Source organism: Phaethon aethereus (assembly GCF_964289735.1).
Source record: "Phaethon aethereus genome assembly, chromosome: 11".
Taxonomy (NCBI): domain Eukaryota; kingdom Metazoa; phylum Chordata; class Aves; order Phaethontiformes; family Phaethontidae; genus Phaethon; species Phaethon aethereus.
The window spans coordinates 16,689,489-16,760,120 of NC_138587.1; the positions used below are offsets into that span (position 1 = coordinate 16,689,489).

General features: G+C 44.0%; 4 protein-coding genes across 4 annotated transcripts in view; 1 reads left to right on the forward strand and 3 right to left on the reverse strand.

Annotated features, from left to right (window-relative positions):
- Positions 1 to 814: 814 nt before the first annotated feature.
- BRK1 (BRICK1 subunit of SCAR/WAVE actin nucleating complex) lies at positions 815 to 1,317 on the reverse strand. Its single transcript, XM_082004527.1, has 3 exons — positions 1,193 to 1,317; positions 1,020 to 1,102; positions 815 to 937 (listed from the first exon to the last, which is right to left on the reverse strand). The coding sequence occupies exons 1-3, from the start codon at positions 1,308 to 1,310 to the stop codon at positions 911 to 913; spliced, it is 228 nt and encodes a 75-aa protein (XP_081860653.1). The 5' UTR covers positions 1,311 to 1,317; the 3' UTR covers positions 815 to 910.
- Positions 1,318 to 1,585: 268 nt separating this feature from the next.
- Positions 1,586 to 52,143, reverse strand: FANCD2 (FA complementation group D2; the record flags this gene model as incomplete). Its single annotated transcript, XM_082004605.1, has 42 exons — positions 1,586 to 1,726; positions 2,261 to 2,407; positions 6,420 to 6,494; positions 7,607 to 7,681; positions 8,323 to 8,361; positions 9,906 to 9,977; positions 10,541 to 10,634; positions 11,414 to 11,536; positions 12,189 to 12,288; positions 13,684 to 13,811; positions 14,364 to 14,477; positions 16,098 to 16,209; positions 16,405 to 16,537; positions 17,367 to 17,483; positions 18,616 to 18,762; positions 20,187 to 20,296; positions 22,998 to 23,096; positions 24,622 to 24,730; positions 26,057 to 26,172; positions 26,472 to 26,572; positions 27,704 to 27,844; positions 27,933 to 28,006; positions 29,373 to 29,498; positions 30,194 to 30,254; positions 31,133 to 31,242; positions 32,416 to 32,523; positions 34,577 to 34,708; positions 35,308 to 35,442; positions 36,559 to 36,702; positions 37,099 to 37,134; positions 37,884 to 37,992; positions 38,510 to 38,610; positions 39,777 to 39,881; positions 40,870 to 40,957; positions 42,834 to 42,958; positions 43,707 to 43,785; positions 47,243 to 47,295; positions 48,369 to 48,432; positions 48,979 to 49,082; positions 50,479 to 50,546; positions 51,152 to 51,286; positions 52,074 to 52,143. The coding sequence occupies 42 exons, from the start codon at positions 52,141 to 52,143 to the stop codon at positions 1,586 to 1,588; spliced, it is 4,320 nt and encodes a 1,439-aa protein (XP_081860731.1).
- Positions 52,144 to 53,452: 1,309 nt separating this feature from the next.
- Positions 53,453 to 58,909, forward strand: EMC3 (ER membrane protein complex subunit 3). The gene is made up of 8 exons (XM_082004744.1): positions 53,453 to 53,683; positions 53,830 to 53,887; positions 54,592 to 54,685; positions 55,333 to 55,437; positions 56,137 to 56,218; positions 56,370 to 56,449; positions 57,046 to 57,128; positions 58,709 to 58,909. The coding sequence occupies exons 1-8, from the start codon at positions 53,529 to 53,531 to the stop codon at positions 58,835 to 58,837; spliced, it is 786 nt and encodes a 261-aa protein (XP_081860870.1). The 5' UTR covers positions 53,453 to 53,528; the 3' UTR covers positions 58,838 to 58,909.
- Positions 58,910 to 63,506: 4,597 nt separating this feature from the next.
- Positions 63,507 to 70,632, reverse strand: part of USP4 (ubiquitin specific peptidase 4) — a gene marked incomplete at both ends in the record, with an annotated part of 45,457 nt that continues 38,331 nt past the window's right edge. Inside the window, 9 exons of the mRNA XM_082004606.1 lie at positions 63,507 to 63,608; positions 63,731 to 63,819; positions 65,264 to 65,367; positions 66,079 to 66,228; positions 67,104 to 67,219; positions 67,824 to 67,894; positions 67,976 to 68,191; positions 69,172 to 69,260; positions 69,819 to 70,010. Coding sequence (XP_081860732.1) covers positions 63,507 to 63,608; positions 63,731 to 63,819; positions 65,264 to 65,367; positions 66,079 to 66,228; positions 67,104 to 67,219; positions 67,824 to 67,894; positions 67,976 to 68,191; positions 69,172 to 69,260; positions 69,819 to 70,010 — 1,129 coding nt within the window. The remainder of the gene's footprint in view (positions 63,609 to 63,730; positions 63,820 to 65,263; positions 65,368 to 66,078; positions 66,229 to 67,103; positions 67,220 to 67,823; positions 67,895 to 67,975; positions 68,192 to 69,171; positions 69,261 to 69,818; positions 70,011 to 70,632) is intronic.

Here is a 70,632-nt window from a genome sequence, read left to right on the forward strand (position 1 = left end):
AACACAAAGCTTCCTATGGAGAACAAAACTCTAAGCTTGGGGGAGGACCTATGCTGAGGACCAATCAACTGACGTAAGACCTGCCAGGCTCAAAAATACACAGAGGAACATAAAGACATCCAGGTGCCCAGTAAACACTGCAGACATCACACTGCCATGAAAAAGATAGCTTCCAGGTGGAGAATAATATACCGAGACATATACAGCCCACTGGAAAGCAAGATGACCTTTACTGACACCAGCTCCATGGACTCCCCAACAAATGCTAAATGTAAGCAGTGCATTTGCAGCTGTAAATGCCCACTGAAAAACTGAGAAAAATAGAGCGGTGGGAAGGGAAGAGAGATTTCCTTCTCCTTGCCACTTGCCTCCCTAGAGACAGGGATAAGCACCTCTTCCTTGGTGCCAGCAAAGGGCACTCTCCAAAGGCACATGCACCTCTCCAGGTGAGCCTGCTGTCCCCACCCAGCCCTGACAGTGTGCACATGTGAAGTTTGAGACACCCTCCAAACCATCAGGATCACCAGATTTTTTGCTATGACCCCAGCAGGAGCATGGAGCACCTCGAAGGTTGAGCCACGCTGGTCAAGTGCCTCCCAGAGCTGACAGCAGCCAGGCCTGCAGCCCCTGGAGCATATCCCCTCCCGTCACAGCCCCATGTGCAGGGAGGAAGGCGTGCCTGAACCCCATGGGCCAGGCGGGCGGAAGGGCAGGCTCTGGACATCCAAGACAGTGGCAGGGAGCAGGGCATCCCATGGCCCGGCGCCAGGCAGGCAGGCAGACAGCAGGCAGGGCAGGAGCACAGCGGTTTATTGGCAACACAAGCAGAGGCGGCGGCGGCGGCAGGCCCCGAGCAGGGTGCGGGGCGGCGGTGCTCCGGCGGGGTGGGGGGCCCGGGGCCGCCCCAGGCCTACGTCAGCGTCTCGCCCTTGGTGACCTGCGGGGAAAAGGAAACGCCTCAGACAACGCCGGACCCGGGCCCGCCCCGAGCCCCCGCCCGCCATCGCCCCGCTGCTCACCCGTGCCTCAATGTACTCGATCCTGCGCTCGAGCGCCGTCAGCTTCTCGTTCAGGGTTGCCAGCCGGGACCGGCACGACATGTCTGCGGGGAGGCGGCAGTGAGAGACCGCGGGGGGCCGCCCCGGCCCGCCACCACACCCCCAACCCGCCGCCGCTGCCCCGGCGCCCTCACCGAAGGAGTTGAGGAAGTCCGCGATCTTCTTGATGGAGCTGGTGATCACCTCGATGTACTCGCGATTGGCCCAGTCCTGGTGGATCTCCCGCTGCACCGGGTCCTCCTGCACCGACATGGCCGCCGCCGCCGCCCCACCGCGCCTGCGCGGGCCCACGCTGCCTCCACCCACCCCCCCCTCCCGCGCCTGCGCGTTGCGGATCGGAGCCGCCCCAGTGCCGCCTTGGGCCCCACCCGCCGCCGCCGCCGCTGCTGTCCCGCGTCTCAGGGTTCCACGCGAGAGGGGCCCAGCCCCGCCGCGCCGTCCTCGTCGCTGCCGTCCGTGCCGCTCCCGCTTGGCTCCTGCGGGAGACGCGGCCGTCAGAGCCGAAGCTGCGCCCTCCCCTCCCCGCGTTACAACAACAGCCTCCACCAGCGGCAGGCTCCAAGCAGCAGGCAGCATCGCCTGTGGAGAAGTACCTCAGCAGGGCTTCCTGCGGAGTCCTCCCCATCGGAGTCCCTCTCTTCTGAGGCTTGAGACAAAATTTCTTCTCCCTAAGTTGAATGCAAAAGACCTGTACTGAGTGTACACGAAGCTGACAAAGTGTGCTAGGATGGAATGGAAGAAAGCGGAATTTTGTTACCATCTTAAATAAACGGGTTTTGTGTAATTGACTGTCCTGTTTCTACAGTGAAAGATGACAAAAACATCCAGAACTGGCTTCTGTTAAAGCCACACACAAGAGAGCGTGTGAAGAGGTGTTCAAATGACCTTTACCTCTTCCCTTCTTTGTGTGTCATTCTTGCCACTGAGCAGAAGAAGGATCCCCATACCCATTCATTACAAACAATAAAACCCACCACTTCAGTGCAAGAGCCTCGCTGCAAGGCAGCCCCCAGAGATGCAGGCCCCTAATCTTGAAATAAAACACTTCTTTCTGCTGCACTAGATGTGACTGTAATACAGTCACATTGAATTCAGCCTTCTAGCTCTACCCGCACACAAGGGCAGAGTTACAGTTGTCTGGGCAAGATAAGCATTGTCCTTTCCCAGGTTTTAATTGCCCCAGGCAGGACAGTGATTCTTACCTGAAGATCCCGATTTTTAAGGATGCCCACCCAGAACGCCTCCTGGCAGTGGTTGAAGGCCAGCATTGCCTTCACTCGGTATACAAATTGTTCCAGTGACTTCTTCAGCAAAGGCACATGGTTGGTCAGTCCAATGTCTTGGCGAATCTGAATATGAAACAGTAAAACATGACTACGATTGATTCATGCCTAAGTATTCTGGCTATTTAAAAAGCCATTGGTTATACAGGTGGGACGGATGGGACACAATCGCCACAAAGGTTGCCCAAACTATGTCACTTCTTGGCCAAATTCTTTTATATGTTTTGTTAAAAAATAAAACTCTGATAAGCATTTTGTCTAAGACAGCCAAATGATCCTTTGCAGCAATCCAAACAGCTATATCCACTCTGGATAAAAATAGAAGGAGCCTCAGCTTTTTTCATGAACCTTAGAGAGAGGCTAGTAACTCTTCTAATGTAAGTCAGATGAATTCTGCTGACCCTTGGGAAACTATTTTGAGAATCTGCTTTTCATTTGCTCCATCATCTCAGCAACAGGCTGGTGTCACTTGCTCTGTTCGCCAAGAATGACGCACAGCTCTTCACACATAGATCTCGCACTGCTGCCATCTTGCTCATGGCAGCCACAGCTTGCTTGCACACAAATGTCTGGAAGCTGAGTTGCTGCTGCTGGTGTGTGCAATTGATAATGTTTGGGTAAGTCTGGCTCACCTGCAAGTTATTGTTGGTGCAATAGCAGAGTTATCTCTCACCCGAGAGTACTGAGAGAGCTGGCGGAGGAGCTTGCCAAGCCACTCTCCATCGTTTATCAGCAGTCCTGGTTAACAGGGGAGGTCCCAGAAGACTGGAGGCTTGCCAATGTGACACCCGTCTACAAGAAAGGCCGGAAGGAGGATCCTGGGAACTACAGGCCTGTCAGCCTGACCTCTGTACCAGGGAAGATTATGGAGCGGTTGGTTTTGAGAGTGCTCACAGGGCATCTGCAGAACAGCCAAAGGATCAGGCCCAGCCAGCATGGGTTCATGAAAGGCAGGTCCTGCTTGACCAACCTGATCTCCTTCTATGACCAGGTGACCCACCTAGTGGATGAGGGAAAGGCAGTGGACGTTGTCTACCTGGACTTTAGTAAAGCCTTTGACAGCGTCTCCCACAGCATTCTCCTGGAGAAACTGGCGGCTCGAGGCTTAGACGGGTTTACTCTTCGTTGGGTGAGGAACTGGCTGGATGGCCGAGCCCAGAGAGTTGTGGTGAATGGCGTTAAATCCGGCTGGCGGCCGGTCACGAGTGGTGTTCCCCAGGGCTCGGTTCTGGGACCAGTCTTGTTCAATATCTTTATAGATGATCTGGATGAGGGAATCGAGTGCTCCCTCAGTAAGTTTGCAGATGACACCAAGCTGAGTGGGAGTGTTGATCTGCTGGAGGGTAGGAGGGCTCTGCAGAGGGATCTGGACAGGCTGGATCGATGGGCAGAGGCCAACTGTATGAGGTTTAATAAGGCCAAGTGCAGGGTCCTGCACTTTGGCCACAACAACCCCATGCAATGCTACAGGCTTGGGGAGGAGTGGCTGGAGAGCAGCCTGGCGGAAAGGGACCTGGGGGTGCTGGTTGACAGCCGGCTGAATATGAGCCGGCAGTGTGCCCAGGTGGCCAAGAAGGCCAACAGCGTCCTGGCCTGTATCAGGAATAGTGTGGCCAGCAGGAGCAGGGAAGTGATTGTGCCCCTGTACTCGGCACTGGTGAGGCCGCACCTTGAATACTGTGTTCAGTTTTGGGCCCCTCACTACAAGAAGGATGTTGAGGTGCTGGAGCGTGTCCAGAGAAGGGCAACGAAGCTGGTGAGGGGTCTGGAGCACATGTCTTATGAGGAGCGGCTGAGGGAACTGGGGTTGTTTAGTCTGGAGAAGAGGAGGCTGAGGGGAGACCTTATCGCTCTCTACAACTACCTGAAAGGGGGTTGTGGCGATGAGGGTGTTGGTCTCTTCTCCCAAGTAACTAGTGATAGGACAAGAGGAAATGGCCTCAAGTTGCGCCAGGGGAGGTTTAGATTGGATATTAGGAAAAATTTCTTCACTGAGAGGGTGGTCAGGCATTGGAACAGGCTGCCCAGGGAGGTGGTGGAGTCGCCATCCCTGGAAATGTTCAAAAAACGTGTGGATGTGGCGCTTCAGGACATGGTTTAGGGGACATGGTGGTTCTGGATTAATGGTTGGACTTGATGATCTTAAAGGTCCTTTCCAACCTAGTGATTCTGTGATTCTGTGATTCTGTGATCTATGGAGGTCAGCAATGGACAATCACACCGTTCCAGTCCAAAGCAAAAAGCAGTGCTACAAGTGGCCAGACTGCAAAACTACCTGCCTAGGAAGGGAGATAGCTACTTGCTGATAGCCACAAGCTGCAAACTAATGCTGCAGGGAGTTTCATGTCAGGAAATTGCTGAATTCCCAAGCACAGAGAGGAAAAAATGAGAAAGGTGTTGAATAAGCCACTGCAATAACAATCTCTTCTTGCTCAGTGTCTGATGCAATTCCTTTACACTAGCTACATGGAATGTGTGTGCACTATAAACTCCAAATCCAGCTTGTCCAGACCAAAGCAGCACTGGCTTTTGGAAAACTAGGACAGAAGGGAACAGATGCAGTTGCTGTAGGCAAAAACCAGCAGAGGAAGGGGAGCTATGCCAGGTATTGTGCAAGATTTAGCTCTGGATGAGCATCTCTTCCTACTTGCCTTGGATCTGCAGTACAGAATAGACTCGTTGCTAAACCAGGAAACCTGCCAAGAGCCATAAAAAATTACTTTGTGCGTAAGTATTCTCCTCTTTCATGAGGATACTTTGTAACCTTCTTGCATCAAGATGCTCTCATTAGCTATACTCTGAAATAAGTTCAACTTCATTTCCTGGAAGAGTTCAACATGCCTGGGAAGAGGGACACCGCTTTGCTTCGTGTTCTGCCAATGGGGAAGGGTAACCAAGTACCAACAGCAATCTGTTCTCTAGCCTGTGTAACAGGCAGGACCCAGCAATCATCCAGAACCAAACCAGGGAAAACCTCGCTAATGACACAATCAACCATCACAGTGCTCCCTGGGTCTTGGAACCTGCCCAACCATCTGCAGGCAGTCTGGACACTTGAAAATGCTAGTCAAGTGCAAAGACAAACAAAACATCAGAAGCTGCAATGATGTTATCCTGATTACAAGGTGAATTGTGACTTTAAAGTGGGCATGAGGATTTCACTTGCAAACATGAGAAGGCTTTTTAGCATCTCCAGGGCTTGTGCCAGCTTCCAATTCTCCCCCAGGCTGATAGCTGCAATGGCATGTTCTGATCTCCAGCTAGACTTTTACGCTCCTGATGCCAGCTTTGGACTAAATCGGTAGCAAATCCAGCTTGGGGAGCCATGCTAATAGCTGGCTTTCTCCCTTCAACTACTTTGGCAAAGCTCCCTTCTCAGACACGTGTTCTTGGAACCTCTTAGGAGTCTAACAGGAACACAGCAGCACAGATGAAGTTCCTTCTAACTGCTTTTTCCCATGTGATTCTCTTGCAACAAGCACTGGCTCACCATGCTGTAAGCAGGGTGCTAATCCTCTCTTTGCTTCCTCCCTCAAGTATCCTACGAAGACTGGCAGACTGGTTGGGTGTTACTAGCTTTCTCCCTTCCCTTTGCCCTCTTCTCTAGTATGAACGTAACAATGCTCAAAAGGCAACTCAAGAGGACCTTGAGTAAGGTTTTCCCCATGTGTGCCTCCTGTTGCTGATTATTCTGATTCACAAGGCTGTTGATCTTTGCCAAAGCCTCACTGCTGTATTATCCATCTGGCATCTATACTTTACGCAAGGTCTCTAAGGTCTTAGCACGTGTCCTCAGAAACACCCGCTTACAGATGCCAACAACCAAAGATGTCAAGAACCTCTGTCCTAAAAAAGAGTATGTTAACCTGAGCTGACATCCAAGTCAGCCACTTCCAGATCAAATACTTCAACTTTTGGACCATTAACCAAGGCTATTCCTTCTCCTCTCAGAATTTTTGCTGTACAGACGCTGCTGGAAGCCTGCAAGTAGAACCTGCCTATGCCCTGGAAAAGCAGTGGAAGAGAAATAACTCATTCTTAAGGCAGGAGTTTGTGCTGCAATTAGAACTTATCTTACCTTGGAATGGCCACACATGTGATGAAGTTGCCTGGTACTCAGCTGCAAGGTTTTCAGCAAACTCTGCACATCATCCTGCAATAAATAAGTAGACCAGCAAATCATTCTCAAAGGATTTTTCCGTAAGGGACACAAGAATAATGAAGCAGTATTAGTCCCAGCAATCCTTTCAAAGGTTATGGAATAGACATATGGTGCACGTATGCAGGAAACATCAGACAAATGGGATGAAGCCATAGGAGGCTTGCACTGTGCATATAAGTCAAGTAACTGGTAATAAAAATACCACCATGTGTCAGAAGGCCAAGCACTTTGAACTGAAACTGAATCAGAGTTTGGAATGAATGCATATCAGTGAAAGTGGGGCAATTAAAATCAAGACGACCTTGTCACATCTTGCCTTGAGTACAACCTTCTGAAATAGGGGAACCAGAGGAAAAGTATAAAACATACTGCGAGATTGTGGTATTTGAAACACATCCAGCATGAACTCTGGATATCAATCTTCTCCATTTAGCAAATTACGTGCACTTTCTATTGTCTAGTGGCAATGACTAGGTATCTGATAACCTCATTCCCTCAAACATCCATGAGAAGAACAGACCTTATATTTGCAATAGGAGTTATCTGTTAGAGAGACAAGTTGTGAAGACTAAGCCAAAGAATGAGTCTCACTGGCAAAGCTGGATTGCCTTGCAACAAAGTAGGGGAATAAATGAACTGTTCTTGCTTGTCATGGAGTGCAGCAAGGTTGGCCTGTCCATCTGCACTCATGCATGCCGTCCTGCTCAAAGCTCCAAGAATTATTGCAAAGACACCAATGTCACTGTCCATCTGGACCACAAGCCCTCACCAGCCTGGCTGCTCACGCGAGCTTCCTACTCTCTGAACGACACCTTTGTGGTAATAACTTTTGAAGGAGATGGAGGTTGAAAGGGCTTCCTTTGCTAACAGTGAAGCCATCCAACCAGAAGAGCGATGGCAAGTTGGGGAACAGTGATCTGTTTGCTGAGAGCACACTGGATGGGCAAGTAAACAGGGCAAAGCACAGCTGGAGACATTAGACATGTTTGTCATGAAGTGTCACAAGTGTCATGCCAAAATGTGACCAAAGTCAGGAATCTCCTAGCAAGCATCAGTCATGCTTCCCAACTGGTTCCACACAGCTCTGGCTTCAAAAGGCTTACCCTGTGCTTTTTAAAGCTGTAGTCCAGGAGAGGCATGGCAAGCTTCAGAAATGCTTCTACAAAGAGACGGCCATACTATAAAAGAATGATAAATAGATCAGAAGGCAAATTTAAATTCCTTTTCAAAGAACCATCACAAAGTCAGAGAAGATAATGATACATTCTTTCAAGCTACCCTGCAGACTGTTCTCACTTAGTAAAAGACTATATTCATGTGAAGGCTGTACTGGAATATACAGGATCAGTCAAGGGTCCCACTTTAATCACTGCAAAGAAAGGCTAGAAGGACAGGGTCTCATCATTGTACATATCCTTTGTTTTATTCACTAGCAAATTGGGAATGAAACTGAACTAAACACAAAATGTTAGAATCACTATACATATAGCAGTCCTAGCCAGAAAAGGGAGAGTTGCAGAGGGACTCATGATCCTTCTGGGCTCCAAGGAACCACCTGTCTGCTGTGATGTCTCCTCTCATTTAGAGTACCTTAGGGAAAGTAGAAAGGGGAAAGAGTCTAAAGTCAGTCACGCCAATTGCTGCAAGTCCATTGCGGTCAAGCTATACGAAAGGCATTAGTGGAAGACAGTTAAAGGTATAGGAAACAATATCTGCTTCTTCCAGAGAATTCAGTAACCACTCTACTCCACTGGAGGCAATGATTCAAGAAAGCTGGTACTTAAACTGCTGTCTTTAGTTATTTTGAATTCTTGCTTACCTTCAGGCAGATGCTGAGTACAGGCCTGCTGTCGAATACCTACTTGGGCAAGAGGAAAAGAGAACCAGATCAGTCCACAAGTCTAAAGGAAACAATGTAAGCACAGCAGCCAATTAAAAATATCCCTTCATTACATACCCTTCATTAAAGTGTGAAACCTGTTCTAAGGCAACATCCATTCTCAAGTTTCAACAGGGAACAACGCATGAAATATAGTGGCTGTCAGGCAGAAGTATGTGGCAGGATGGCTGTTTGGTGATTTAAGGTGAACTTTTGCAGATGGCACAAAATTACCTCAACAACTCTGAAGTTCTTAATAGTTTGGGACCCAAGAGACCCAAGTCCAGCTGATGGGCAAGTAACCACATAACGGATGAAGCAAAACTGAGATGAGCAAAATAATGTATTTAGGAAGAAATAATGAAGCTATTCCATTAACGGTGCCAGCTGGCGAAAGACACCAGGTGTCACTGCACAAGTCACACACAGCTGTGATCCAACAGCAAACAAAGAAATGGAACAGATGGTCTCAGCTCTCCTGAAGGCTTTCTTCTAGTATACAATTGCATATATAGAATTTGTTTCTGGCAAAAATATAACTAATTAGTGAACATTTTAACTGGCACAGCACACAGATGCAAGTGAGAGCTGTGAAGGTACCCTGGTGCTGCTATGGATTGTAAAACAGAACCATTTGGTCCAGCTCTACCCTTTATGTTCTCAAAAGGCACGTGGAACACAGGTAGGGCTCCAGTGACTGCTGCTGTGTAGAAGGAGCCAGCTCAATTCACAAGAGCTCATAAGCTGAACTTGAAAAATCTGGACTTGCCAATCATTGCTTCAGACATGATAAAAGCAAACAGTAATGATCAACCTAAGCAAGGAGTAAAGTGCAGCTGTACCTATCGCCTTCTGCCCAAAACATCACCACACTCAGTGACGCTGAATGTACTAACTCCAAAACTGATGGAAGGGAATATTTCACCTAGTGGGCCTGGCCTCTACAGTTTATCACCACAGGATGACATGAATTGTCAGCAAGATTCAAAGGAAGATCGTATGTCACCATAAAGAGCAAGTGAAGCTGAGGGCTATCAGATAAGCACTGAATGCAGGTTACAGACAGGAATGCAAGCCTCCTGTCCAGAGTATTAGCCTGCCTTCAGCTGAGTACATCAGGAGAATGCTTCCCTCTGTCAGATGTTATTCCAGATCTACCTGAGGGGTCTCTCCCATCTGCCTCTTCCACAGCTGGCAGTGGACTCTGTCAGACACAAAACATGGTACTAGAGAATTTGTTCAGGCCCTTTTCTGCACTTCCTTACATTATTCATTTGTGCAGACTTCTTATTTGTGTGAGAACTATGTTTGTAAGATATGCAGGCTGTAAGAATTAAGTAGTATTGAAGTGAAAGCTAAATGGAAACCCTTGCACACAGATTATAACTGGCTTTATTTACCACCTCCAGGTTGTTCCACTAGTCAGCCATACTTCACATTTTTCCCTTGTGCTCATGAAGCTGGGTGCGCTGGGCTTTACTGAAAATTTGAAGAAAAATCCAGAAAAACAACCAGAACCTCACCTTGACCAAGTTAACGAGGATATGGAAATTCCGCACAGCAATGTTCCACCGCAGCAGCTTCTCCAGTTGCGCCTAATGGGATGCAAGGGGACAATAACCCAAGATGGTGTATTTCCTCTCACCTTGCTGGATACTCACTCAGCGTTTGCTGTACCCAAAACATTGTTGTTGTTGTTGAAGACAGAGGGACAAAGCCCCACCACAGGCAGATTTATCACAGCAAAACCACTTAATGGCAATTCCAGCCTGATCAGTGCCCACATGGCTTAAAATGCTCTCTTAACACACTTCCTTGCTCTTAAAGCAGCTCTTGGTTGCAAGATAATTTTGTGCTCCCACACAGGTATGCAGGCCAAGTGCACAGCTTCGCATTTTGCTGTTTACTATCTGTTTTCTGGTTACAGCTTCTGCTGGATTTACTAGATTTTTGACATGGTACAAACCAGAAAAAAAAAGGATGCTACTTAGATGTTGCCCTGTAGATCAGTTTTGGCTGATGAACTAAGCTGTCTGACTGCATTTCCTAGACAAAGTTCAGAAGCAGATTCCTTTCCAATTTATACATCTTTATTGTACTGTACAGTGTAACTTATGTATTCTCCCCCTCAAAGAGTCCAGTGCATTTTTTTTCCTACCTCACTTGAGTCTGATGGTTTCCCAGCTGGGATGCTTTTCACTGAACTCTCAAGCTGAGCCATCATTACTCTGAAGAAAATCGGGAATGTCTGCCTGTGGAGAAAGTGAGAGCAAAACTAAAAGCCAGCTCTGAACATCTAGATAGGCTTCTTGTCCCCAGAACAATGCTGAAAACTTGAAGATTACCCAGCTGGGCATTCTTCTCAATAGGAAATTACAGGAGATTGACCCTAAGACTCATAAGCATGTCTAGCCCAGGCTCATCGCCCAGACAGATGGAGAACCTTGGGAAGTCACTACCACTTCCCCAGTATGAACTGCACATAGACACCACCCACTTTTTTGTAGCTCTGGGGCTGCACAGTGAAAGGTTTGCAGCTCTCAGCATACGATGATGTTGGTAGTTCCAAACTGCAGGAACTTTGGCCATCCCTGTATAAACCATGCTTCCAAATTCCTGTGGGAGGAGCAGAAACATCCTGAATGTGCTCTTGCACACTGTATACCAGCCCAGGATTGTCTATAGCCACCCCAGGCCTCTGAGGCTGACTTTTGGAGTGCTTTGCACCACCACAGTAGCACAGAAAGAGGCAACATACCTGACGACAGACAGCAATTCATTCTCCAATTAAAATGGCTCACAAATAATAAACTCAACATTGTGTTAATGCACAAGGACATTCCACCTTGACATCAAGCTAACACTGTACTAACCTGTACTGCCAAAAAAAAGTTTACAAATGCCCAGAGTAGTCCACAGCAGTACTAACAGGAAACCATAATAGACCACAAAATAAGAAAATTAAATATTAAAAAGCAGAAATTGCCATTATGCATCTCGTGAAATTCAAGGTTTCTATTGATATAATTACCTGTTTAGTGTAGGATAAGTAGAAGAACATGCTTCTTTGGCAGAATTGATCAGTTCAGGAACACCGACACTGGAGATTTCTTCTATAGCTTTCAGGATGTTATCTGTGTGCTCCAGGTAGACACTAAATCCAAAACCAGCTTAGTTCGTCAGTAAACATTATGCAGAAAGCCTTGACTTGTAAGGCTTTCAAGACTGTCTTTGGTAAGATCCTCATAGAGTAGCTGTTGAAGTACAGGCTGGATGAGTAGGCAGTGAGCTGGACTGAAAACTGGCTGAACAGCCAAGCTCAGAGGGTTGTGCCCAGGATGATCCCTGGCAGTCTGGTCTAGGTCACCCTGCTGGAGCAGCGGGGTTCAAACAAGGTGACCTCCAGAAGTCCCTTCCAACTCAACCATCCTGTAATTCTGTGATTTTATTTCACCTAATGCTCAGTCCTGCTCTCCTGGACTTGAGTGAGAGCTGATTTGCTTTCAGTTTAAACAAAACCAGATACGTTGGTCCAGATCACACTTATATGTGTATGTATGCACACATACATGTATAGATGTGTTGATGTATGCTGACAAGCTATAGTCTGGCAAACATGAAGTCCAAACATACTTCTACAGCCAATGGCTAACAGAATTCTTCCTGCCACTCACTATCTTTCAGTACTTTAGGCCAAACTGTTTAAGTATGAGCATTATGACTGAGAGGGGTCATTCCTCTGCAGCAACAGTAATTATCAGAAAAAGAGTGTCTCCGCATGCTTGAGATAACGGCTTGAGCCTTACCAGAGCAGAGTATGCAGCGCACTGTTGAACTGGCTGCCCTTCTCTCGGTCTCCACTGGGCTTCACCCATGACTGGCAGAGGAACTGCTTTGCTAGGGAAGCTGTAAAAGATAAGGGATAACTTACTGAAGGAAATAGATGTGTTTCATTTCCCACATATTGCAAGAATCCAAGACAATTTCCTTCTTCCATATAAAGGTAGTGTGTTCCGATGGCTTTTTGAAAGATCATAATACCAGTACCCCACAATATGCCTGAACTTTGTTAAGTCAGAATTCATTTCTCCTAAAAAACAGTAAGGCCACAAGGACATATATTATAATAATAAAATATATACATATCCAGTGTGTTCCCAGTCTGGAATAGCTGTTTGCATCAGAACAGCAATCCATCTCTGGCCATTTCTCCCTGACAAACTTACATTAAGCATTATTTGTTTGGTAGCTCCTACAGTGTGCCAACTGTTTGTTTTTAATTAGGGAAATATGCAACCCTTGAGGCATTCATTTCCAGAAATGGAATTCCAATAACAAGTGACTCGACTTTTTGGCCACAGTGCTATAATGATAAATGTGAACAGGCAAGTTTAAGTTTACACATTTTTTAAATAAAAACTGCTAACAAACCTACTTGTCTCTTGCAGAAATGTTTAAAATTAGGAAATTATTAGTTAGAATTGGTTATTCCCAGCCACACTCACTGAGCAGTTCTCCCAATGTAGGACTGTTTAAAGTAGGAAAACAATCTCAAAGTAGGGAACTTGCAATTCTGAGTGGCTATGGGGATCTAAGAAGGACAAATTCTAGGGATGTCTTAGGTATGACAAGGTATGGCTGAGAGAGGCGACTGTGTCTGTCACACACTGAAATAAAGATTCCGAAGTGGAGACCAACTAGTTTTCTTGTATATTCCCTGCAAGCATGTCTACGCCTTATCTGTTGTTGAATGCTGTTCCTCTTGCAGAACAGGTCCTAATCCCTCAGAAGAATTCTCTTAATTGAAAACATTTGTTGCATGGGTTTAAGAACATACAGGCTTTCCTCCCTCTGCCCTGATGTAACAGCTGTATTTGCAGTTCATTTCCATAATTTTTGGAAATGAGCTGTCACAGCATACTGAGACATCTGTACTTACACTAGGACGTTACATCAGATTAAGTCTATGATCCCGTCCATAATCAGTGACTAAACTGGTACCAAAATTGAACAGCAGGCTTGTTATTAAAAGCTGTGAGGCTTTGATTTTTAAAAACACCAGCTAAGAGAGCTGGAGCCTGCCTTCCTGCATGTGACTGAAGAACACAAAAACAAATACCAAAGATGTTCCAACATATTTATTGCTATTCCTTTTATTAACAGCTAGAGCTGTTCACCCCAGTGAGATTACTAGGATATCAAAGGGAAATCTCTCCCCCAAAAGATGCACTCCAGAGAGAACCCAAGTCTTACAGGCAAAAGGACAGCATGAAAATGAATTAGAGGTTCTTCACACATTACCCATTTTCTCTCTCTTCCAGCCAGCCATTGGTTTCTCAGCGATGGCAATCAGGATCTGAGTGAGGATGAACGCACAGTGGAAGCTGGGAACACTCTGCTGGAAATTCAGCAGGTAGTGAAAACTCTCACTGGGGATGACAGGAAAGGGAAAAGGTAAAAACAGTGTAGATAGGGTAATCTCCCAGAAACATATAAATAAAAAGGAATTATTAGACAAGCTCAGATCCAAGGTCTCCCTAGCCCAGTATTTTGTCTCTGGCAGTGCCCTTCTGAAGAAGAAGGGGTAGTCAACCGCTAACAGATAAAAATTCAGTTCACTGAGAAACTTCTCACAAGCCCCAGTCGCTCTAAGTCTAGCAACATCTTTATACACTGCTTTTCCCTGGTGCTCCTTTAGGCATTTTAACTATCCAGAACATGCGCATTCCTTCTGCAAATCCTACTAATCTCCGAGTCTCAAGCAGCATAGAAACAAATGAGATCCATAGATTAATGCATATTTTATAATCCAGTAACTCCTTTTCATTAGGTTTGACCGCACTACCATTCAGTTAAATACAAAGTGCTCTGAAGATAGTATGGTCTCTGTGAGAAATCCCAAACACCCATCATGCTCACACAAAACAGAGAAAACTGCTTGACGTTCATCCCTTTCAGAGCTTGGGAAATACTGATTCTACCTTATCAGCTCCTCCAGAAGAAGAAACTCTGTCTCTCCTGGCTTTAGCCTTTCTGCAAGCACCTGGAGAGCTGACCTCAGCAAGTCAGTATTTTCGTGCTGAGAAAAACCATTCCTGAGGGGGGAGAAAAAAAAATATCCAGTTTATCATCAGACTAGCAGGAAGAGAGGTATCAGATGCAAAAGCATATCTGGGCATATTTTTGCAACAAGAAAAATAAAGAAGCTGAATATGCAAGAAGAATCCTGCAAATGAAATTTAAAAGGGGACACAAAAAACTGAAAACTGATTCTGACCACAAACTTAGTTCATACACAGTTTATCTTTTCCAAGGAACGGAAAACCTTGTGCACACATAATACTAACTTTTCAGTTAGACTGCAGACCTGGCTAGGAGAGGACAGGCCGTTTCACATAAGTGGAGGTTCATATATACTAAAATAATGCTATGCAGACCTGAAAAAAAGAGGATGTCTAATGACAGTTGCTGTGCAAGTGCAGTGATAGTGGCTGGTGACCTCTTGAACAACAGGTAGGAGCCTAACAGGGAGGAAGACTGAAGAGCTCTTCATTAATTCTTTGAAATACCAGTGTCTGTGAAATCATTCAGTGAGGATACGCATTCTGGAAAGGCTCAAATGCCTCCATGTTCTAGATCTATAGACTGAACGCAAAGACTTGATAACAATAATGCTCAAGTGCACCTTTAACACACAAGTTAATTAACAATCAGTAATATAAGAGGGCTTGATTAAATGTATGTAAAAGGAGTTGTAATTCGGCTGTTGGACTTCAGTGGCTGGACAGGTAGCCCAAATATATGGCTGCCTGACCTAGAGCAAAACAGAATTATGTTACTCTCTATCCAAACTGAACAACAAAACTTATCTTGAGTGGCAACAAAGATAACAACTGGTTACAAAGTGGGCCAGTTTCTTTGGTTTACACGGTGGGTACACTCAGGAACAACCAACATTCATACTGGCTAACGAGAAAATGACTAATCCAGGAATATTCAGGAGTGAATCAGGATCCCTGAGGCTCCAGCACTGGCCAACAGGAGAAGCAGACCTCAGACACTTTTTACACAGTTGCTACTGTTTTTTTAAGTACAAAGGTAAAACACACTCCATACACAGATCTAAATTAGGGTTCAGAAGAACTTCTGTAATGCTATCCTGGATTATATTAGCAGGTGCAGAGGTCAAATCCAGGCTGCACAGGCATTGAGTTTGGCATTTATGAATCCAGTTCGAGTGCATCAGCAGCACAGACTTTTCGTCAATGAAGTACACATTCATCCTTTCCCGTTGGCAAAAGAAATTCTTTCATTGCTCAGGATTCAGGAAGTGACTATTTAGCAAAGGATGAGGGGACTTACTGGCTAAGATATTCCAAGATCCCTAGGTAGAATGGAAGTTGCACAGCTAGGTGTGCCAGTATGCCACTTATGCTGGTTTTGATCCAAAACCACATTGAATACTAGCCAGTTCAGTGCCTCATCGTACATTCACTGTTAATCACCTACAGTTTTAGTTCAGCTCAGGATCAGGTAATGAAGCTTGACATAACTATAAACTCCTTAAAAGTCTGCAACCAGTGCAGCGTGTTGTTCTGCATGGCTGACAGACCATTTGCTGGGTACAAACACTTTAAAGAAAAGGAACAAGAAGAGGACGCAATAAACAGACTATGCTCATTTAGGCAACTATATACTCTTTTGTTTAAACTCACCAAGCAAATAGGGAACGAAAGGTTAGTAACAGCTGTTGGTAACAAAAGGACATCAGCTGGTGCTCCTGGATGTTCAGTCGTGGCTCATCTTCCACACCCCGATTTTGTATAACTGCCTTTAATACAGAAAAAATAATTCATGAAATACTATTCCAAGGAAAGATAATGGCACAAGAATCCATCTCCGTAAACTCCATGTTTACAAACCCTGAAGAAAACAAAGCGAGACTCTTTTTCCCACAAACAAAATGAAAAATACCTTTAGAAGTGACAAAACTTGACAGTTTGAGTCAAAATTGCTGCCCACTGACCTGGAAGTAGTTGTGCATGTTCTCCATGTGATTACACAGTGGCTTTAGTAGCTTGACTACACACACAGCAACTTCCTTGGGGGATCTCTGACACAGGTGGGAAAAGCCAATATCCTTGTAGCCTCTTTCCTGCAGCAAACCCAAAAGATTAAAGTCACCTCATCAGACTTACTTGAGAATAACTTCGCATCAAGCGCCACCTCTTAGACTGCTTCTGAGCAGTGCAATTCCTGCTGTCATACACTCTGTCAGGAAGGGTCACAGAATAAGAAAATTGGCTTCTGCTGAACAGCCATCACCAACTCAAACAAGTGGATAACATTTGATTAAAAGAATTAAAACAGATGTGGCATGTAGATCTTTTACATTTTACTCAAACACTAAGAGAAGACAGTCTCTGCACATGGGAATTAAGACAGGTAGAAAGACAAGGAGAAAGATCACTGAACATGATGGGGTTCATCAGATTGTAGTGAATTTCTTAGTTTAATGCAATGGGACACACAGGTTTACTTTCCTCCTGAAGGCATCAGCCAGGCATGCAAGGAATGACTGCACTCAGAGTGTTCTTCTAAAGACTACAGAAAAAGCAGAAACCCAGATCTGGCAGCTTGGATCCGGCAGCTATCTGGTCTGCCTAACCTGAGCTGCTTCTTGAACAGCAGAGCCAGTCTCCCCAAGGAGGACTTGAATTTTGAGACTACAAGGCCTCAGTTATACACCCTCTCCTGAGACACGCAGAGAACAAAGTGCTGCAAACACTTCAGTGAGGGAAGTGGTACAGAAATCTCTTTTGAAAGAGCAAGCACTGCTCTGACACACAGTTGGGCATCAGACTTCCATTTAAGTGTTAGGTGAAAATAATTCTGAGAAACATTTCTCGCAGGAAAGGCCTGAAGGCCACTGATGTGCTCTGCCTCAGCCCAGGCGTAGTCCCATCGGCTGCTGCTGTACTTGCCTTTGGAAAGGGCACTCTCCTTGTGGAGCCCGGGATCAGCACATGATCCAGCTTCCAGCACAGGTCATCCAGAAGAAAGCAAAGTTCAGCAGGTCCCAGCTGCACAATTTCACGAGCCTGCAATTACAAGAACAGTCAGTCCCAGGACCCAGCATGTAATTGCAGTGCCTTGAAGCTCAGGTTCTCCCCCTCTGTTTCCAGTTATGAATCCTGGCTTAGTTAACCTCAGCCAGGGACCTGCTTGGTAGATGCTAGGGTTTTATGTCTCCGCCACAGCAGGTATGGGGCATTGGTTCTGGTTGCTCAAATCATGAAGCAAACCTGGTGCTCTGAACATAGCTGAGGCAGTGTCAGTAACACTTAACTACTGGGAGAAAACTGATTTATATACATTGACATTGAAAATAAGCTCCTAAGGATAAAAAGAGGTTTAGGCCCAGAGTCACAAAATTCACCAATTGAGTAATAGTCAAGAAGTAATGCAAAATAATGCCACATAGCCCAAGAGACTTGTCAGTCTTCCAGCTGGCCTGTGACCTGCATGCACAGAGACAGTTGTCCTTGGAGCAGGCCAGGCTGGACTCCAGCCTGCCATGGCCTTTTCACATTTTACTAATCTTACTGTAGCCTAATAAAATTAGGCTCCATATGGTCTCAGCCTGCCTACAAAGAGGGTAACAAAATTAAGCACTTCTGCTTTCTACATCCATAGTAATGGAGTTTTATATAAAAGTTCCAAGATGATAAACAGGACCCTGCCCACTGAGGGCACATCCACGACAACAGTCCCACATTTGTGCTGAGTTTCCAATCTGCTGATGCCTTGAGACACTTGACTATTTGCAATACGGGCTTTACTTAAATGTCATAGGTTCTTTTACAATAGGCAAGCTGCCTTAGTGTATTTAACGTCCTACAGCAGGCAGTGTTCAGCATTAAAGCTCCTTTGTTTCCGTTAGGTCTATACACATCATACCGTATCTTTTTTCCTTTTACGCAACATTTATATTACTTTGGTTTTTAACATTGCTGTTTGCTGTTCTCAGGCAAGTCCTCTTTATCTCAGTGCCTTGAAGCACTTTGGTTTCTGTGAGGGCAAATTCTCTCCTGGCACTTAGCTCACAGCCCAGGACCAACACATCTTAACATCAGTCTTCTCTTCATTTTAATGGAGCAGAAGGAGGCAAGGCCTCCAAGACAGGCAGTTACACAAAGCCTGATCAGTATGGTTTTACGCTGTTCCCTTCACCTCTGTATGCATCTCTGTATCCAAGACAGACTTTGTCAGCAGTCCACAGTGCAGTACGGTGAACACTTCGAGGTCTAACTCTCGGAAGTACGGGCGGTAACTCTGCAGCTGTGCCAGAGGATTACCTGCCTCTCTCTCAGCGGTAGTCTGAAAAGTAAATGGCAGAATTGAGGTTGCAACCTGCAAGATTATAAGACCTTCTAGCTCAAATAAAGCTATTTCTTTCACACAGATTTCTGTATTTTGTGCCAAGTTGAAAAAAGACTAGGAAGAATTCACAACAACTAGTGAGACAAGCACATAGAATCAGAAGCATTTTCATTTTGGACTGTACAAGTCGCTAAATTTTGTCTAGAAAAAAATAACTTAGGAAACTGGAATAATCTTTGCTATCTCCTTTCTGCGAACCAGTGGCCATTGTGAAACCCATTCTGGACTTGGTGAATGACCAAGCACCATAAGTGATGAAGGCAAATGGTTTTATCTTTGATAAGTACCAGGATGGTAAACTATGGGATGCTCTGTTGTCTCTGGGTGACAATCTGTAAGTTCTTAAGAGATTTGCTCCACACAAGCTTGTCATGGGAGCCAATGTACGTTACACGTGGCTTTCAAGAGGATTTCTGTATTCAGTCATCCTGGGCAGGGCATGGCACCTAAGGACTTGTCCAGGACCAGTGCCCTAGTTAGGTAAGATAGATTAGGTACATTCCTTTCCAAAACTATTTGAGGCTTTGCTTATTCCCTGGTACTTAAGTAACTTTGTTATCATATCTGACTCTGTTACATATCTGTACAATAGTAGGGAAGTAGGAGAAGCATATTTACATTGGGAAATTGATTAAATGTACTCTGAAAAACAGTTATTAGCAACAGTGATAGAAGTGGGGCCTTGTGGGATGCTGAGCCCAAAGCTGGGCACACTTTCCTGGCTTCTTTCTTTCAGCCAGCACAGATCTTACATTCCAGACGTGATGATAATAGTGTTAAGAGCGTGTTCAAAAGAACAGGAAACAAAATCTAATAATTAGTTAGTTGATAGGTTTGGGGAGTAGTTCTTAGCATGTGATGAAATGGATAATTTTAAAGATGCCTTATCACAAATACATTGATTAAATACCTCAAGGGAAATTGGCAAAATGAGCACCTGTGACTGAAGCCAGCTAGAATCAGTGGGAGATAAGATCTTTACCAGGGTCTATATTTTCCAGATTCACCTAACAATTTCTGACCTGAGCGGAATGGCAGGTTATTGCAGTAACTTGAGAGATGGGGTGCTGGCTTAAAACAGAAACCTTCCATAGTCTTAACCAGAGAGTAACTAATGATGTTATTGATAATCCTGCACATTTGCTCTGCCCTGAACCACACTGCCTGTTGGAGAGTGGCTGGTCTCTGCAGCAGACAATTTTCAAAACTCAGAAGTAAGGCAGGTGACAGAAAGCAGAATTGAACCACTGGACTGTGATTAACTTTTGAAATTAACAATCCCTCTCAAAGCTTTTGTTTATGCTTCTATGTCATCTCCCCTAGTCTGTCTTTCTTGCGAGTGCCCAGGAGCATACACCTACCTTCTCCAGCTCGGAGAGCTCAGTATCAGGCTGGTTTCCCTCAGAACTGTCATCTGCTTGAGAACGATCTGCAGAGCAGGCTTTGCTGTCATCAGCCTTTTTTTTCCTGCCTTAAAGAAAAAAGCAACTTCAGAAACAAAGGCTACACTGCGCTCAACACTATACAGCCCTTGCATCCAGAGAAACAGCACAGGTTGTACTTTAATTGGCCCTAAGAAAGCATGGAGCATGCACAGGTTGTGTGTGATCCATAGCCACGACCACGATCCAAGAGAGAGTCAAATGCATTTGGGGATCCCCCACAACCAGCTTCTCTTCTATAAAATTGCAGTAAGAAATTAAAGTGAGTCTCACTGTTCTTAGTATAGTTTAAACATTATGAAGTGATTGCAAAAATGAGTGGGACATCATCTTAGAAAATGCTTGAACCAAAATTTAATGTTTCTCCCTCAGACACAGTATTGAGGAGGAGGACCTAGAAAAGGAAGATAAGACACAACTATAGAAGGGACTTGCAGGGATGCCAAGCCAACAGCAGAGTAACACAATGAATTAATTGCAACTGTCTTCACTGCTGACAATGGTAGGGAGATTCTGACCTGACAGTAGGGACTTGACACACTATGGAGCGGAGAGATCAAAGAAACTACATTGATTTCAAGTAATTGCACAGGATGTATTAGACCAAACAGCCAGCCAATAAGCCACCAGGATGAGGTGACATTCACACAAGGTCCCTAAAGGGACTGAAATGCGACATTTCAGAACTGCTGCCCACACTGCCAGAGGACCGATAGCTTGCCAATATAATTCCTCTTAATAAAAAGAGATCTAATGGGAATCCAGGGAATTAAAGACTGAAGTGAATCTGTCCTCCATCACTGGGAAAACAGCAGTTGTCTACAATAAAAAATAAGATCACTAAGCATACAGACATACAGTCTGTTGGGGAACAGTCAGCAGGGCTTCTGCAAAGGAAAACCTTGCCTTACTAGCCTGCCAGGGTGTCAGTATCATGTGGATAAAAGGGATGTATCAGCCAGAAGAGATTTAGATTTCCAGAAAGACTTTGACAAGGTTTTACATCAGAAACACTAAGAAACTGAACTGGAATAGCACTTTCTTGGACTGAAAGCTTGTTAGAGGAGAAGCAAAGGATAATACTTAATGTACAACTTTCAGATGGAATCAGCCATTGAGTCCTTCAGGAATTGGTTGTACTCAGCTTCATAAGCAACCTGGAGAAGGGAATGCTCAAGGAAATCCCCAACAAGTGTGAAGTTTGGCATACACTTTCATCTGCCATTTTATAACTGCTGTGCTGATGAGCATCAGAGACTTCTGCTTTTGTATCTCTGTGATCCTTTCTGGGGGCCAGGCCATAGATAAAGTGAAACAATATCAATTAAGTTGCATCTTTTATTGCATTATCTTTAGAAGAGCAGAGTCAGACAGGAGAAGGTCTTCCATGACATAATAAATAAACCCTCTGAATCAGACGGGAAAGTGAATTTGATATGTCTCTCCTAAGGAGCTCCTTGTTCCCTATCCTCTGAGGAATAGTCTTAGGCTAGATTTTATGACAGTATCTGAGCTGATCTAATGGTTCAGGGGTAGTCCTGCTCCTCCTCCTACCTTTCTCCTGTTCCCAGCCACACACACACCTGACACTTGCCTTGCACTGACTCAGGAAGCCTGATCACTGGTTAAGCAGTCAACTTGTTAAAACAGCAAAAAACTAACCTAACAAGAAGTAAATAGCCAAAACAGGCTATAATACAGGGCAGGAAATCAGGCAGCTGAGAGTGCAGGTGTGAGGGGGAGAGAGAAGCCTTCCCTATTTGTTGTCAGTAAACGGTTTAATTTGTCTCGTCTACAATGAGATGCTGCAGACCCAAAGGAGGAGCAAGTTTGGTGTCAACACTCTGTGTTCTCAAGGCTGCAACCCATGATCACAGCACTCACTGATTTTTTTGGAGACAAGACAAGCTAAGGTCAGGAATCTCTTGGTCTGGTCTGGGCACACCAGTCTGAGCACTTCTGCTCCTTCAAAATAAAGTATCTAAAATGATGGATCCCCTTTGTGTCTGCAGAACATAGTCGTAACTTTCCTTCTGCCTTCATCACTCTTACATGACAGGCCCAGCCCCTGCAGAATGGGTTTGTCACAGGAGAAAAGGGGTCTCTGATCTGTGGCCTCCTCCAGTTGTTTTCATTGAATGGAATTTCAAGTCTGGTTTGGCTTAAAGGCACACACGTTCCCAGGAAATGTTAATCTGAACTAGAAATAGAATTAGAGGCATAAAGAGCAAAGCAAATCTACTTCACATTGAAAAACTGAAAGGCAAGTTTCTTCTCTGTGGGAGCTAGCAATGGGAAAGGACGAAAGAAGACTTTTCTTGTGCAGTACAACCATAACAAGGTTCCTAAGAGATCAGTTAGGTACAACCTAAAGGCCAGGGATTTGCAAGGCAGCTCAAGCCACAGGTTCAGTACTGGACAATTGCACCAACCTCTCAAAGGCAGAAGAACTTACTGCTGCAGAAAATACTTTGGTGGGTGAAAACAATCAATGAACGCCCTGGATTTCCACTGTTAAATGCTAAGCTATCCAACACCTGTTTGGAGTGGAATATTTTTACATTCCCACTTCAGCTGCAACAGGAGTTGATGAGATAAAATTTCAAGCTAGACAGACCTTGCCAGGAGTTCTGTGCTTTACGCAGACACAAGTGCAATGGCTGCAGTGCAATAAAGCCAGTCAAACCCCACATCACATCTGTTTGCTTGAATGTTTTAAACTTTCGTTACCATTCCTTTTTCTCACTGGACCAACAGCATTAATGGATGGTACTGCCTCCAGGGCTTCAGAATCAAAAGTAGCTGGTGGCGGGACATAGCCAGGGGTTGCTGAAAGAGACAAAATGTAGAAATTGGGTTAGTTCAGCTCCTGAATGACAAAATACAAGCAAGATACATATCTAGAGGAAGTACCATATATTTCACCGTCCTGGTGAATGTCACTCTGTGCTTATGCTTACGTGCATTTAGCTCCAATTAGCCTTATCATATGTCCACACTGCACTGGAATTACAGCTCTCTGCATTCCTCCAGCAAGGGAGGATAACAAGCACTCAGCTGTCCTTGGACATCTGTCCATGTTAGTAAAGCTTAAAGGGCCGTTCTAGCACCTCTGAGCCCTTTCCATGCTGGCCTTGTAGTGCTCTCGAAGAAGCAGAAAGGTGCTGAGGTTGTACTTCATTTAGGATGAAGTTGGTCTGTTGGTTTACAAACACAGCTCCTAATGGATAGCTTGTGTAAGGGTATGTGGAAGGTGACAGTGCATTCTTCATTATGTTTATCTTATCAAAGACCTTTTCAATGTAAAAGGAGATAGTAAGTAAAGGGGGAAGCCATAAACAAGGACAGACATAAACCTAGTAGACAAGGGACAATGGAGACAATGTCAAAGACCAGAAGTCTCCAGTTTGTAATTGATGGGCCATTAAGAAATCCCAGGCATGGCTTTGGGGAGGGATACCTGGACTTTGTAACTGATAAGGTGGGAGGAAAAAGAAGAACTTGAGGATTTGGGATATTCTGATGGAGGTGGGGGTTAGAACTATGCAAATTAGTGAAGGAATGTGCAGGGAGATGGGGTCAGGAAGAACAGAGGGGAATGGGCAGAAACAGTGTAAAATGGACTGGTCATGAGTAAAGCATTGCTGGTCAGTAGAAATGTCCGATCAGTATGGTTGTCTGAGTGAACTCTGTGCCTGATCACTGCAGTCTGTCCTATCTTCTTCTTAAGTACTTTCTTAATAATATTTCAGTGTAATCTTGCTATCCTCTATGTGTGTGTGCGCTGCAAGGACTAAATGTCAACTACTGGTGAGACCTGTGTGAGTAAACACTGGGCCAGCAACTAGAGTTGGACCACCCCAGGCCTGAGGTGCCAGCAACTGGAGCGAGCGAGAGTCTCAGTGTCTGTGTAGCTGTGCCCACCAGCTTGAGAGAGAGACCCCCGAGTCCCCACGCTGGGCTCCAGTGGTTGGGCAGGAAGAATTCATGGCCCCAGAGCAACTGGAGGCAACAGATGCTTATAACATCCCTTAACAGCTTGTTACAACTTGAATACTGGAGAAACACACTGTTTCTTTAGGATAGAGGCTGGTTTACTCCAGTATCCACCATACTCGGGCAGATTCTGCCAAGTCTGTCTGGGAACAGTCAAAGAGATGTCACTGAGGAGGAGACTGAGAAGAGCAGTTTGGACTCAGTCAAATTGAAAACAATAGCTGTCCACACATGAACTCTTAGGCCACTGTAGAAATGCAGTATGTGTTACCATATACTTCCTCCACTGATGTTTAAGCCAATCCCTTTCACTTCATGGCTGGTGCAGGCCCGGAACGTACACATGTTTCATACTCACCTGCCAAGCATTTTCCCAGCACAGTCTGAAGCTCTGTGATGTTCTGTAATCGAGTCAAAACTTTCCCCTTCATCTCTGCGTCCTCTTGCTGGCAGAAGGCATTTACAACCTCGAGATACAAACGAAACTCTCTGACTTACGGAGATTTGTACCCACTTTTACTACTTTTTCTTTTCTGAATAACATCCTCAAGTCCTGAATAAGCACACAACACAGCACAAGTGGCCTGTGTGACCAGATCCAGACTGCATGAATAGAGTTCTTCAGAAGCCCAAGAGAACATGGACATAATTGGTGCAATCTACAAAAAGCAACAGAGCAACACCTACAGGTCTAATGTTAACCTTGCCAGGTTTCTGTGCTGTTTGTGGCTCTGGAGACCGCCTGGTACTTCCTAGGTCTGCCAGGAAAGAGGCAGTCTTGGGAGAAGAGCAGGAACAGGGAAGACTGGGGATGTGTGCACCAACTCTGACATAGCTCCTGTTACCCGAATAACCCCATCAGGGAACATTCCCACTGACCATTGAATGTTAGTAAACACATTGTCCAAATCTGCTTGAAGGCACTGCATTTCAGCCTTCTGTAAGCTCACAGAGGTACAGAAAAAAACACAAAATCACAACCAAATTTGCAAGGGACCTGTGGAAGCCTCTAGTCCAACAACCTGCTCAAAGCAGCATTAACTAAACAGGTTTCTTAGAGACTTTTCTAGTAGAGCACTGAGCATCTCCAAGATGGGCACAGCTTCTCTGGAACTGGAACACAACCTTTCAGTTAGGTATCAAAGACCATATAAAAGACCACAACATGCCCTCCCACCTGGCTTCCGCTCTCCAGGCTGAACAACCTCTGCTCTCCCACCTCCCCTCATACACCATGTGCTCCAGCCCCTCATCAGCGTGGTGGCCTCTGCTGGACTCACTCCAGAATGACTATAGGAGCCCCAAACTGGACACAATACTGCAGTCAGGGCCTCACACATGCCAGGCAGAAGGCAACAACCAATGCCCTTGACCAGCTGGCAACTCCTCTGCTCTCCAGCATGGTGAGACTGACCTTTTCTTTCTGATGCCCCCTTCATAGTTTAGACATATATTTGGGGTTTACAGCATCCTCCCTGCAACAGGAAAATCGATTTTCATACACCAAAATGTGCCAGAGTACAGACTGCAGCTGAGTAGCAGGAGGAAAATTCACATCAACAATAGGCAGTTCCTAGAGCCTCTGTCCAAGAAAGCAGAGTTGCTGCTAGTAGCAGGATAAAGGATAAATGATAAATGAAAGAAGAACACGGAGAGACCACCAGGACCTTGCTGGAGAAGGTCTTCAAGAGGCAAGACTCTGTCAACAACTGTATCCCTGAAGCCCAGGGTTAGTGCTTGTAAGCGCTACTCCTCAGTGACACTCCAGAACCTGCAGACAAGGCACTACTCACCTCACGAAACCAGTTGAGAGCATAGAACAGGAGTGAGCAGAGAAATTCCTGTTCCTGCTTGGATAGAGTCTCCAGCTTCTCTCCAATCTCCAGGTCAGTCAGGTACAGGGGGCAACCTGGGACAGAGCAGGAAGAGAACACGTTGGACTGGGTTTGCTACCCACCCTTTGGTCTTTGCATGGACAAAGTCTTTTACCAAAGCCTGTGGCAGTTCCAATAGCTATTTGGAGTAAGCCTCATCAGCCACTCCATCCCCAGACAAAGCAATTGTCTCCCTTCCACTTTGTGGGCAACAGAGCATCTCAGCCTCCTTCACAAACTGCACAATTCTTCTTACAACTGCAGCAAGTCTTTGCAGGTCTGGGACAGGAATAAGCCAAATAGACTCACTCTACAAAAGGTCCCTTTCCCATACCTAGTAAGGCATCAATCTCCTCCAGGCTTCCACTGTTTTGCTCTCCAGTGTAGAGCCTCAGCAATCGGAAACAGGGTGACAGACATATCGGTGACACTACCCTGTGGGGAAAAAAAAAACCACCAGAAATTAAGTGGGTCCTGTGTTTTATATACCTCCAGAATGCCCATCACTTTTCCATTATGTCCTATGTCCTCCCCATGCCACTTTGCCTATGCCGTCTATTTTGCTTCTTGCAAGTCCCAGCAACACAGAGAAGAAATGGACCATATGGTTAAAACAAGCAATTAAAAATTGGTGTTCATCAGTTTTCTGGAAAAGCATGTAAGAACAGAAAAACTGCTGTAACGTACAAAAAACGGGGTCAGATTTCTTTCTGGTAGGAAGCAAAGTGGAGTAACTCAGAAGAAACTATAAGACAGCTGTGAGCAGTGGAGAAACCTTGAATGTTTTGCAGCATGCCACTGCTCACATTCTGAGTGATGAAAATTAACATCTTTTCCATAGATGCATGTAAAGTCGCTATATTTTAAAGTGATCATGTCTTTCTTTAAGCACAACTGAAATCTCAACAAAATCTTATGACAATAAATTATGCAGGATATGAAGGTGCCAGTTAAAAAAAAAGCGCCTTTTATTATTTTTAACTTTGATGCCTTACTGTTTAATTGGGTGTTTTTATTTCTTACATGCTTCCTGTTCCAGTCTCCAAAGACAAAGCCCATATTTCTCAATCAAATTTCTCTTGTGGCTGCACATTTGTGGTTTTGCTCTGGAGCACAAGTCTACACTGTCATAGTACAATTGAAGGTGAGAACAAATCACATACTGTTGACACACACTAAGTCCTTGGTGACTTTCTGAGAATTGTCCCACAAAATATTAATTTTGCCACCTTAAAGTTGCCTATTGACCTCAATATGGCATTCAATACCACCAGAACACTGGAAGAGCGAGCTACTATTCTCATATGACAGATGGGAAACAAGACAGATGCAGCATGACTTACTCAAAACCACCTAAACAGCCTGAGCCAGAACAGACTGCTGGTTCCCCACCAGCTTGTGCCTCCAGACCTACCTGAATATGTCTAACAGCAAGAGAAAGAAAAGAACACTGCAAACTGGTAAATTTTCTGACCAGCTCCTTAACAGGCACTTTGGCAGGCAGCACAACAAATGAAAACAATTCCTTTAACTGAGAGATGACTGCAAATCTAAGTGTCAAAGTACCTTTTACTTTGGTTACTCATTCCATGAGTGACTCTGCCAAGCTCGCTCTGCGACACCAGTGGTAGGAGGTTAATAGCAATTGCTCCCTGACTTTCATCTTCATCCAGATTATACAAGGACTTCACTGGGAACAAAAACGAACTGCAAGGAAAGACAGACAAGCTCTTGTTGACAAACTCAGTTCTCAGTGACAGAAACATTACAAATACTGAGCTTGTGATTAGCATACCCATCCACTGTGGGGTTGAGATCCACCACAAAGTCACTGGGGAAGTCCTCCACCAAACTCTTTCCAAACTTGTCCTATAAAGAAAGCGAAAAAACCTGCTTAGGAAAGGGGCTCAGTGAAGAAAGCTTCAACAGCAGCAGTGGAAAAGGCAGAAGATAAGGCCAAGCAAAAGTATCCTGGAAGAGTCACAACAATGAAGCACACTACCTGCAAGGACAGCCAAGGCCTGCATTTAAGAGACAAAGGCAGGAAACATTGCTAAGTATGCACAACCAATTTCTTCCCTGTTCTTTGGATGTGGGCTTGTCTACAAGTTCCACAGTGTTACAGAGAGGCAGAGCAGCTGACTGGAAGAGGAAAGCAGCCATGGGAAGTTCTCTATCCTAAGAGCCAATCATCAGAATGAAATGGCTATAAAAGTGCTGGCAAAGTTTTATTTCATACAATGTGTCCCACATGCTTGACAAGCTTACGCTGTTAGAAACAATTAAGGGAGAAGTAAAGTAATAGGTGTGACAGGGACTGGACAGACAATGAAAAGACCCAAAAAATCCACACAAAAGTTGCAAGAAGAACTTTAGCTTGCTTTAACATTTCAGTCTTGCAAGGAAAAAGGAGAAAGCCTCCTTCCTTTGCTTTTCCTCCTTGGAGCACTCAGCTGGACCTCAGGAGACTGGCATTTCTAGCCCTAGACACAGAGCATTTAGAGTGACTGCCAGCATTTCAAAGCTCCCCAGTTGCCTTCCCTCGTTCTAACACGCAGTTCCTCCTCTCCGTAACCAGCAGGTGCAAAAAGCACTTGTGCCACAGCGACCAATTCCACAGCAGCCCTCAGTTCTCTCCTGGGCCCTAAGATGGCTTGTTACCCTTCTGGCAGGCACAGCACACATGTAAAAAGAGTCCCCAGCAGGAAGAAAGAGCTGTCCAGTGGCCTTCACAAACCTCTTCCTATTATCATAAATACTATTTATTTACTTATTACCAAAAATGATTGTGGCTCTTCCAAGTCCTTAGGCATCAGAGCGCCTTAATAGTCTCACCAGAAGCCAATTTCAATACTAAGTTTGAAGTTATTTCAGATTCTACTTTTATCTATGAATATTAAAAGCAGGCTGTGAAATGCCATTTAATTTCCATTAAAAGGCTTGCCTGTTGTCACATAAAAGTTCACATAAAGGAAGCTGTTAAAGCACAATGAGGAATCTGCCACAATCAAAAAAAGCTGAGCGCGCTGAAAGAGATTTTGTATCTGATCAATCTCTTACAGGAACCTTAAGCATGTCTAGAATAAAAAAAAAAAAAAAAAAAAAAAAAAAAAAAAGAGAGTTCCGAGACTGGAGTGAAATCCATAAATTGACTCTGTCCTGCCAATACCTGAAAAACATAATGTTTCTGAAGAATTCATTTAAGCGATTAAGTTCAAACTACTCTGCAACATACCAGGAGCTGCAAGTCCAAATTCCCCTTCTGCTTCTCAATCAAACTGGCAAGTTCATCATAGTACAGAGCCAAGACTTCTGGTGTTTGCTCACAGCAGAAGCCCACAAGGTCCAGCAAGGTAGAAAGCTGAAAGGAGAGAAAGCAGTCTGCAGAAATGGGTAAAGTAAATGGATCCAACTCTAGCTTTTACCTTGAGTCCATTCCCCTTTTACACCAATTTACTCTGAGGTATAGCCAAAGCTTCATCTCTAGGGTAACAGCCCATGTGACTGGTCTTGCAAAGACCCAGTTTTAAGGAACATGGGTCTTTTAAGGTCCTGGCCCTGCTCCACCATGAAGTAACACAAAAGAGTCTGCCCAGGATGACCCATAAATAGAGTGTTAGCCTAGAAGAAGGTTCTTCAACAGCAGTTAAGGAAAAAGGCCAAGGCCAGGCCAACCCTGTACACAGAAGTACTTTCTCTAGATGGCCTGAAAGGCACTGCTGAGAGGAAGGCGAAGGTTGCCTTTGGCTCACAGGTTGTCCTGTTTCTTTCCTTTGTGTTTGAAGTAACGTCTAGATAGAAGACTTTCACTAGATGGCTGCATACTGCTTGTCCTGGACCAGCCGCACGCAAGACCAGTGGGTGCCATCTCAATATAGATCTTTGTTTCTCTAAACCGATTTTTAATAGCTTCTTGGCTCTGCAGTCAATGTACAAGAATCCCAGACCCAGTAAAGCTACACACATACTCCTTCACCTAGGACTGTGTTTCCAGTCACACCTCCTTACTGACCGTATCCTCCCTCTCTCCCACACTGCCCCATTCTTGGTACTCACCTGCCCATCACGCTCACTGTTCAGCTCTGGTCTCTCCAATGCACTACCACCTCCTTCATTTCTGAAAGCAATTGATAACCTTGCTTTTGTTGCACAACACTTGAGAGAGAGCAAAACCTATCACACACACACAAGGTACTACTCTCTAGATATTGGAGAATTATGCATGAAAATTATGTTCTTGGAACATTATTAGGAAAAGACCTGCTGCTGTTTGGCACCTTCAGGGCAAGACTCAATGTCTTCAAGGATATGCTTTTTCTAACCTGTTGAAACCTAAAGCCCTCTAGTCATGCCCATAATGAATTCCCCTGACTCAGGGTCCAGAGCTAAGATGGGCTTTTCTCTTCATGTAATAAACAGCAAAAGCATTTATTATCAGCGAGCTACATAATGCTTTCCAGAACCCGTCAAACTCTTATTTTCCAGGTGCTTTAACCTTTGTCACAGCTCTCAACAGGAGTTTGCCTGGTTTGTGAATGCTGTTCATAAATTATTTATACAGTACATTGGAAATTGCCATGCCAATGCCCAGCACTGCAGCAACAACCTTTCTCCTTGTTTCTCTTTTACATTTCTCTGTATTCAAACAAGGAGTACACTAGGTTATTCATCCTTGGTGTCAGAAGCTGGTCTGCAGTCAGTCAACCACAGTGTTCAAATCTTTTTCCAAGCAGTCGGTCCTGCCGGTGCTAGTGAAGGCATCCATGAATAGGCATTAACAAGAAATTCAGGATGCCTTTGAGATTAGCAGCAGGTGAGCAGTACTGAACAGGTTGTAACAGCAAATACCACAGCCTGCAGACAAGAGTTTTAAGTTCCTGGGTTTGGCCAAGATGTGCATGAGCAAGAAGGCAATGCCCCCCTTTCTTTGTCCCACTCTTGGTTTGGTCTGAACTGAAAGCATGTTAAATTCATCTTTGCTACATTCTTACTCACCTTTTTAATGCCACGCTGCCTATCATGGTAACAGCACCAATAATCCCCATTTGTTTGTGGTTGGGAACTGTGCTGGAGAGCCATTTCCTGATCACCATGTGCATATCATCCTAAAAAGAAAGATGCAGACCATGTCACCACAGAGGTACTTACATGCATCACTCACTATTCTATTGCATCTTCACTTAATGTCATCTCCAAAGGCTGCAGAGGGATGGTTTATTGGGATTACAGATTTGCAAAAGGAATGCACATTCTGCAATTTCCTTTATTATGAAAATACCGGCCACAGCTCTAGGTAAGGCTTCAAATAGCATTAAAAGTGACTCACTTTGACTTTGCTCCAATTACTACACAGAACATATAGTTGGTCCAGGTTTCATCTATCATTAGTAGAATATATTAAAAAATAGCAGATGGTCTTAGAGCCCTTCACACACAAGTAACAGCTGCAAAGCTGCCCTCCGAAACAACCGTCAACTTCAGGGAGGGATGGAGCAGTTTTTGGTGAAGGTCCAAAGAGAGCTGTAGGTAACAGCATACCAGACACCTGGGATTAAGACGTTCCTCATGCTGCATCTCTTGTCCCCTGGCTGTGGGCAAGCGTGCCCTGAACAACTGTAAAGGTTTCTTTGCAGCAGCTCCATAACCCCATGGCAGGTCTCAATGCAGCATGCTCTATTTCAACAGCTGTGTCAAGCAGCTGATTGACTGCACTTTCCCAAAATGGGCACAGTTTTAAAGATTTCTGAAAGTCTGGACCCCTAATGGTAGACGAAGACATGTCCTAATGCTGAGAGCATGAAGCATACTCAGTTGTAGAAGTATGATGCTTCAGGGAAGTTGTGAGGCCAGTCTTCTGGATGAGAAGTCTAATAATTGCCAAAGAGATTGAAGGCAAAGCATAGAAGAGTGTAGCAACTGTGTGACATTCCCACTTCAACTGGAAGGTCAGATTAGAGGCTGCCATCAGTCCCCTTCCACCAACATTTCTATTAACTCTATCTGTTTTAGCCGTGCAAGAGAAGACGACCTTTCTGGGAAAGATGTGAGGTATGCAGTCACTTTGATGAGCTCTTGCTACACAGGGTGGAAAGTCTGGAGCCAGAAGCTGGCTTGCAGCCAGTTGGGAAGAAGAGAATTCTTAAGCTGAAGGACATCCTGGCATCAATCACTGTTCATAGCTGAGGCCACTATTTGCACAACACAACCTCTGAAAGTTAACCTTTAAGCAAAAAGGACAAAGGCACAGCCTGAACTCCTCCTGTTGTGCCTCTGCTTACCTGGATATAGCTTCCTTCTTGCCTCTGGCTAAATGCTAGTGTGCTGAGAATGTAGAAAAGCTTTCGGATCTGGCATGGATTCAGTTTCTGTGTAGAGTCTAAAATGGTCTGTAAGAGAGAAGCCACAAACTAGCTCAGATAAATCAAGAATCCCTTTCCATCTTCCCAATAATACACCAGTTGTCAGTTGCAGGGATGCCAACTAACTTTACCTTTTTTGTACAGGCAGGAAAAAGCTACATTCAAATTAAACAAACATAAATGCAGAACTATTGCTCTGGCCTCAATTATTGCAGTTTGTTTTACCAGAGGCTGAATGGGAAGAACAATCTGGCTACCATAAGCATTTTGGGAGTGCTCCCATCCTGTTAGTGACAGCTATTTATCTTTTATCACAGGTTTGGTCACAGCATTCAAAGTATTTGATAAAATGAACATGGTGGGGTTTTGTTTATATTTCCATTACAAGTCCTGTAACAGCCAAGTCATTAACAATTTAGGGGTGGAATTTTCTGTGCTGGTGGGCATCCTCAGGATATTTCTTCATCCAGTGCCTCAGTGAAAACAGTCCAACTATTTCCCAGAGCCATGCCAGCTTTCCTACCACTGACATGGCATTTTGCTGCCATAATTTTTCTCTTACTACTGGCCAACCTCAAGCAGGATTTGGAACAAGGTGTCGGAGTTTGACAGGATTAGATAACCACGTTTGCAACCCTCAAGAAAACTGACCCTGCTTTAAGATTAAAAAATAACTGTTTGGGGAGATGATTTGTGCTAAGAGCTGCACATTCTTTCTGGGCTGGAGAGGCACCTGCTCAGTGTCAAATACACCAGGCATCTGCTGTACTGTACTACAGTACACTACAGATCTTTTTATAGGTAAGTTGCTAGCACCTCTAAGATGCACGCCAAACACGGTACACTGATTAATGTGTAATCACCAGAGCATTGACTAGTGTGTTTCACATACAAGGTCTGGGAACGTATCAAAGATCAGCCCATAGAAACCATAATCTGTAAATGATCTGCCAGCACAAGAACATGCAAACAAGATCAGGAGGAAGGTCAGCAGGTCTTGGCCCACTGCTGTGGGCAAGTACTCCCCCATCACACTTCTAACAACGCATTCAATTATGAGCAGGAGTTTTGGGTTGTTTTATTTCAAGGACTACTTTCAACTGTGAGTCCTTATCACATCCTCCCTCTGCCAGGAGGCGAGTCCTCTTTCTTCCTGTTATACCCATGGAACGTGTGACAGATTGCATTGCAAATTCTTATGCCAGATCTTTATGCCTTTTTAGCATATTTTAAGCAAGTGATTTCAATTTAACAATTAACCAGCTAAACAGCAAAAAGTATATAGCTTTCCCACAGTGTGTACTAAAACTACAGAATCCACAGACACCAAGTGGGCACCAAAAAAGTCAGAGGGGTGGGGGAATACACATAGCCATACGCTTCAAGGGCTCTTAAATACAGGATGTCCTTAAGCTACAAATGACCACAGATGAGGGAATGTTCAAGAAAAGTATTGCTACACGCTTGCCTTGCTGTTTTCCCTCTTCCCTCAGTCTCCACTTTCACTACTTTTGGAAACAGGCAACTGGGCAGGCCTGACCCTGCCCGTCATTCTTAGGAGTCAAGAACCTTTTTTTTTTTTTTCCCCATAGAGTATTTTCTTCTTTCAAATTTTAGGACATCAGCCTTTTCCCATCCCTGCCAGGAGTTTTGTTTTAGTATTCAAACACTGGCTAAAGTACTGTCAGTCTTTCAATGTGGTAGAACCAGCAGTCCACAAAGGGGGCAGATTTTTGCAAGTATTTGAAGTAGCTGATGTTAATAAAGACAGCATTTTCCTTCCATCATAGGTGTCATTCCACATCTACAATTTAAGCATTCTCCAGTTACAGGGAAGGATAACTTTTTCCTTTGTCTATCTCAATTTCTCCTGTCAAAAAATCATCCAGTCCTATCTTACAGCTCACCCTTTCATAGCAGATACCTTTCACTTCTGGCCACTGCATTTCTCAAGCCAGATAGTTTACAGGTATGAGTTGTTCCATTACCTCTATTTCTGAAAAGTACTGGCCTGTTCTGAATCTGAGGCAAAGTGGTGTAAGGAACCTGAAATATAGTATGCCCCCAGAAATATAGATACCTTCACGAAGGTGGCATAGCGCATCAGCAGGGATGTGTGCAGCATTACCAAATCAGTGAGCACATCCAGAGAAATGTCCAATTCTGTCTCATTTCCACTGCACACATGAGTCACCAAAGCAGTCACAACCTCCTAAGGAAAAAGCCCCCAGAGAAATCATAGTGAAATATCAACAGAAAAATGTCTGCCCAGTTCTGCTCATACAGAATATGTTGATCGAGTACAGATAATCATCCTGAAATTCAACCATATTATTCTAAGTCCCTTCTCAGTTTGTTTCAATACAGACTATGACAGTGGCTTTTTAAAATAGAGGATGCTCAAAGTGAACAGGTAAGATAGAACAGGAACATGGATTTATGAACAGATGTCCTCCGTGACCCTGGGGGCCAGTCCTGACTTCCTGGCTAGATCTCAGTCAATTTGTTTGCTTTCTGAATTGCAGCAAACCCAGCACATCGGCCTCTGCTCCAGAAGTATATTTTACTCTCTCACTTCTGAGGCCTGCCTGTTTGCTCCCTGCTCCTCACAGCAGTCTCTGTGCTTGAGTCACTTGCTACCAGAGCCTCGCTGTGATTATTCCCCATCTTCTCCTTGGCCTACTCTACAGCGTAGACCTCTCTCCAAAGGCTTCCAACTGCCTCAAATCCTCTCCCTCTAAAGGATCATGACATACATTCTAGAACAAAGTACAAACACAAATAAAATAGATGCCATCCATCACACTATACCTGCTGGCAGTAGGAGTCAAAGGCTGCAAAAGCTTGTTTGTACATGCAGCTGCCAAAGGAGACTATGGCTGGGTGCGCAGAGTGCAGGAACGTCTGAGCAAGTGCTAGGATTGAAGGGAAGAAGTCTTTGATAACCTGAAATACAAACATCATGAAAGAGGACATTATTGCTGTTCCTTTTAAACACACTCAGCTCCCTAAATAAAGAGCATGCTACAGCTCATCCTGAACGCTTTCCCTAGTTTAGCAGGTTCTTTCCTGCCTCCTCTGACTGTCCTCTCTCACGCAAATGGGCAACAAGAGCAGATAAGGCACACCAAAATAATGAATTTTTCCAGCCGTCTCCACACAAAGGATTTACACATTGGTTAAGCCAAGCTGCAAAGCTGTAGAGCTCACAGCAGCATATCCCTTATGGGTGACAACAGGGAAGTCGCATTACAGCAAAGTACCACTAAATAAAAGCCCCAGGACAGACACACTTTTGGCCTTACTTTAACAGGAGGACTCTGCTACATAAAGACACTCAGAAAAATTTAAGTTAACTTTTAAAATTAGCTTAATCACACAGAGCTCCTTTGAACAACAAGCTCTTATTCAGATGTAAAATGGCCTAATTTACTTTATGTTAACTTATTCTGGAGGGGAGTTAAACTAAAACTGAATTAAACCCACTTATATTCAGAATAAAATGTGCTTACTTAAGGCATTATCATAGTTCAACTAATTAATTTTAAATTCCTAACTCGGTGTTTCTCATCTGCCCCCTACCTCTGAGCAGCACTGTGTCACTTTTCATTGATCTTTTCAGTTTCCTCATAGTAAATGGTAACTTACATTACATTACAAACATATGCCCAATATATATACACATATTTAGACCTAAAAACCATTACACTTGAAAAACGGTGCATGTACACATATGAACTTCTCAAAACACTGTGGGAGACAACATCATGTCTGGAATAGGCAGTGCAGATCTTAGGCTACACCACATCTCTTAGGCTGAGAGGTTTTGCACCAAAATGAAAAGCCCATCCAATTCTGAAGAAAGCTCATCTCTAAAAAAACATGTGACAGTTACAGAGGACATGTGCCTTGGGAGATTGATCTGGGACCAAAAATTAAAAAACCAGAAGTGTACATAACAGGAATAGTATAAATAATGGAGCACAGGGTTAAATCACCACCTGACAAGATCTTTGAGAGATAAAAGAGAAGAGGGGGTCCCAAAGCAGAAGCAGCACTGACCACTGCATGATTTTGGAAGGCATTCTGCATCAGTTGTTCCGGCATGCAGCCCAGTCGAATTTTGCTCCTCAATACTTTCTCAGTTTGCTTCCTGTTCTTGGTGTTAGTAGAATGGATTAGCAGCAAAACTATCAGATCCAGAACCTTTTTGAGGAAATAACCACCAATCACTATGCTGAAAAGATATTAAACACTCCAGACAACTACACATTTTGAAATCAAAACTGAGAAGAAAATCAAGAGCTCAAAAAGCCCCGACAGCCACAACTGTAGAAAAACCTCATCAGCCCAACAGGACAGAATTAAAGCAGGTAACTCTGTCCCTTCACATTTAGAAGGCATGAACTAAGAGTTACAAAGAAAATGGCCAGCTGTTATACTAGGGACAAGTCAAATACCAAAAGAACCACCCATGCAACATCACTGACAGTTTCTGCTCCCACTGGAAAAAGTCCTTCATCTACAGCCACAAAGAAAGCCCTTGAAAACACCAGCAGAAGAGGACACTCCCAGGGGCAAGTGCAGAGTCAGAAGTATTACCTTATGGTCAGATACAGACATGCTGTTCTCAATAGCCTAAGAGCAAAAAAACAAGAAAGCTGTTATGCTAGAGTATGATAATATATTCCAAAACCAAATCAAATAAGGCAGACACCAAAAGAAATACTGCTCACAGATTTCTCTCCTCTACAACAGGACAGCTATCAAAGCCAGCAAACTGGATCTTGCCAATAGCAGAGAATCCAGAAAGCACTCAAAAAACCAACATGAAAATTCAGCTTGATCAAAGACGTTCTTAAATACCATCAGGCTTGAAAAAAGAACTAAGGTACTGAGCAATGAAAGGCTGAGAACAAGAAACAGTCTCATCATTTACACTGAAATGCAATTTAAAATTAAATTTAGCCCAATATCAGCCAATATTGATTTCTTGCTGGACATTTTCAAGCACCTTAAAGTTTCACACAGCTCAGTCTCAACATATGGTTATATATTTTTGCTCTCTTGTAGACAGGAAAAAGCCTAAGATTATTTTTTCCAAAACCCTCTCATATACATGCAGGACCAAGTTTATCCTGCATTTGAAGATTTGGGGTCTGTAGAGTGGAGCCCAGGGGCCACCTTGCAAGCACTGTGAAATCAGTAACTGAGGAAGAAAGCAGACTCCTGAAAAAGCCCTGCTACTTTGGAACACAGAATGAAATCTGTATCAGCAAAATGAAGGGCTAACATTTGTCTTTTGATATCACATTTGATTACAAGAAAGGCTCAGGCTCAACCTAGGAGTCCAATTAAATAAGGAAACAAGGACTGAAGCATTTTACCTTAATCCAAGCTTCAGAGACATCTTTCTGAAATCTCACAGCTAACTTGATCACATCAAAAAGTAGCTTCACACAATTTTGGTTGGTAGTTACTTGGCTCATGGAAGAACTGTAAATGATCAGAAAGGAGGAGACTCAGCCATTGTAAATACTGTCGTAAAAGGAGCAAGGCAGCCTAGCAGTCACAGCAGTTACTTAAAGCAGCCATTCTCTAATGCTGCTTTAAGTAAAATGCTCTGGCAAGGACAGGGAATTTCAGAAGAAAGTTTCAGAAAAGGGTGGAAGCAGAGGTTGCAGACTCGACCAAAGACCTACTGGAGGGAACTTAAAACAGGTGAACTAGCAGCTACATTATTTTAAATGGAATTGCATATACCCATGCAGACAAGGATGCAGATGGCTCAAAAGGAACTACATTGCTTGGCAGGGGAAGCCAGCTCTACAACGATTGACAAATGTGTTATATTAGCACCAAGCAGGAAGGAATAAAGATGTCAGCACCCTTACTTGGGATAAATTAAGCTCATATATGTAACCATGTGTGGCCAGAGAGACCGGATAAAGAAAAGCCGAAGTTCCCTTGTCCCATCTTACCCTTAGAGAATCATGTAAATCAGCTCAAGTACCTGGCCTGGACTTGGCTTTTAAGCTTCTTCTGGGAACCTAGGATCTGCAGGGGAAGAACACATGATGACAAATCCAAGCTCTTACGAAGATCAGAAATCACCTGTAAAACACAAATCCCAGCACAAATCACTGTGACATATGAGGAAAGAAAAGGCTGAGGAAAAGAAAACACAATCTCAGAGAATAATCTTAAAATTACAAATCAAAACCACAGACTTACAAGCATTTGAGCACGCTCAAACTTCTTTTTTATTCTTAGAAAGTGAACCAGCCACACTTTGCTCTTCACTGTCATGCACATGCATGCAGAGAGCAGAAGAGGATTTCTTACAAGTTACTCCATGAAATTCCCACCTACATCTGCTGTATGTTGCTGTGAACTAGTTTTATCCTGCTTAGCAGCAGGGCAAGATATAGGACAGCCACAGGAATTCTGGGGTATGTGAATTTAGCAATGCAACTTCTGTCAAATTGTAGTGGATCAGCACAGACTGGGTTGCACATTATCCACATGCTGTTTTCACATGGTCTCCTTGAAAAATTTGGGCAGATCACATCTGGCTTAAGGTGAGGCTTTCTCCAAGTATGAAAAAAGCATGATCAATAGTTCAGAAGGCTGGCTTGAAAAAAACACATCTGGTTCATTTTAAAAATATTCTGAGTATGTTTCCTTAGATAAAGCAACTTCAAAAACTGAAGCAGCTTACATCTTAGAATGAAAATGGTCCTCCAACAGGAGAGCCACCCTTGTAGGGATGTTTCCAAAACATGATTTAGAACAGAACTCTGTGGAGAAAGCAAGAAGAGAATTACCAAGTGCAGCCCTTGGTAATATGTCTGTTGGATATTGCTGGAATTTAAACCCCTTAAAAGGTCTGTACAATGCAAAATTCTTAGATAAAATTCAAAGGCTTAAATTTGTCAGCTAACCACAGTTTATTCACTCTAAGAATTTAACTCAAGACAATTTGACTGCTTTCAGTTATTTAAGATGTGTACACAAAAAAAAAAATTGTAAGAACAAACAAGAAAAATCTGCAATAGCCAGCAGAAAGGAGGTTTCAATTCTCATGCCTGAAAGCATAACCAAATCCATGTCAAAGGACAGATAATAGTTTCTACATGTGCTTTGATCCTTGGCGATATTAAAAATTTTACTTGAAAACATTAAAGCATACACCTCTGTGTGTGAAGCAACGGCGCTCTGTTAAAACATGCACTGGATGAGACAACTTACTGGTCTTCAGTATGGAGAAAATACTGTACCTCTATTGCATCTGCTGCCTTGACATTATGGAGGATGAATTTTACTACTACAGGCAAATCTTCCAGTTTTACAGAAGGCACAATGGCCATGGCAGACTGCCGCACCTGAGGAAAAAGCAGTACTGGATCAGCTGTAAGACTGTGGTTCACAGAAACATAGTTCTGTTAGGGGGAAGAAATCTTTGGAGGCTTATAGTCCAGCCTCCTGCTCAGAGCAGAAATATTGCCAGTACTAGATCAGACTGACCTTGGCTTTGCTAACTGAGTCTTGAAGATATCCAAGGATGGAGGAAAACCCCCAACCCCTGCCACCGCTTTGATAATTTACGTCAGTGCTGAAGACCCTAACTCATTTTTACAAATATCCGACCTGAACCTCCTAGGCTGTAATTTGTGGCCATTGCCCCATATCTTTTCACTTGGCACTGCCAAGAAGAGCTTAGCTCCATCATTTTTTAACTGGCTTTCTAAAGGGAAAAGCATGGAAGAGGTGTCAGCCTGGTATGCAGCACTAGCCTTTGGGGACTATGTAAAATGGCATTTTATGCCCTCAAATGAACCAATTTTATTCTACTCATAAGAATCCTAACTGCAAGAAGTGCAACAATTCAGCATGTCCGGTAGACCCAAGGCATATCACCTCTTCTCCTTTATCAGCATTCTGCAGAGAAAAACTATGATCATGCAATTATTTAATCACCAGTCTGCCTTTACTTAGAATACAGCAGTCTAGTCTGGTCACTTTTCTCAAAAAAAGAAATAGTGCCAACATGCAGGTTTAAGATGGGCAATAAACATTTACTGCAGCAGGACAAAGTGCTTTTCCATTTGCTAAAACAGTTGTATTTGAAATTTTTGAATGCATACTGTAACAGCCAGAAAACTTCTCTTTGCTCCTCACTGAACCCCTCATGCACATTCACAAAAAACAGTTTTAGCTTCTCTGACTCCTCTACAATGTCAGTGAGCTTGGGACTTCTGAAGGCCTACAGGAGTCAGGTTTAGCAAAATGCTTTCAATGACAAACAGATCTTGCTCTTGTGTTGCTAAGCAGGGGCTGGCTTCTGCTCAGCTGCTCAGTAAAAGCTCTTACCTCAGCCAGAAGGCCTGCATCAAGATCCAGACGAGAAAGGGCATCCAGGATTGGAATTGTTAGTCGTCTGCCCTGTTTTAGTAAGCAGCTGATATACAAAACAAGAAAACAAATGATCCTCTTAGTAGAGCCATGAATGGATCTTCAGTAAATTGCATGATTCCAGTAGTTTCGTGGTCACTGCAAAAAAATCTCTGAAACTGACAACAACATACGTCAGTGGCGTTACGGAAAACTTGTTCCCTGAATTATCACTCCTCTCTGAACATGCTGAATTGTGATTTTGTGGATGCTGATTAGAAGCAGATACGAAGAATCTACCTTTTTCAAATCTTGTAAAAACAGGGAGCACGGACAAAGACCTGGTACAAGCCTCAAGCAAGAACTTGAAAATTGGAAGGGTTCACTGTAAATAGGAAAAAAATATTGAGATTGCTGGTATGTGATTTAATCACACACACACCTTGGGCCTGATACCTTCTAGACACACTTCTGTCCCATGGACAGGCCATCAGCAAAGTGTAATTGAGATTGCCACCACAGCCAGGGATTGAATCTGTCTCATGTGTGACCTCCTCCCGAAGTCACAGTATTCGCTTTCAGAATTGCATACATGTAATGAAAGGCACAATGGGCCCAACCAGATAATCCCTTTAACTCAGCATCCTTTCCCAGTGCTGGTCAATAGGGAACAAACAGACTAAGAATTGGACAAGTATTTACAAATGCTACCTACATAAACTGGTCTGGCTTCCAGCAAGATGTGATTTGGCACCTTCTTGACCAAGGGACTGCAGCTGTGTTTAACAGCCTCATGGACTTTCCTTTCACGAAATTCATCTAATCATTCTTGTCTGCCATCTAAGTTTCTAATAAACTTTCTCCAGCAGGAAGTTCTACTTCAGTTGTGTTAGTTGAAACACACGTCATTTCCAGCTCCCTGGTAATTCCATTCATGCTCCCTAATTCATTACAACAAGCAATGAGTACTTTTCCACATCAGAAATGGTAGAGACCATTAAGAATATGGAAATAAATATGCCTTGCTGATATTGTTTAGATTCTCAGTTTTGAAAAAATCCAACTAGACAAAACAGCAGTCTGAGGAGTTTGATTACCATGAAAAAAGGAATTGTGTGGAGCTTTTTTATCTAGAAGCTGAGACAGTAAATTGAGAATGGAAACACAAAGCTACAATTACTTTTGAGAGGGTACAAGGAATATACACCACTTACAGGTGTAGGCTGAAATAATGACCACAGCTTTGAAAAGATAACACCAGCATAAATGTGATTTGTGTAATGAGAAGAATTGAAACACCGATGTGTATAATTAAATATAGGCTAACACTACTGAAAAAATTATTGTGTAAAATGAATACACTATTAAAAAAGACAGATGTAAGGGCTAGCTTAAGGTAGTGCTCTCTGGGAGGATAGCTATTGGCATTAGGTCCCCCTGTTCTTTGGGTCAGTAAATATGCTTGAGAAACATATAAAATAGCCAGAAAGTTCTGCTTCATGCACACATTTATTGTGTTGCAGGGTTTTTTTATTAATAAAAACAATGTTGACCCTTACTGCAGCAGAATCCAAGCCAAATCAAAAGCTGTCCATCTTAATATTCAAGTGACTGATCACAGGCTGATCCAGGAAAAGTAATGAGTACTTAACTGGATTCTACATGTGCTGTATCCAGGTAGCCAGGGGTTTAGTAAGTTTTTAGGTAAAAACACTTTTGGAGCATTTAGACCTCTCTTTAATACCATAACAGCACAAATGAAATGTCCTAAGCCAGTGCTAGCTCTTCCTGAATGTTACTGTTAACTGAAACAGACCGTTGCCCTACAACTTCAGTCAGTCCTGGTGCCACCTGCATTAATGCATGATGTCCTCTTCTGCTAAGTGCAAAAAACAAACAAACAATCAATCAATCAAAAAAAACCCCAACAGAATCATCTGTACCTGAGCTCTCTGGCAACCTCACTTTGCTGGGAATCCTCCAGGATCTCAGGTAAACTGGTGATAATATCATGCTGGATTGGTACCGGAGAGACACTAACCATCTGCATTAACTTCCTGACGAGATCCTGCAGACAAGAGGAACGCTTGTAAAATGCACCAGTCTCACCGTGAGCAAGAGGTTCATTAGCATGGCAACAATATTATGCATGTAAGGTCACTCAGTAAGTCATTTGTCTGGAGTTATACCAACTGCTCCTTAACTCACTGACCTGTTGAGTTGTGAATCATAGCATAGACTTTTATGGAACAACAGTATTTTACAGCTACATATAACCATCTTGTGAGCAAAGGAAACTGGGAAATACAACAGTAAGTGTTCAGTGTTTAGTATGACTCCTTGATTCAGTTCATTCTGGGACTTTCTAGCAATACCCCTCCAGTACAAGGCAACCCACAGAGACTGACTGACTGAGGAAAAGAAGTAAAAGAACCACCAAAGCAGGAGCAGAGAATTCATCCCCAGATGCTTGCAAGTATCCAGTATCTCTTGTTAAAAATAAACAGGAGAGGACTGTAACTTCCTGCCAGCAACAGTTTTAAAATGGGGTCACCCATATGGATACATACATACAGATACAAATTTATGAAAAAGGAGACTTAGAGCAAGGGAAGAATTAAAATAATAACAGGGGATGTTCAAAAGTCACTGAAGGTGATCATAATAAAACAGAAAGAATTAAATCTCTCCTTCAGCATGCAAGTATGAAAACAACATCAGTTCTCATTAGCATAATAATCAACCTCATCCCACCTGAGAGGCGTTCCAAAGTTAAATTAAAAAAACATACATGTGATTGCACCATCAGTACCCACCTGGCTGTCAAGAAGTCTGTCAAGCCATTTAAATTGAGTGACGATGAGCCAGGGAAAATTTGTTCCAAAGGTGCCCACACTAGAACAGCGGAAAAAGTGAAACACAGGTTAGATACACCTACAGACAGACTCAAAAGCTTTGCTGCTGGTCAGCAGGACTATAAGATGCAATTCAAATTAACCGGCTATCAAAATCATATTATGAAAATATCATTAACACCCCTAAAGGTCTTAGGGACATCTAGGAAGAACCCTACTTCCTACTTGCTATACACACAAAGCAGGGATACTGCTAGCCTGTTTCAATACACTACCAACAACATCCTAAGTTATGGCACAAAAATCAAAGTGTACAACATGACTTTACTTCAGATCTCCTGTACTACCATAAGCGTGGCTATACTAGCCACTGAAAGACTCCTTTCAGCCCAGTATTCCTGTCCCAAACTGTAGTATTAGATTCTTTTGGATAAGTTTTGGGTAACAGGGCATTAACAGAGCAATCTTTCCACAGTGTTTCCACTCAGCCTCCAACAATAAGCAGTTTAGCAAATCTCCAAGGCAGAAGCTGGTATCCAGACCATTATGTCTGCTATTCAGCAGTACATTTATCCTCCATTAATTTCCCTAAGCCTTATAAAAAAAGAAAACAAAAAAAAAACACAACTGTGTGTAATTTCTGACCTCTACATTCTGCAATACTGAGTTCGACAAGGTAATTATGCATCATCTGAAAAAGTACTTCTGCTTTTTGTTTGCTGCCTTGCAGTCAGAAACAGTAGTTAAGTTTTCCTCAGTTACCTTTTTGTAATCTTTCTTGCTTTTACAGATATCTGTCGTCTCTCTGCCAATCATCTCCTTTGAAGGCAGGAAGAATTCTATTTTATTTAGAATATTTTTCCCTACTTACATAGAAATTGTGCTACTATATTTTTGTGACAGCCTGACCAGAAGTGCATGCAACATTCAAAACGTGATTGTACCATGCATTTACAGCAACATGATGTTTTCCACTTTGTTCCCAATTCCTTCCTTAGTATTCTGTTTGCTGCTTTGGCTACTGCTAAGCATGGAACTGATACTAAAAAGAAGCACCCATATAAGATACCTTTCCTCAATGAAAACACTGAGTTTGTCACTGTGTTTATAGAATCAGGATTATTTTTAGTCTGATTTTTTTAAGAAAACAAGGTATTTTTGTTCAATATCTTTATAGATGATCTGGATGAGGGAATCTAGTGCTCCCTCAGGAAGTTTGCAGATGACACCAAGTTGGGTGGGAGTGTTGATCTGCTGGAGGGTAGGAGGGCTCTGCAGAGGGATCTGGACAGGCTGGATCGATGGGCTGAGGACAACTGTATGAGGTTTAATAAGGCCAAGTGCAGGGTCCTGCACTTTGGCCACAACAACCCCATGCAACGCTACAGGCTTGGGGAGGAGTGGCTGGAGAGCAGCCCGGCGGAAAGGGACCTGGGGGTGCTGGTTGACAGCCGGCTGAATATAAGCCAGCAGTGTGCCCAGGTGGCCAAGGCGGCCAATAGTGTCCTGACCTGTATCAAAAACAGTGTGTCCAGCAGGAGAAGCGAAGTGATCGTGCCCCTGTACTCAGCACTGGTGAGGCCGCAGCTTGAATCCTGTGTTCAGTGTTGGGTCCCTCACTACAAGAAGGACGTTGAGGTGCTGGAGCGTGTCCAGAGAAGGGCAACGAAGCTGGTGAGGGGTCTGGAGCACAAGTCTTATGAGGAGCGGCTGAGGGAACTGGGGTTGTTCAGTCTGGAGAAGAGGAGGCTGAGGGGAGACCTTATCGCTCTCTACAACTACCTGAAAGGGAGTTGTGGCGATGAGGGCGCTGGTCTCTTCTCCCAAGTAACCAGCGATAGGACGAGAGGAAATGGCCTCAAGTTGCGCCAGGGGAGGTTTAGATTGGATATTAGGAAAAATTTCTTCACCGAGGGTAGTCAGGCATTGGAACAGGGTGCCCAGGGAGGTGGTGGAGTCGCCACCTCTGGAAGTGTTCAAAAAACGTGTGGATGTGGCGCTTCAAGACATGGTTTAGGGAACATGGTGGCGCTGGATAAATGGTTGGACTTGATGATCTTGAAGGTCCTTTCCAACCTTAGTGATTCTGTGATTCTGTGACTCATGTGCAGCTGTACTAAGATGCCCTCCCTCTCCTGTAACTTCTGGTCACACTGCTCTGTGAGCACATATGTATTAATAAATTGGCTGCTGCCAAATCACATGGATAAACCAAGTTCTGCCTACCCTTCCTACAGAAAGTCAATAAACTGAATGTCCTCTGTCCAGGCATCGGCTGGCAGTAAACCTGTAGAGGTCTGACAGGTCTATGCTTTTACATCAGATGTAGGAGAAATTGGCCAGTCAGTACAGGTATGGCTACAAGGCTAGCTATAATGAATGTTGTTTCTTGTCCATAATTAAACAAAACAAAAAACAGTGGGAAGTCCACTGAAAAAACTCTATTGTTCTTCACAATTAGTTTTAGATTAGATTATCATGGAAATTGTTACCAGAAATTGTCACCTCACTTTTCATTTCCTTTTTCATTGACAAACATGCTGAACAACACAGATCTCCATAGGACTATCATCCTCCTACTGCAAAACGGACCATTTATTTCTTTTTTGTTCCCCCCATTTTTAACTAGTCATTAATACATAGAAAAAAACTTCACTCTTCTTACAGTTTCATAGGAGACAAGTGTAACAACATCCATTTTTAAGACTTTCTATAGGGTTCACAGCACAATTAACAGCTTATCACTTTTACATCCAAGATCCTCTAGAATTCTGGGGTGAAAACAATTCAGTCCTTGTGACTGTTTGTGTTAAACTCTCGTCTAACAAGATTTCAGTCTGAGACAATTTCTCAGACTCAACCTCTGTACAGCATTTGTATCCTGCTTGATACTCAGCACTGAAACAAATACTGTATCAGGAACAGCTTCAGCTTCTTTCTATCCCTTGACCTGCTCCACTAACTCTGTAGTGAGCACCCACGGCAATGGAAAAAGAGCTTAAGTGTCCAAGTCTTGCTTATGTTGCCCTTCAAGATCTCTCACTCTGCTATGATGTTCTACATTCAAAACCTAACAGATGCTTTTTCTATTTGCCTTGTTTGAACATAATCTGCACTTTTAAAAGGAGGTCTGTTTGCATCTAGCATCCTCCTAAAACTCTGCCAGCCACTTTCATCTTTTTTGAAATAATGAGACACTCTGTAGTCCTTCTGCTGAAATACTTCCCAAGCTTGTGCCAGTAACTAAGAAATGCATAATGAATCACGAGGTATGTCTGTATTTCAGCTTCTAAAAATTTGTCTTCTGCTTTTTGCACCCACAAGTTTAAAGTCATGGCACCTCGTAAATAATTTTACACATGTCTGAAGGGAAAAAAAAAAATCAGTGCAAACATCCATTCAGGAAAATTTGAAGTAACAGTTAAACTCAAACAGCTGGTGATTGTTCAAAGGAAGATATTTCATTTCAAGGCAGAGAGAAGACAGTCTATACTCACATGTCAAAAAAGAATTCAGGGATCTTTTCCAACAACAGCGTTATGACAGCAGGCTAGAAGAAAGGCAAAAAGGCAGTGTTAGGATGATTATTTACTGCTTGTGCTGTGGCACTGCCACCAAAACTGATCTTTCACAAAAGATGAAATAGGCACAGAGAATAAAATACTCAAAAGGACCAATAAAAATATTTCCTGTATAAGAAATCTCTTGCCTAATGCCAGAATGGAGGCATACAGCCTGCAAACTGAAAAGCATAAGTGCTGAGAGTGGTATAAACTATTCACATAATCTAACAGAATCAGAGCAGACAGGCAGGATGTACAATTTTTCCAGGCCAAACAAAGCTCTCTTTCTCAGACCCAGCTGAGTTGCTTTTCATCACACAGGAACCTGAAGCATCAACTTTAGATGAGTTTGAAAACATGTCCACATGCTTTTGCCATTCCTTTTGCAGCTCTAAATCTTCCCCCTTTTAACCCTGGCCCAAATGCAACTATAAATATGTATTTAAGACAAGAACTTTTAAAACGTTTTAATTATAAGAGGATTTAAATCCACAGCTGCTCTCAGGTTTCCCATGCCTTGGTGAGGCATCTGTTGTCTTCAACTCCGTATACATCTTCACGCAACTTGTATGAAGTTCTTAAGAGAACCCATTCTTGACAGCAGGTTGCTCAGCATCTTGCCCATTTTTAAACACTTCCAAGATTCAAATTCCTCCAATAATGGAGTTTCCATCACCTCTCTAGCCTACCTGTTCTAACACTTAGAAAACATTCTCCAATGTTATCAGAATTTCCCCACGGTTGACCTGAGCCATCATCTCTCATCCTGTCCTTGTTCACCTTTGAGAAGAGTCTGGCTCTGTTTCCTCTACACCATGCAACTAGATATTTGAAGACCACAAAATCTCCCTTAATCTTCTCTTGTTAAGACTAAACAAACCCAGTTCCCTGTCTCTTATTGTATGCCATGCGCTCCAGGCCCTGAGCATCCAAGAAATTGGACACTATTCCAGATGCAGCCTCGTCTGCCTGACAACCAATTCTATTGTCTACTTATGTAAGCAAAAGGATCCCTAAATAAATCAAAACCACTGTAAAGAGTAAACTAAGGTGCCCATACCTGTAAGATCTTAATTCCAAGAAGCAGTTTAATAAGGCTTTCACAATACGAGTGTACCAGAGTCCTGCAAGATGAAAGATTCCACCACAATTGTAATAAAAACATGTTAGGAGAACAGGCTGTAACTCTTTCCATTACTGTTTTTTGGGGTTTTTTTAAATCATTTACAACAACTTATGGTAACATATGGTAACTGCAGACACACACAAAAAAATTTAAAATTGCACTTTGGCTCTCTCTACAAGACTAGTGTGAGCTGGAAATGCAAAAGTCTCTGTGATTAAGCTGTATCTCCTGGAAAAATTGTCAAAAAACAGTTGACTTTCACCAGTCTTGTCAAATATTTTTTCCCCAGCATTTGGTTCTTGCCATAAAATGCCATAGAGCCCAACGCATGCCACAGGCAGATAGTAAATTCTGTGACTTACCACTTTAAACTTACTGCTGTTAAAGAGCAATGTATTACACTAGCCACTTTTGCATAAGAAACAAGTCTTCTTATGTATCAGCTGGAGCTATGGCCTTTCCCTCCACTCTGCTCAATGTTCCATGACATTTAACTAGAGACAGGCTCTGACTGAAGGGGAAGACAAAATACATTTTCTCTGACCTTGACCCCTCAGTCCGTATGGGAGTGCATGGCAAGAGACAGTTCTTGAACTGGTTTCTGTCCTTGATGTGAGATTCCAATCCGCTGATAAATTGCTCCACAACCTGCAAAGCAGAAAGAAGTTACCCACTTCCTGAAAAGATGTCCCAATCAACAGCTGTCTCTTAGGATGCTCTTTCTGAGCAGATAATGAGAACAGGGAAGAGCTAGCCAGGGAACTGTAGACAGATAGAAATTGTGATGAAAGGAATGCTGGATAATAAATGAACTCTAGTCTAAACCATTTCCAAAAGGAAATATTGGTTATTCTACAAAATAACTAAAGCAACAGTCTCACAGTCTACTTTGACTTAAAAGAGCTTTGCCTTTCTTCCTGTTCAGCTGAGACAGCAATATTTAATGTGACAAGAGCTGCACCCAGAAAACATTTGCAGGATTCAAATCACTGGCCTCAGGACTTTCACACTGGGCCTGTTGACTGGAGAGGAGCACCACATTGTGGCAGTTTTAACGCTGCCAACTCCCAGCTACATAAAACCAAACAGAGCTTCCACTAGAAAGTTAAGCAAGTGATTTTTCTGCCTTAAGATTCTTTGTCTATTGAATAATATGCCAATTAATCACTTTGACAGGGCATGGTGGTGGAAGTGCAGCACTTTTGCTTGGAATTGTGCAAAACCAATCTGGGAGCATGCACACCAAGGCTGGTTTAACAAAGGCACAGGCTGGTCATCTTTTTCTGAAGAGACAGACATGGCAGAAGGACAACGGGACCAAAAGGCTGGAACAGCAACATTGGCAGAATTAGAGAGTCTGGACCACAGAAATCTAAGATAAGCTACTGTGTTGCATACTTATGTATGGGTGTTGTGGTTTAGCCCCAGCCAGCAGCTAAGCACCACACAGCTGCTTGCTCACCCACCTCCGCAGGTAGAATGGGGAAGACAATCAGAAAAAAAACTTACAGACTGAGATAAAAATAGTCTAATAGGACAGCAAAGAAAGAGGTGGGGAAAAAAAAGGAATATACATAAACAAGTGATGCACAATACAACAATTGCTCACCACCCGGTGACTGATAGCCTGTCCTGAGCAGTAATTCCCACGCCTCGGCCAACTCCAATTTTATATACTGAGCACGAGGTTATACGGTGGGGAATATCCCTCTGGCCAGGCTGGGCCAGTGTCCTGGCTGTGCCTCCTCCCAGCTTCTTCTGCACCTCCCCGATGGCAGAGCAAGGGGGAGCTGAAAAGTCCTTGACTTCGTATAAGCACTACAACTACTTAGCAACAACTGAAAACATCAGTGTGTTATCAACATTATTCTCATACTAAATCCAAAACACAGCACTGTACCAGCCATTAGGAAGAAAATTAACTCTATCCCAGCCAAAACCAGGACAATGGGACTAGCAGGGACAGGCAGCTGCATTTGCACCTTTTGCTATACAGCGAACAGTTTTAAAGCTGGCTCCTGCCCAAGCATAGTCCGTTACTTACGCCGGGGTAAGTAGGGTGCTTCTCCAGGGCTAGGCAGAGCTTCTTCTGGAAAGTCATTTGATCTACAGCTAAGGAGGAAGTTTAAAAAGAAAATAAGAACCAGATATGTTTTTTCCATACAACGTCATAACAACAGCTACACTAAGTACAAGCTCTCAAGCCCATTCACCAATACCTCTGTATTTGCTCTATTGAGACACCCAGTTGGCAAAAGCCTGAGTGGTATCACCACTGGCAATTTCTCCAGTCTGGGCTGAGAGTAGCTAATAGCATTAAAAAGGCTTAATACACAAATTCCTGAAGGCCTTGTCTGAGCTGAAAGGCAACGTGACATATTCATTTTCCTGTTTCAGAGCTCCTGCCTCTGTAACTCAATACTGTAATCACAGATGCAGGCTAATCTTATTCCATATACCTCCAACAATCTTTCAGAAGTCTTTTGACTTAGCATGTATACACTCAAAAAGCTGGTATAATGAGTTTAGGTGATTCACTGAATTCAGCAGGAACTGTGCAAACTGGAACATAAAAGGCCAGATGAAGATTTGCTTGAACTTTGGAACAAGCTGGCTCAAGCATTTTTGCTCTGCAGGTGAAACACATCTTTACTTCGTGCTAGTCATCTTTGCAGCTTTTCAGATACAAGCAGAGAGAGCATGCGTTAAACCCATACCTATTTCATTCTGTCCCTCCCCAGCTTTCAGTATAATTCCTGATATTCTAAGGAGCTCCTCAAAGACTCCCTCACTCTCCGCTCCACCATGGACAAAGGCCTTTTCCTTATCAGAAATCCGTGACTTCTTTGTTTCTGAGAAAACAAGACATGCTACATCAAATATACTCGATCATAAAAATAGCAAGGATCCTTCATATAAATAACTAATTCAAAATTAACCTTCTAGTAAGAAATGAGAGGAACACAGGAATACATTCACGGGACCAGACCAACAAAGAGTACTGCTACTTGACAGCAGTCATTAGCCAACTCAGATGCCAATGCACAGATCCTATAAAGCAGTTTTCCCTGCTGCAGCATGGCACCAGCAAGGAACATTTCTTACTCACCCCTTTTAGTGATCCATAACCAAAGACAGTTAAGATACACCTTCACACTTGTGGCTTACTCCCATGGGAGACATATCCACTAACAGATTATGAGTGACTCTAGAGCACATACTTTCCTCTGGCCTGAAAAGCACAAATTTAATATAGGTTCTCCCACCAGACCTGTCTCTTAGGTATCCACCCATCTCCTAAAGCAAAAAATAACCATACTCCCTCCAGCTACATAAAGAGGTTATTTTGTTTTGATTTATAGATATCAGTTTTGATCAAATTTGATTAAAATGTGATTAATCTGCAGACTGAAGGCAGCAAAGCTCAAGATGGTAAATGCTGATCAAAGGTATGAGAGGGACTGAGAAAAGATATGGCACTGCTTTTAGCATTGTTTTATTGTGTTTTAAAAAAGTGTTTAAAGATCAACAGCGGCATTAACAACCAGCATTATCAAAAGTGTCATTTTGGCCTCCCTGCTGGGGAGCCGTTGCCTCTACCAACGGATCCCCATTTCCCCACTATACCTAAGAACCTACTTGGCAAGTCTGTCCTGCAGTTCTCTCCAGAAGCATCACCATCTTTTGACAATTTCCTTTTTGAAACCATGGTAACAAAACCTTTGTTGTTGCCTATAGAAATGCAGGGAAAAAACAAGTGAACAAATGACACATTACTTTAATTCAGATATTTTTAAGCCATTCTACAGTGTATTAATGAATAGTGAAGAAATTGAAATTGCTCAAAGAAAGGCAGATTGCCTGGTTAACCAGTATCACACCACATTTTTCTGTTGTACAAGTTGAGATTTTAGAGCTTGTCATATTTAAATAGTATAATACATCACTTCTTCTAAAATTCAGTTCCTCATAAAACAAGGCTTGGCTTTTCATTCAGATGCCAGGCAAATTAAACAGCAAGTTAAACTGGGTAACTAAGAGGTCTCAGACTGCAGCCGCTGATCTAAACTTGCGATCCTCTACCCACGCCCAGACGAAGCTGGATTAGCAATTTAGTATTCATGAGCCCAACCATGTTAGCCGACCCCGTTCATGTTCCTAACCCAGCACAACTGCAAGCAGAGCTCTGTCACACAAACCTCCATCTGACTTGTCCACTTTTGGTGGGTGGCAGTGATTAAAAAGAAAAACTAAATCTTGGCTCACCTTTAAAACTTAAAAAATTATTTAAAAAAGATGCCTGATCATCTCATGCTAGATTTCAGCTATTTGGCAGAGGCTATTAAAAATTAGTTACATTAACTATCAGAGTGGAATGATTAAAAAAAAAATAAATAAAGTGTGATGAGCCTTTAGCAGCTCTTCTGGACCCGAGGTGCAGACAGAGAGGGCAAAGAGCAGTGCCCACTCCCAGACAGTCCTCTCTTCATTACATCTACTTCCAAACGCCTGGAAATGTCTGTGACAGCCAGCTTACTTAACCTGAGCATTTATAAGGCAGTGTGGGATACATAAAAGCTTCATCACCCTTAGCTTGGTTATAGCGCTGTCCTTAGCCAGGAGAGGCTAGCGTTTCAGCAGTCCTGGCACGTTTTAAAGCCGGTTTTATGCTCTTAATAACAAAACGGCCGGATTTTGCCCGAACTTGGCTCAGAAAGGCCGTCCCGAGGCACACCGACTCCGGACAGCACGGCCTGGGCGGACGGGCCCGCCTTGGCGGGGCTCGCTCCTCCGCCCGAGGCCGCTCACCTGAGCCGCGAGCGGTGCGGCGGCCGCCGCCTGCAGGGCTCCGCCGCCTCGCCGGGGCCGGGTGCGGAGGGAGCGCTGACCTCGGAGCAGGCTCGCTGTGGGGGCCAGCAGCCGCCGCCCCCCGCCACAGACGCAACGGAACGACCGCTCGAGCTTCCCGCCACCGGTGCGCGGTGACGTCCTTCCGGCGGCGGCGGAAGGGCTGGGCCCGGAAGCGGAAGCAGAGCCGGGGCCTGGGGCGGCCCGGTGGCTGCCGGAGCCGGGTCCCGCAGCGATACCGCCACGATGAGCGAGCCCGAGCTGCTGCTGGACTCCAACATCCGGCTGTGGGTGGTGCTGCCCATCGTATTCATCACCTTCTTCGTGGGCATGATCCGGCACTACGTCTCCATCCTCCTCCAGAGCGACAAGAGGCTCACGCAGGAGCAGGTGTCCGACAGGTCAGGGCCGCCGCCGGGCCCCCCTCGGCCCAGGCCCCCCGCGGCGCCGCCGCCGCCGCCTCACGTCTGCCTTCCTCCGGCGAGGGCAGCGGCGGGCCCGCTCCCGCCTGCGGCCCTGCCGCTAACACGCGGTGTCTCTCTTCCAGCCAAGTCCTGATTCGGAGCAGAGTCCTTCGGGAAAATGGGAAATACGTTCCGAAACAGGTACGGAGGTGCGCGAATGGCCTTATGCTTTCCCTGACTCGCAACCAAGCACAAAGCGAGAGGCTGTATTAGCGGAGTGCCGCGGTTAGAGGAGCGTTTCTCCGTAAGTGCCCCATGGGGTCAGGCAGCCCGGCTGGGTCCCCCCCAGCCCAGAGGAACTTCTAGAAGTGTGGTCGGTAGCAGACGCATAGGAAACCTGGACACAGGACCACTGTTTAATATGCGCCAAAAACCACACAGGGATTTTATAAAAGCTTGGGAGTTGTACAATGTCAGCTGTAATGTTTGCAGAACTAAAAACCAGTTGCTCATATTGGCTCAGCTGCTGCCGCCATATACAAATACATATATTGTAAAATCCAGAAGTCAGCTCGGGGTAATGAAAATGCCAGATGTACTGGTATGAGTACTGAGCCAGCAAGAACTTTGCACAAAGCGCTAAAAGCTCTTTAATCAATGCGGATTCTTCTTCAGAGAATTCTTACAATTACTTTAAGAATTTTAGAAAGCCAGAGAGCTTGTACTGTGGATCCAGGGGAACCAAAAAGTGAGGAACTTTAGAGCACACAGGCAGTGAAGTACCTCTCTAAGAAAGAAGGATGTGTTATGGAAGAGCTCATAAGATGCCCACATATCTGAGCAAGAAATAACACTTCTGTTCTTTAATTTCTTATGATGTTGGCATTGGCTTTTTTTGTTTTCAGTCTTTCCTGACTCGGAAATATTTTTTTAATAACCCAGAGGATGGATTTTTTAAGAAAACGAAAAGAAAGGTAGTGCCTCCCTCACCAATGACAGGTATGTTAAGGTACCGTAAATATAGCCAGCCAGAAAAACTCTGATTTTCTGCCAAGGTAGCAAGGTGCATCATCTTCGCAAAGAGCTCAGTGAATGTGGAATGTGAGGGAGGGGGTGGGACTGTGCAGCTGGGTATTGGGGAGGAGGGGGGAGCGACATCCCTCTCTTGGGTGGCAACGTGTTGGGTCACTTCATTTTGCTTAAGTTCAACCTGCAGCTGCCTGCAGCGTCTCATGAGACCACGACCACCTCAGTGCTGCCAGAAATGGGAAGTACCGGTCTCAGGCGTGTTCCTCCATCAGTTTTTTGCACCAGCTCCTGCAGGACCTTCTCTAAACCAATGTAACTTACTAACTTGGCCAAAGACCTCCACAGCAAATTAGCAGACAAAGCAGCTGGGGTCAGACACAGCAGAGAACACAAGACCCTTTGGCAGCAGCAGCAGCCGCCACTGCCACACTGGCTGCTCATCTCGTTTTCCAAAGTATTTCACAACAGTGGAAATAATAGATATGGGATAGATAGTGGGATAGGACTGTTCTCTCTCGTGCAGTTTCTTAATTAAAATAGCTGACGTTGGTGAAGTAATGTCCTGCTTCCCTTTATTGTGATATACTGCCACTTTACATCAAATCTTTGAATTTCAGATCCTACCATGTTGACGGATATGATGAAAGGGAATGTAACCAATGTTCTGCCTATGATCCTCATCGGTGGTTGGATCAACATGACATTTTCAGGATTTGTCACAAGTAAGCGTCTGGAATAACACAGCCCTTGGGTCTGGCTGCGTTTCTGATGATGACCTCGAGGGTCTGGGCTGCATCAGAGATTTGCTCCTCTACCTGAAAGCAGTCAATTGGAACCAGCATGAATTTGGCTCATGGTGCTGCTGCTGTTCACTCCGTGAACTCCATCGATTTGCTTGCCCCATAGCAAAAGAGGGAAAATTGTTTTCAGAGTACCACCCATGGTCATGAAGAAAATGGCTCATGTATTCAGGAAAAATTGTAGCAGCGAAAATGATACTTAAGTTTATTAAACTGCCTAGACTTTAAGTTGATACGGTGGGTTGTCCTCTGCACCTGACCAGGGAGTTGGTTACTGTGTAATGCAGGGTGTACACAACAAAAATACTTCCTTAAATTCACAGTTCTGTTTTTTTGCTTACTGTTTATGTGGTAACTGTTTCCTTAAGGAAAGACCTTCCCCTTTGCAGTCACTGAAACAATATCTGTGATGGTTTGGCACCTGATTAAGTTTCAAAAAGCCTTTTCATATTAAAATAAATTCAGAACTACAGCTTTTTCAAAAGTACATGTTAACTTGTTTTTGTAGGCATTGCATTCAGACTACCTTAGATTTAATAAGAGAAACCTACTCGCTTTGCCATTTGTTTTGCAACTATGTAGTGTTACTTTGTAAAACTTGGCTTTTTTTTAATCCTTCAGCAAAGGTCCCGTTTCCTCTGACCCTGCGTTTCAAACCAATGTTGCAGCAGGGAATTGAACTGCTCACTTTAGATGCATCCTGGTAAGCCTGTGTACTCAGCAAGCAAAATTGAATATTCACTTGAAAAATTCTGAATGTGTTATTAACCCTTGAATGGTCTGTGCGTGCTCCTGAAATGATATCACAAGCCAGCTTTGAACTGAAATCAACCACGCTTGTTCTCATTTATCAGGGTGAGCTCTGCTTCCTGGTACTTCTTGAATGTGTTTGGACTCAGAAGCATTTATACTCTCATCCTGGGCCAAGATAATGGTAAGGCACTGTCAATTCTGTGAAAGGTGGCTTCTCCTTCCATGGGATGACTTCTGAGGGAGGCTGGGGAAGGATTTCTAAATTTCCAGCCAAAAAGCTGTCAAAACCCTCACTCACTTCTGTGAGGTTAATCTCCAGTGACCAAGTTTGACACCACCTGCAGCAAGTACCCAAGTCTTCTGCACCAGCCATTGGCTAGCTGCTTGTAAACTTCCATGGCAATTAACCCATGCTTTCCTTCTCATCAAATTGGTGTGCAGAAATTTTGCTTTCAAGCTTGCTTTTATTTCTAGCAAGGATCAGTTTTAAGGAAAGCTGCAAAGATTTCTTAATGCTAGGTGCAGGGGCTGGTGGTGTTAGGAACATAGAAGATGGTATTTTCCTCCGTTTGTCTGCATATTTTATGTAAATTTAGCTAAGATATAGGGGGTGGGAACAAGATGTCTTTGAGAGCTTTCTGGCACGTTAGTATTGCATTCTGGGTGTTTGTGCAAATTCCTGGTTTATAGCTGCAAACCAGCCTGGCCGCACCATGCTCCAAGAAATGCCGTTTAAATGACACAAAGAAAAATGAACCTCTCATTTCTCTTTTGTAGCTGCAGATCAGTCTAGGGTGATGCAAGAACAAATGACAGGGGCAGCAATGGCCATGCCAGCAGATACTAACAAAGCATTTAAGGTACAGTATTGCCACCTGCACTCCTCTTTGCGGTGAACTTAGAGGACTGTAGGCTATATGTAACTTGGTCTCTCCCTGCATCAAGCAAGGGAAGTGCTCTGGATTCCTGTTCCTAAAATTAGAGCTGACAACTGATGAAGGGCATGGAAGTGGCCCTGGGTCTGGTAGAGCTCTAATACCCTGAAGCAAACCTGATTAGTTAGTCATTCCTGACACAAAAGCTGGATTCATGTGCCATCTTCTGCTTTTGCAGAGGAAGAATTTTTCTTTCCCTTGAGATCTAGTTCCAGAACAGAAGCTGCCTCCCAAAAAGTTGTGATAATAGTGCAGCTGAGCCCCAGTCCAGCCCACACATGATGGAACTTGTGTAAGAAAATCAAGTAAGCAAGTTAGCTGAACTGAAAATCTGTCAGGATTTGACTGTGTCTTGAAGTTCTCCTAATCAGTCTCCATAGACACTTGCTTATGAGACTGCCCCTACCTTTCACAACACTAGTTTATGCATGAAGGGAAGGTTCTGGTTTCTGTTTTTATGTACTATAGTACAGATTTACACCTACAGACAACCTGTTGCCTAGGAAGTCAGGATGATCTGCTGCTGCAGCTTCTTGTATTCGGTAACCTTCCCGATTAAAAAAAAAAAAAAAACAAACCACATCACCCAGCCAGAGGCTCAGCAAAGAGAAAAGGGTGGCTGCAGTCAGCAGCTCTGTTGGAGCAGCGACTATTCTGTCACAAACTGTCAGCACTGAGGTGCAGTTCTAACAAGTACTGTGCACTTTCCTGGCTCACATCCCTCTGCTTCCTTTCTGGTACTAGCTAGCCAGAGTGGTTTTGCTGTTCAGCCCTGTAGGGACCTAAACCCGCTACACGGTCCCCAGCAGGAACAAAGGAAGAAAGCCCATATTGCAGAAGTGTTCTGGGCATTGCATGATGTGATTTTGAAGGCTGTATGCAGCTTATTCCACAATATTTACTGTGAGCAACACTTGATGGAGTAAGAGAAGAGACTTGTGTTCGTAGGTGGTGGAAAATGAGTAGTGGGGGGAGATCATTCTCACATTTAGAATGAAATTCTGTTCTTAAGTCTTGCGCTGCTATGAACACCTGTCTGAATGAATTAATAAACTGCAGCTCCAGGGAGCTTGCTGGTTGGAGAACAGTCTAATGAGGCACATCAAGTCTGTGATCAGTTGCAATATTTTTGGCCTGTAAATGTTTTTATCAAATGTCTCTGAACTAAAGAATTAACTAACCACAAAGCACTTGACCCCCAGGACAGAATTGGCCATGTTCCGAGAGACAGCTGTTTTAGAAAAAATGGACTATTCCAGAAGGTTAGAGGGTTTTTGAAAAGCAGATAATGTAGTTTTTCTAATTTCTGTGATGTACTTGTATTGGCCAACTATTTAATACCCAATTAAGTGTAAAACACTGATTTCAGAGAGTTGACAGGATTGCCATGTTTTCAGTAGAACTTGGGCTTTGTTGCAGCTTTAAGGTAAGCACTGCTTTGCGTAGTTCTTAACTACTTTAACACTATGTTGCTTTCCTTTCTCTGTCTCTGTTTATTAACACAGACGGAGTGGGAAGCTTTAGAATTGACTGATCATCAATGGGCCTTAGAAGATGTAGAAGAAGAGCTCATGGCAAAAGACCTCCATTTTGAAGGCATGTTTAAGGAAGAGCTTCAGACCTCCATCTTCTGAATTTGAGAATATGCTTTTGCCTCTTCTTGTAAAAGTAATCTGAAAAGAAACGTTACTTAAAGCTATATAATGTATTTTAGCAAGGCTGAGAATAAAAGAAAAACACTGTGTTCAGAACTGCAGTCAGTTAACTCTGATTTAAGCCACAGGACCAAGTACGTTGTATTTGAGCCAAAGGCTCTCAGTGTGGGTTTCTAGCTGGAGTTCCATTTCTCTTCCTGGAAAAGGTATGTTGGAGAAAAGACATAAAATTGCTAGTTCTAGTACACAAAGAGCAAGCTTGCTTGAGCTAAGGAACTTAAAGCTTCATGAGACTGAAAAAGTACAAGGAGTGCCTATGTTTCTGGTTTTATCCTTTTAAACAAATAGTTTTAAACAGATAGTTGCCTTTGTTTTTGAACATTAGCAATTCAAAATGACTTAGCAACAAAGTGTCTCGCGCATCTTCAGAAGCAGTATGAGGATTCAGTTTCTGAAAGCGGTGGTTGTCCTTTGTCTATACTCTTCTCCTGTTACAATAATCGGGGTTTGAAGCTTTCTCAGAAGAAAACAAAAGCAAGAGAGAGATACTCTATGCTTGCCCACAGCAGAGCATGGGACAGCTCCTCTTCCTCTCGTATCCAAGCATGCACCAAGGCTCCCTAGTGCTGCAAAATCCCATCTGCTTTCTTCTGCCCTGGGCAACCTGCTGGTGGGCACACCAGTGGTCACAGGGGCAACTTCCAGCTCCCTTTTGCTGCTTTTGTTCCTGGGCAGAGCAGCTCCTTGGAGGTCATTGGGCAGCAGAGAGCCAGAGATGCTCTCACTCACCAGAGTGAGAGCTCAGACTGCCCACAGAGCCACTCCTGCCTGCCACACTCGCAGCAGGATGTACAATCTAGCAAGGGGGCTGGCCATTCCCTGTAGTCCCTGTTCAGTTATTTACATGCCAGGCTCTTTTAAGCCTCCTGCCTGACCATCTTGCACTGTGGAGAACAGTTCCTGGCTTGTCCGTCTGCAGGAGATCTCTCTTCCCCAGGGCAAAGAGTCCTAACCTGGGGAAATGCTTCTTAAAGAGAAGCTCTTCCATACTCTGTGGCTATTTGGTTTTGGTTTTTTTCCTCTTTATTCTCAGCCTTTTGTTTCAGGGTGAGAGGAACACACACTCTTCAAAGCAGGAGCTGAGCCAGGACTGAAACAAACAGCCTGTTTTGTTCTTAGCAAAATAATCTCCCCTCTGAACAGAAGCCTTAGCTCAGAGAGGTTCTTCTCTGCCTCAGATACCTCCTTCCTGAGTGCTCATAACTGTGATTCACTGACAACATGGTATTTCAGGTTATTTTTCCCCTCACTTTTGCAATGGGGAATTTAATTTTGCTTCACGCCCTTGACATTCCTGCATGAGCCATTCCTGCAAGCCTGCATGCTGACAGAATACCCAAACACCTCCGTATCCAAACGCTGCCACTTTGCTTTCCTTTTCTCCCAGGATGGGTTCCATGCCATGCTTTGGAGGTCAGTGTTCCGTAGTGGTACCTCATGCGTAGAGGTCAGTGTTCAGCTCACCATCTGCTGTTGGACACTACGGCTCTCTGAACCCTCTCTGAGGCTCCAGCTAAGATCAAGCTCCTCCACTGTTGCACTGCAATTGCCTCATGAATACCTCAAACCTTACTGGGGCTTCACAGCCCCCCTTCACCCACAAGATTTTGACAATCCCCCAGATTCCCTGCACACACACACCAACATTAAGCGCACACAAGCCTGTTGCATTTAACTTTCTCATTCTTTTCCAGTCTGCTCTCATACATTTGTTCAGATTGCCTCACAGAGGGGATCATAGCAACTGCATGACAACCATTTCAGTGGTATAGCCACAAGCAGCCCTGATACCCCTGGAGAAAACAGACAAAAAGGCCAGGACCCCCCCAAGATGCGCAGAGGAGGAGGAATGACGAAGCTGTAGCTGAGGCTGCCCAGTGCCAAAGAGAGGCAAGGATGGGCTTTGCTACAGCACCAGGTATCAGCAACCCAGCACCGCAGGGGAGAAAAGGCAATGCTGGAGCAAGCACACACCCTCAGATGTAGAGCGCGGTGCAGGAAATGGTGGCTTTTCTCCCATATCCTCACTGGCAGAGCAGGGGTTGGCTCTACAGGACTCGCCCTCCCCAGCTGCAAGAGCTCCTGGAGCACCAGGCACCCCCAAAACCAGCACTCTCCAGTCACATAACGAAAGCCAAAAATGTAACAAAACCCAGTTTCAGTGCAAACCACTCTTTAATTTTCCTCTTTGTACAATAGAGCCAGCCACTTACAAAGTGCTAGTCTAAAAAACAGCTCTGGTATTACAGCAAACACACACCAGCCGAAGCCCATCAGCTCAGAGGCAGAGAAATTAAGAGCTGGGCCACTTTTTCTGCAGTACAACAGAGTCTGTTCAGCAGCTGAGCAGCACAGATTTAGCCCCACTGATGTGTTTCTCACTGTCAGCATAGGTAGGGAGGTGAGGAGGAAGACAAAGGCTACTTCAGATTAATTTTTCAAAAGGTCTTTCACTCCCCTCCCTTTCCTCGCGTCCCCATTTTGGAATGCCCACATGATTTTCTTTCAGGGTAAAATGAACAAAAAAATGCGGATCAGAGTAATTCAGTGCAGTACTACAGCTTAAAAACTGCTTTTTGGATGCTCCATTTGGTAACAAGGAAAAACACAGAAGTAAAATATTAAGAGCTGTAAAAATCCCCAACAACCCCAAAACCGGAACAGCAGAAGCAATTAAGCAATCTGATCTCAAAATTTCAATGCTTTAAAAGCAAAATTCCACAGAAGAGGATGACAACACTAGTAAGCCAGCTAGAGGCAGCCCTCCCTCCTCCTGTTGCCTTCCAGTGTGCTGGCTAAGGGCCCACATGGTGCTGCCCTCCCTTCCCACTGCCTGGAGCAGGAGAAGACAGCGAGTAGCTGGCTGGGCTTTTGCTTGGCTGCAGCGCAGCGGAGGTGCAGGGACGGACATACAACAACTTCCCACGGGGCTTGTCACCGAGACACAAGGAAAGGGAGCTGAGCTGGCGTGTTTGGAGTTAAATGGGTGACTGGTGTTACACTGACCATCAGAAGAGAAGGTTACGGTGCGCAGTGAAGCCACAGGGACTGTGCACAGAGGGCCGGGTGGCTGCAAGCACATAATTCAGGCGGAAAGAAAAAAAGCAGGGCAGTAGCTTTTTGTTCTGCCAACACACAGAGCTCTGAAGGAAAAACCCTCCTATTTGGTTCACCCCCTGGAGCTAGATCTTTCCCTAAAATAACACAGACTAAGGCTCCAGATTTTTCCTATTTTTCCCAAAAACATTTCTCCACTCAGGACTGACCTGACCTAGTGCTCACACGAGTCCTCATTCAAGAGGAAAACTGTACTCGAGTCCTACAAGGAAGAGCCAGTAAAGGACAGAGGGAAGAGCATTTGCCAGTTGTGCCAAAAGGATGGAGCAGAACTACTGAACAGCTAAAGCAAAGAGAGACCTCAGACAAGATTGTCACACCTGCAGCCTCACAGAATATGATGGGGTGGGGATCTAAAGGGCAGTGCTCAAGGGAGGAGGAGAAAGGCTGAAAGAGCAGTCCAAAAAAATCCAAAGAGTCACAAGAGAAAAGGATGAAAACCCACCCAATCCATTGCACTATGCTGTCATCCTTACAAGGTGACAGCTCTGGGGACACGGTGCTGAGATTTGCTGGACAAAAAGCTCCAAGAGTCACATAAAGAAGCAAAAAAGGATAAAAATGCTGCACTGCACAAGCCATAGGGGAAGTGGCAGAGGCAGAAAAGTGCTTACAGAGCAGCCTGGAAGAAGTGAGGGTCATAGGAGATGGATGGAGAGAACAAGAAATTGCCAACCTTATGGATAATATTTTTTCTGCAGAAGAATGGGAGCCAGAACAGCTGTATCCTGCGTCGCTGTGAGGATCAGCCTGCACATATGCCATACCATAGGCAGGCAGGATTCGCTTCCGGAAATTTCCTACATTACAGGATTCAGTGTTCACATGAAAAAGGCTGAGTCAAAACTGCCCAGAAGAGCCTCAAATGCATCAGTGAAAGGACACAAGAGAAACGTTTGCTGCTCAGCAAGGGGACCAAGGTACGATGGCAGAGACTGCAACAGACAGGCCAGATGTACAAAGATTTGAACTGAGCTTTCAGAAAAGGTGCAGCAAGCCTCCCTGACACAGGCAGGGCCCAACAGCAACACCAGAGAGCTGGCAGGAAGCTCCCACGCCGATTCACAGAATCATACCCACCATAATCCTCCACAGGCCCCTGCAAGGCTCAGCTGTGACCTGGCCTCCAGCTCAGGCTGTACTCTCCCGATGCCAGCTACAACCCTTGGCCCAAGACCCACAGCCCCAATGCAGCTCAGCCCCGACCCCTGCCTCTAGCCACACAGCTCAGCCAGATTTTAAAAAGAACTTTATTGAAGCTCCAATATATATTATTTTTGGCCTCTAAATACCCAAGTGTCAGCACCTATTCCTGGCTCTCCAGTGCTATTCTGCAATCCCCAGCACTGAATCTTTCAGTGCTAGATTTTTCTGCTTGACTCCTACAGAAGGAAGAAAAATTTTCAGACGCCTCAGGCATAGCTTTAGAAGCACAACCGCTAACATGGTGGCCAAGTACTGGAGGTGATGGTTAGTCGGTATCCATGCCGTCACACTCTTCTTGGGGAGGAGATGGGGCAGTATGTTCCTCACTGTTTCGGCGCTGATAAAACAGCACATACGCAGCTTTTGTCTACCAAACAAAGAAGAAAACGATCTGAAACAACCCACACAGGTTGGCTGGAAATGTAACACTCAAAGCAGGGAACCACGCTTTCAGCACAAACTCAGATTAGCCTCAGACCAAATACTCACCACTATTTGGTCTTCTGAAGCCACCGATACACTGCTGTCATCAAAGTAGTACCACTTGTCATTCACTTTGTTCTTTGCATAGGCAGTGTCTGTCAGGAGAAGAAACTGCATACTCAGTACTCCAGGCAAGACCAGTAGGTAACGCCATGCCAGCTGCGCTGCACCAGCGATGCTCAGGACTCCAGCTGAGCGTGCACGGGAGGCCGGGAGGCCAGGAGCCAGCTTTGACAGTAACTACCCCAAACTTAGTTCAACAACATACACATCTTCTAGAACATGCTAGCTGGTCCAGGTAGTGTAGAACAACATCGCACACACCAGACTTACCCGTGATGGATGAGATACAGAGCAAAGAAACTTCCAAAAAAAACTAGTGTTTTGTTCACCCCCCTTGAGCCAAAGCTTTCCCTAACACACAGTTTAAGACTCTGCATTTTCATGTTTTTCACAAGAAAGAGAAGGTTTCTGTTGATGATAGATCTGATCTAGTGCTTGCAAGTGTCCTTACTCAAGAAGGAAGTTGGACTCAAGTCCTGCAAAATCTCTTCCAACCAAGACTTGGTCACCTACAGCATGGATCTGCACGGACACCTGATACTTGGAACTCTGCCTACAGATGCATTTCATCTACGCTGCAACAAAAACAGTGACAGAAGATACAGACTTGTCATGTACCAGACTTGTCATATATAACAAAGGGGCTTTTTTTCTCCTGACAGCATGACATTTTCCCTGCTATGTGAGCTCTTGTCAGTGCAAAGGTGGAGACATTCTACTGCAAGCTAATGCCAGCTGTGCAACGAAGAGATCCCAAGAACTAGACATTTGTTTGTGGCTTGTTTTAGAAAGAGTCTGGAACACAGAAAATTAAAGCACTTTTTTTCTTTCAATTGCTATTGCAGCAAACAGAATTTAGGATAGGAAATGCAGAAAGGCATCAGACCCAGCTTCATGACAAAGTATGCCATCTGCTCTGTCTTCCTGGCCTACAGGCGTCTGCTGCTCGTCAGATCTTGTCTCACCACCACTAAGGGAACCTGGCAAGCTCCTGCTTGGCCGGCTCAACTGCTGGCAATCTCTGCTCTGCAGCTGCAATGCTGCGCCCACTCTGGACAAACAGCCGCACTTTCGCATGCTGCGGGGCAAGAAGCACTGACAGCTTACACTAAAGACTCTTCCCCAGCACTCTCCAGTAAGAAGCTCCTTTCCACAATTTCACATTTGGCATTGAAAAATCTTGACTCCTCTCATAGATCAGCGAACACCACAGCACACTCTAATGACTACTAACCAAGGTCCCACAGGCATCAGTCAGACCTCAGGCAGCTACACAAACTGGCTAGCTGCTCTGCAAATCCTAATAGGAAGGACATTACCTTCCAAGATGATGTTCACCTGCATACAGAACACCGGTAAGTTTTGCACTAGACACCCTTGGTGAGGACTGCTGCAGGTGTCCAACACACAGAGCCCTCCCATGACCCCTCTGCCTATATTTCCTTGTGTACAAAGGACAGAGAAGCAGTTACTCACAGTGGCCTACTCCCATGGCTCCATAGTGATTGGAAACTGCAATGAGGTCATACACGTATGAGCCTGCTCTTGGGTCGCAGACAAACTCGGACATGTTTAAACCCCTGGAAGGAAATCCAAAAGTATCAGTACACCAGTAATCAGCACTTTTTCGAAAGTGATGCATGACACCAGTGAAGCTCTGCAGGCAGGCAGCACTGGTGGAACACTCCACTGCTCAGGGGCCAGATGTTACTAGTGTAAAGACCAGACATGTTACCCCTCCCACACAGGGCAGGTCCTGGTAAACACATCATGTGCTTCCAAAAGATTTAGAGGGAGATGTTGAATAAAAGGTGTGTTCAGAGTGTCCGTGTGTAGGCATGAAAAGTGAAATAGGAGAAGCAAGGGATAAGCTTCACCCTGCAGCAAGATGCTGACAAGGAGAAGCAGAGGGATAAGGCAGGCTTTCATCTTGTACTTGTGTAATCCTCAGTACTACAAGTGCAGTTCTGCCCACCAAATTTGCTGCATCCTCTGTAGAATTTCTCTTTGTTCAGCAGAATTGCATGGTTTTAACCTAATTTCAGAAGAAACAGTACCTGCTGGTAACTAGCATTCTTTGAGATGTGCAGAACTTAACCTTAAGATTAACACACAAAAAAACCCCAAACCACCAACGAACTCAACTCATGCCTGCTGTCTTGCAGTTCAAACCCAGAAGACAGAGCTATTCCAGTTACAGCTTTAATAACAAGCCCACTCAACAGTAACATCAGAAGTAGATTTCTCTTGACCGGCTTCAAGCGCTTCCTAGCTTAAGGAAAGAATCCTACCTGATAGGGAATTCCACAACAGTGTCAAGTTTATCCCTCCAGTATCTGCTGTATGAGAAGCGTTTTAAATGCACTACCAAAATCCTGGGCAAAGACCACAAGTCAAACTTCTTTGTGGCCTGTTGATGTTTCTTACAGTTAGGACAGTACCTGAGGAAAGAGTAACAAACAACGAAACGAATGACTACGTTAAAATAAAAGGTTCCGGCCTTCCATTAAAAGATAGCGCAGTACAGTCCCTGCCTTACAGAAGGCATTTTGGCTTGTGCAATATGCAGGCAAATACACTTTCTCAGAGGTTTCCAAACTGCAACTTGCTTTCACTTTACCTATAAATTGTCCTATGGCAAGTGCATTAACTGAACATTGTGCAAAGATTAAATTTTCTTTTGTAAATTAAAAAAAATGTTTAAAGTTCCCATTATTTCTTTATTATGTCCTGATGCATCTCAAACAGGCAACAGTTGCAAGCACATCTAGAGCATGGAATTGGAAATTAATAATAAACAGTCACCTACCACACTCTAAGTTATTTTCTTACACCACTAGCAAACAACCTCCAACGATTTCCTACACACACAGTAATCACATTTTGGTCACTTAGGATCTGCTGTACCTAGCCCCTCTGGACTAGGGATTTTTGGTAGAGTTAGGAGCATTTCAAGCTAGAAATAGTACAGGATTAAACCCCAAGGTAGCCACATGCTTTCACTCTTTATTACCACAGCTGCTTCCTCTGACACTGTCTGGAAGACAGATGTATGCTGGGGAACTAAAAAGTGCCTGATCTTTGGAAGCTACATGCCCACTGCCACTTTTTTTTTTTTAAAGGCATGAAACAAATACTTCTATTAACCTATGTCTGTAGTCTATTGAGTCAATGACTTAACACAGAACTGAGACTTCTCACAGATGAAGACAAAAGGACAGACCTGGGAAATTATCAGAACCCTGTGACAAATAATGTGAACTCAAATACTTACGGCATTTTACAATAAACATGGCAGACAGAAAGAGGTTCTTACCACGGGTCATGTTCACCAAGCGTTTCCATAGTAGTGAAGAGCTCTATGCAGTCTCTGAGGGCTACCACAGCCTTCTTCTTCTGTGGTTGTAACATACTTCCATGTTTTTCAAATGCCTAGTGAAAGAGATGCATGCTTTATTCAATTCCATGTAGTCTTTAATCCTTGACATCATGAAAAGGAACATGCTCACCTTCACCATGCTGCCTATTTCTGCCCCCTCTTTCCCCACCCACACAATCATCTCGAGTTTCCAGCCACTCTTTTCTTGTGTTATGAACAGTCCATAAGAGAAAATATAGTATGTCCTTACTTCGAAGTGGGTGGGCTTTGTTTTTTTTGCAAAAGATTTGTAACAGAATAACCTGTTGTTAAACATGATCCAACAGAACTCTCACAGAAAGAATACTGAGCTTTCTACTAGGCTCTATGAATTCATTTAAGGTTTCTTTCGAGTTTTGTCTCATTCGTTTTGTTGACTATGAACTAGACTACTTAGCTTTGAAATGGAAAGATCTACTTTTCAGAACACACTAGAAACAGATCAGCAAATGTAGATCTATAGACCTTATGAGTAAAAGATTTTAAGTAAACATACGTCATGCTGGCAACTCCAATTTTTATGAAGGGAGCTACACCTACGTTTCACCATTTACTGTAATCTTTTAAGTACCACACAAGTTTACATATATATTATTTATGAAAAGAGCATACTACAACCTGTGCCTCCTGTTCATCAAAAAGTAGTCTCCGTGTATCAGAATCCCAGTCAATAGCAAGTGCAGAAAAAGCTACAACAAAGAAGAAGAAACATTTATTGTAAAGGTGTAAGGAAAGGAAGAAGAAAAAAAAGATAGCAAGACAATAATTACCATTCAGTTTTAAGATTTTTCCTTCTACAATGGAGTTTATCTCAGAGGTCCCAGAGGAATTCACGAGGCTGAACGTGAAATGCTGCTTCTTGCAAGGCTGCAGGTCTCTTGCAGACTCGATCTGCATACAACCTTCAGAGTGGCAGGGATCAACTTCTGCCAGCTTTTCCTTCCCTTCCTGTCTGCCATCCTGATGCTCCATCTCTTCAACATCACCTGGCAAAATTTAAAACAAACACAATATTAAAGAGCTTCAGGGAAAGTTTAGGCTGACACCTCACATTGACAGCTGTTGGCATAAGCCTGTTATGACACATACTAATTACTCAGACAGTAACGAAAAGACACACAGAAAGAGAAATCTGTGCTTGCTAACCACTTCATCTGAAGTTGTATTTTTTCCTTTAGCAAATGCCAGGTAAGGTGCTGGGTTTTATATCCTAGTATTAGACGTGATGGAGAGTGCTCAGTTCACGGTAGGTTAACAATCGCACCTTCTGATAGCACACCCCAATAAACATCCCAAGAGAGAATCATCAAGGTTGCAGCTGGGTGTCTTTGCAGAAGGGAGTATGTAAGTCTCCAGGACAGCTAATTCCATTCTTTGGGAAAAGTTGGCAGACTTTTTTCCCCCCATTTAAAATTTCCCATTTAACTTGTTCCAGTTGTTACTCTCACAGCAGCACAAGTGAATCATTTCAAAGAGGGAAGGGAAACACGCATTTGCCATGAGTGTTAAAAGCTTCCTTGTAAGCATCTAACCTAGGAATGAGACCTCATGATTCTAGGTCTGTGAATAGAAAACATTTCCACTTTATTTCTCCAGAACTTGTCTTTGTGACCCAGCAGGCCAGTTTTCATCACCAAAGGGCATTATTAGGAAAGGAACTGCCTCTGGAGGGAGGCACCTGAACACATAATAGGTGAGCAAGGACTTCACTAACATTGGTCAAGATGAATGCACACCACACCTTGTTCTCCTGCTGCTGCTTACGCACATCTGATCTCCCTTGGAAGGAAAATGGTCTACAAGAAGTTTCACCATACCATGCAGAAGTCCTATGCAATAGCATGGTTTAATCACTATGAAAAAACAATCTGCTAGAGCTTAAGCCAAGTACACACAGCACGAACCAGATGCTAATAAAAAGCTTTAAGTGCTGAAAAGCTTCCAGACAATTCTGAAAGGCCTTTACCTTCAACCACACTGTTGGAGCCATTACAGGTTCCTTTGTCTGGGCAGGGTGTAGAGTATTCTTCCACCAAAGGGAGTTTCACATAGCGGCTAAAGAGAGGGAATATGTTTATCACACAATCATACCAAAGCTGTACATCAGTACAACAGCACTCCTCCCCATCACCAGTCATAGCAGTCCTTGCTGTCCGATCCCCCTCAGCAAACCAGAATCCATCCTGTACAGCACCATTTACAGGCCCAGAGCTCTCAGACTTACTGACTTGTTCTCTGTTCTCACTGCTTGTACCAAGTTTTACTGGCAGCAGATGGAAAAGGCAAAAATAAGTTATGGTGGCCCTGAGAGCCCTGAAAATATGGCCTAAGTTCTGTTCCTGATCTGTTTTGCAACACCAAGCAGCTAGCTTCCCTTGTGACCACCACCAGCGTTGTCTTACACCCTGTTTTTACAGAGCCTCAAAAAACAGGACCTGGATATGCCCCTGGGGCCTCCAGACACTAATGCAATGCAAATCCTGGCTGATACACCACACACAAATGAAGGAAAATTCGTCCTGTTAACAAGGATGCAGTAATCCTATTACAATCTAATTGAATGAGCAACCGCTAGGACTTTGAACAGGATTCAGAGGTACAGACATGACTTACCTGATCTGCTCCAAAACCACACCGTACAAGTGATCCACAGTGAGCTTGTGTTTCGGCACAGATATTAATAGTGGCTGACCAAAGAGTACGGTCCCTGAAGTATTGCTGGATTGCCTCATTGTTTTTTCCCGAAAGTAAACAGAGAGAGTAACATACTCCGAGCCATCCTCACTTGGCCTGCAAACTTCGTATCTGTTCAAAAGACAGGTGTTTCCACAGGTTATTTCCACTGCCAAGAAGCACAGCAGACAGAACCAATATGAACTCAGCCCAACAAGTCTCTCCACCAGGTCCTCCTGAGAAGGACATACAGGGTTGTACTCTGTCTTCATGCTACAGACAGAGCAGTTTCCTGAATACATTCCATGGCACACATTGGCACAGGATACATACCTACCACTGACTCAACTGCCACCTTCCCTCTGTCTTCATCCCTAATTCACATCCCTATTGCCATTCATCTCTCAAAACATTACCTTGACAACTATGTGTTGCTTCAACCAGATCATGGCATCAGTGAAAAATTCTAAATGCACTTTGAAATCCCTCACAGTGCTTGTTCCCTCTGGAGAAAAAAAACCCTCTTAATATCTTGGACCTTGCATTCTCCCAGCCTCTCGTACAGTTAATGGCCCAAGCTCACATCACTGAGCAGCCAATGTTTCAGAAAACCAAGAGTTTGGAAACATCTGCTTCACAGAAAAATGCAAAGACAGTAAACACACAAGAAAAACATTCTGGAAGAAAACAAATAGCTCTGGAGAACAGTGAGAAGGCTGAGACACAGCTTGTGCTACTGGAAACAGCAAGTGAG

Coding starts and splice junctions, on each gene's coding strand:
- BRK1 (XM_082004527.1), bottom strand. CDS start 1,310: ATGTCGGTGCAGGAGGACCCGGTGCAGCGGGAGATCCACCAGGACTGG. Junction 1,103..1,192: donor GGACTTCCTCAACTCCTTCG/GTGAGGGCGCCG, acceptor GCCTCCCCGCAG/ACATGTCGTGCCGGTCCCGG. Junction 938..1,019: donor TCGAGTACATTGAGGCACGG/GTGAGCAGCGGG, acceptor TTTTCCCCGCAG/GTCACCAAGGGCGAGACGCT.
- EMC3 (XM_082004744.1), top strand. CDS start 53,529: ATGAGCGAGCCCGAGCTGCTGCTGGACTCCAACATCCGGCTGTGGGTG. Junction 54,686..55,332: donor GCCTCCCTCACCAATGACAG/GTATGTTAAGGT, acceptor TTTGAATTTCAG/ATCCTACCATGTTGACGGAT. Junction 57,129..58,708: donor ATACTAACAAAGCATTTAAG/GTACAGTATTGC, acceptor TTATTAACACAG/ACGGAGTGGGAAGCTTTAGA.